The sequence below is a fragment of the Pezoporus wallicus genome, unplaced genomic scaffold (genome assembly GCF_028554395.1).
Source record: "Pezoporus wallicus isolate ANWC-B61680 ecotype Strahan unplaced genomic scaffold, APGP_CSIRO_Pwel_v1 scaffold_6885, whole genome shotgun sequence".
Taxonomy (NCBI): domain Eukaryota; kingdom Metazoa; phylum Chordata; class Aves; order Psittaciformes; family Psittacidae; genus Pezoporus; species Pezoporus wallicus.
In genome coordinates, this window is record NW_026638858.1 from 2,826,643 (window position 1) to 2,884,597 (window position 57,955).

General features: G+C 40.0%; 1 protein-coding gene across 1 annotated transcript; it reads right to left on the minus strand.

Moving 5' to 3' along the window:
• Window positions 1-4,795: 4,795 nt before the first annotated feature.
• Window positions 4,796-56,738, minus strand: MUC2 (mucin 2, oligomeric mucus/gel-forming). The gene is made up of 50 exons (XM_057412820.1): window positions 56,669-56,738; window positions 53,522-53,786; window positions 50,980-51,094; window positions 50,196-50,286; window positions 49,701-49,810; window positions 49,263-49,479; window positions 48,678-48,803; window positions 46,825-46,942; window positions 46,365-46,503; window positions 45,655-45,765; window positions 44,598-44,667; window positions 43,065-43,202; window positions 42,325-42,489; window positions 41,669-41,763; window positions 40,856-40,986; window positions 39,916-40,167; window positions 38,955-39,007; window positions 38,564-38,673; window positions 38,210-38,361; window positions 37,605-37,743; window positions 36,917-37,027; window positions 36,424-36,603; window positions 35,062-35,301; window positions 33,766-33,922; window positions 33,391-33,519; window positions 31,275-31,422; window positions 30,357-30,400; window positions 29,575-29,772; window positions 29,176-29,205; window positions 28,295-28,792; window positions 27,212-27,466; window positions 25,575-26,120; window positions 17,610-25,450; window positions 16,304-16,478; window positions 15,140-15,387; window positions 13,994-14,177; window positions 13,661-13,862; window positions 12,200-12,378; window positions 11,620-11,689; window positions 11,208-11,308; window positions 11,012-11,043; window positions 10,660-10,837; window positions 9,982-10,086; window positions 9,325-9,365; window positions 8,543-8,665; window positions 7,981-8,079; window positions 7,170-7,298; window positions 6,566-6,605; window positions 6,155-6,284; window positions 4,796-5,228 (listed from the first exon to the last, which is right to left on the minus strand). Exons 1-50 carry the CDS (start codon window positions 56,736-56,738, stop codon window positions 4,973-4,975), a joined length of 15,336 nt encoding a protein of 5,111 aa, XP_057268803.1. The 3' UTR covers window positions 4,796-4,972.
• Window positions 56,739-57,955: the final 1,217 nt, after the last annotated feature.

Consider the following 57,955-nt stretch of genomic DNA (forward strand, 5'->3'; position numbering starts at 1 on the left):
CCATAGATGCTGCAAAGTGCAAGAAGTGCTCACTACCCTAATCCAAAGGGACAGGCTATTCAAATTTCACTGCTGTGCCAGGTCATGGGCACTGTGTCAAGCTATGTTCATACCTTGATCACAGTTCCTGCTGCCTTTTGTAACTGCTTAAAAGAGAGCTGCATGAGGCAAAGGTGTTTCTTCTCAGCCCCAGCTGTCGTATTTTCTATTTGATTCCTGCCAAATAAGCTAGTTTTACGTATGTTGCTTCAGTTAATATCAAAGATTTCTTCTCCACCTTACTCCCCACATACATATGAAGCTTTGTATGATTTGAAAATCTGTTATGCTTCTCTTACCATTAGGTCAGACTGAGATTAACAGATTTAGTATGTTTTTCATTGTTCTAAAGACAAGTTCGTGAAAGGAATTCAAGCGTTTTACATGCGAATGCTGAAAAACTGAAACATTTAAGGAAGTCCAGTTTGAACATAAGAGATATTAAAAGGGTGATGCTGAAAAAACCTTACAGGATTTTCTACATTAGTAATGGAAATATGGCTTAAGTAGCCTGGTTGGAAGTTAGTCTGGAAGGTTGCCAGTTAAGAACACAGTTGTTTCTGGCACCCTGGAAAGACTGAGTTTAATTTAGAAAATTTGGTTTAGGAAAAGGGCTGCTTATCTTGAAGAACTTATTCTGGTTACTTCTCAAAGCTTCTGCTAGGACATGAAATTTCAGGAATTGTATGTCAGTGTTACAGTTCTTTAGATGTATTTCAGTTTTTGTTGGACCTAAAGTTCACAAGAATTTTCTTCCTATGATCTTAGTGTTTGAAAGTCTATTTCTTTCTCTTTTCTCAATATCTGAGTTTGCCTTGCTATACAAGTTCAAACAGTGTATAACATGCACAGTAACTACATGCTTATTTACTTAGGGCTTTGCCTTTGCTGAAGTCCTTCCACTGGGGCTTATGTGCAGAGTTGCGTGTGCTTAGGTCAGTGATGTGTGGTTTAGCAAAGTACAGTACAACAGTAAACATACTCAAAATTTTATCTTACCTTTCCTCTCCTACAGCACAAAATGATACTAATATTATAGCTGCAACACTAATATAGGTAGTTATTAGATCAGAAATTCCTGCCTTGTATTATTTGGGGCAGGGTTCTTCTTTGTTTGCATTTGGCTTTTTCTCTACTCTCTGAATTCCATCTCCTCACCTCAAATAGTAGCAGTGATTTTACCGTATTGCTAGCAAGCATTTGCCTTTCTTCCAGTGTTCTTAAAACACTTGTCCAGCAATGGTTCATAAAATAACTGTGCTCACTTAATCAGCAAACCTTCTAACTCCTTTTTAACTCCAGTTGAAGGTTCTCACTATGTCACTGTAGCATCACATGAACAACACTGAATTTCCAGTGCATCTCCAAGTAATTAGGAAGAAATTGTCTGAGTTTCAAACTACCTTGGAGAAGGCTGCAGTGCTCTTTTGTGGCAACAGCACCCTCCCTGAGCTGCAGCCAGCTCACTCAGGTTTGCTCCAGCATTTGGCAGTGGTCTCCTACAGCTAGCTCTGTACTGTGAGGGGCTTCCTGTAAGCCTGCAGCTGCCTAGGAAGCATTTGCTTGAGCTTCCAGCTGCATTTTGAGGAGCCTGCACCTGAGTCAAGGACTCAAAATCACAACTGCTGGCAACCAAGGCAATAATTATGCTACAGGTGAATACCAGCTTCAGCCTGTACTTGGGAATTTCAGCCTGTTGGTATCTGCCCTTCGTTACCTTAGGGAGAACAGCAATAAGGCCACGATTTGTTTTGTTTTGCTTCATTCACCATGATGTCCAACCAGGTTCAAGTACTTCTTTGAGAGCCTCAGGAACGTGTTCACACACCATGCTTAGAGGAACTCTGCTCATCTCTTCCTTATGGACAATGCAACAAAGTGAGGCCAAATCAAGCAGCTCTTGGAGAGCAAGAGCTATTACCTTGGCTTTTAGTGCCTTCAAAGGCTGTGTGGCTGGAAGTCCCACTTGCCTCCCAAGACTCCCTTGCTTCTCTGCTAACTGGTGATGAAGAAAAAGAAACAAACCCAAAAGAAACCCTTTGCCACCAATGAAAGTAAAAGGCTAGACAGAAAGTCTTAGAGGAGATGAACATATGATTTGCGTATGGAGACATGACAGTGTATTAGCCACTCTGCCACTCATCTGAACTCTGCTATGGCTCTTGCTACTGCTTCCTTCTTGCAAGACTCCAGAAGACAAGAAAATTCCTGGGGAATGGAATAATTCTTGGAGGACAGAGGGAGTCAAGCCCATTCCCTTCCAGAACCAATGCATTTTATGAAGCTGCCAGCACCCTTTGCAGTAGGTCCTGCCTAGGAGATAATAGGGTAAGAAGGTTCTACCATCTCCTCTGAGGCCCTAAAGGGCTAACATAGCCTTGTGAGAAATTTCTTCAGTTCATCTCTTTGGTTTTCCAGATGAATCTCTGCTTGTGACCTACAGACACAACAGCTCTTGCTTAAGAAACAAAATGCTCCATGGGATCAGGTAGGTCAAGTCTCTGTTTACTTCCACGAGGGCTGTTTAAGGAGCAAAAGTATTGTTCACTGCCACTATTACTGTCTTTGTAGGGACACACAATTAAAGCTTCTTTTCTTCCTTTCTCTCCAAAAGACTATTTGTGGATTTCTCTGATGGAAAAAGATAAATTTGTTCTACTTAGTCATCCAGTTCCAATGGAAATACAGGTACAATCTGAACCGTGACTAAGAGTACAGGAAGGGGTGGAGGTTTGACATGTACAGTTTGACCTGGAACTACCAAGCATTTGTAGGTAAGAATTCTGTGACAAAACCAGCTTGGGAGCCTGTTTATGGGCAGCACTGACATAGCACCAAAACTGAAGGCACTGATATAATCCAGAGCACTGAAAGGAATACCATCCTGTGCATGCATCTAAATTCCTGTCAGAATAAATTGTTTTCAGTGCTTACTGAAAGCATATAAGTGGCTGGGTGGGGAATACCAGCATACATTCCTCTCAGAGGTAAACCCCTCTAGTTGAAGTACAAACTCCCTTCTGGAAGCAGCTTGCTTTTTCTGTGTCTGAAATAATTTTCAATTCTTGGCCATAGACTGCCCTGCAGTGGCGTAGCCAAAATCTGCAGCCTTACTGACTTTTGTACAATACCTTTTAACTTCCTTATTTAGAAGTAGTATGCCCATCACTAGAAGGCACAGAAAGAGACCAGAACATTTGCAGAACAAATGAAAAAATTGAAGCAAGGGAGATTTCAGTCTTCAGCGTAAATACAGCGTGCAGTAAAATGCCACTACTGATTTGGAATGTTTTATCTCATTTTCATAGGAAACAAGGTAGATTTGATCACACTTTGTACCTGTTTGTCTCCAGAAGCTATTTGCTGACCTCAGATTTGCTGACCTCAGCTAAATTTAACTGCTAAAATGAAGATCTCAGAGGTGGTTAATGTCAACAGATTTTGAGAAAAGTATTTTTTTCAAACCACTCCAGAAAACTAATGGCTATAGTGTCAGCACAGAAACTGTTAGATGTGACAAAGAATCCAGAAAGGAGAATGACCTGGTAAATGCCCCAGGAGAAAAGTCCCAGTCACATTTCACGATAAACCTAGAGACAGAAATCCTTAGAATCTTGTACTGAAGCAGAAACCAGGCTTCATTAGTACTGGAGCTTGCTTTGTAAACTGATGGAACTTCTTAATCTACCTATATAATTTTAAGCTTCACAGAAATCAGCTCTCTAATCTTAATATTCTAAAGATGCAAAACTTCAGTAGTTTCATTTTCTGTGCATTCCTACTAGTGTCTGCATTCTAAGTTGCATCACATTTGGCAGGACTAATAGTAGCACAAAATGGTGATAGGTAGCAAGGTTGCTTGTATTCAGATTGGCTGTGGCTCAACATTACTTAATGTTGAATCTTAATGTTACTTTAAGTTCTTAGAAGGGTAAAGCACAATTTGTGTTCATTAAAAGAGACAAAATAATACCAAAAGCATTTTCACACTCAGCAGAAGGTGTGGATTACCCTCATTGTACTTCCGGTAAGTCAAGAGATGCCAGTATCTCAGCTGATCTCCTTCAGCTCCCTTACAGTAAGATCAGAAAAACAGGCACTTCAGAATGTAATTCATTTGACCTCTTTCAGATATGTCCTTTGTTGTGAGGCAAATGAATGCCAGAAATGACTATTTCTCTCAGTTTCCTGTAAAGGAAGCTTGTGATAACTAGCTCAGAGATGGGCATTCCAATGTTTTATAAGCATTTGGAATTTGGAGAGCTCTTACTACAGTACTATCTATACATCCATCAAGCACTGTGAATGAACTTCATATTCTGAAGCTGAGGGACCACTTTCTTAGTGAAAATATATAACTGTGATGAACTGAGACAGCCCTGCTAAAATAAGATCTGGTGCTAAACTTTTTTCAAAGTTTTCCGAGTTTCTCTGAGTCATTTGAATCACTTCATGATCATTCTTCATATTTGGTTTTGTTCTGGCAACATCAATTTCTGCCCTTGCTTACGCACTGGGTCCTCCAGACAGTACCTTCTGATACTTCATTTTTTAAAGAGCGAGAAATAGATACCCCAAAAGTTTAAGAAATATGTCAGTTGACTTCCTACAACTGAAAAAGAACTTTTCTTCCCTTTTAAAACTCAGGCTCATCAAGACAGCATGTGAGTAAGTACAAAATCCGTGTTTTTTGAAATGTGCTTTTAATTATTCAAAGGAAATAAGCTGATTATATAAGGAACCAACAGGCTGTGCACTTGGAAGAATACAAATCTGTGTTCTTATTTTGTGCACAAATAAATACAGCACTGTTAAAAATAATCAGAGAACAAACAGGATACAGTAACTGGGAAAAGTAAAGTTCAAAAGTTGTCAAGGAAGATGAGAATGGTGCATAACCCTTTTAGTTGAATGCTGCTAGTTTTTTTCCTGTTCATTTTGATGTTAAGCTGATGGCCCTCTTGATACGGTCTACAGTGCTTGCCTCGTCATTTTCTTCTGTGGTCTGCAGCTCACTGGACTGTGAGTTGCTGCATTCAGTGTCTTGACAGCTGCAGCTTTCCACATATATATACTTGTGTGAAATTGAACTCCCAGAGGGACATTTCAGTTTCACTTCCTTCATGGTAGTCCTTGATTCCCTGCAGCAGGAACAGCTGTGGTCCAGAAAATTGGCCTCAGCAGAATATCTGTTAACATGAAAATGGCAACATTACTCTGTGTCAGAGCCAGCATATAAAGAAGAGGGTGAAATTAAATATGGAACTACTGTGAGAAGTTTGGAATAATATATAGAAGAGCCACAGCTGTGGCTAATGAAAGTGCTAAACTCATCTGACAGAACAATGTTTATAACAGTATGCTTATAAAATTCATTGCATTTGCTGCGATTTTTCTTTTCTTCTGGAAAAACAATTAGCATTGAAGTCCTAATAACCCAGTAAGTTCTAGGAGCTCAGCTTCCTTAAATTCCTCTCATCATTCCAGCCCTGATGGATTTTAAATACACCAGATGAATAATTAAGGGCAGACAAAGCCCTGACCTGAGTAAAAATACTGCATAGACAAGTGGCTACAATGCCATCTACAATGGCATCACATCAATCAATTGGCTACAAGGGCTACAATTGCATTGTGTGAATCAAAGTGCATGTCCCATACCCAGCAGTGTTAACAGGAAGAGGAAGCAGCAGCTCTTTCTGTTCCTATCTTACAGCAAAGTATTTTTTTGAAGCCTTGTGGTCATCAGCTTCCCAAGCACCTTTCCTAAGTGGCAGAATCTGTCAGTATCAGTCTATAAACTGTGTCAAAAGTCATCTTTTTCTTGTACTGGTGCAGAGGCAACCAGAGCAAGACTCTAAGATGATAAGGTATTTCAAAATACTGGTAAACCACCTAGCTAATAGGGGTTTAATCTGAGACTAAAGATCAGTTTTCTCCCCTGTAAGGTGCCCTGTGGCATATTCAGTGATAGGCAGCAAATGACAGTTTCTCTGGGGAGCCGATAGTTTCAAGTCCTCTAGCACTCTGCAGTCTAACTATTTATTGTTCTTTTTATATAAAGAAGCTCAGTGCCAGCAGAATTCAAATCCCATTGTCTGATCAGTTTACTTACAGCGAGAAGGTTCCACATGTTCCTTCACATTCAGTCATGACAACTCTGTCCACAGAACGACAGCCCTTATAGAGGATAAAGTCTTTCCTTTGACGGACAGAACACAGTGTAGGACTATCCAGGGGTATACCTACAGGCAAAGATTAGAAAATACTTTCAGTGAAACAGCTCCAGAAGTTCCTTGCAGTTCAACAATTGCTGGACTTCACTAGCGCACTCAAATTGTCTTTAGTGGTCTTTCTGCTTCCGTTTCAACTTTCCTAGAGACATGGACAGGGAATGCTTGGAATAACAAACACAAATATAATCTATTTGAATACAAACATATCAGCCTTTATGGCTGGGAAACGGATTGATATAAAAAAAAATTCATTCTCTGTATTATTGATTCAGGTACACTGGAATACTTACAGGTTTTGCAACAACCATTAGGTAAGAATGCAATAGTTCCCTAAAAGACAAAGAAACAGGAAAAATAAGATTATTTTCTTTCCCTTTATTAAAGCAGCTTTTAGGCCAATACTGAATAGAGTGATTCCTCAATGGCTGGAAATAACCAGCAAAAACTGAAGGATTGTTCTGATAAAAAAGATAATGATCTCTTCTAGACTTGAAATATATCCATTTACAAAGGACTGTGAAAATTGAGATAATGCTTTGAAGGAAGTCTACAGTTAACATCATGCAATTTTTCCTCAGAAAAAATTCCAAAAAAATGTTTTGCAGAGCCCCACACAAAGCAGTCAGCAAGGACTTTGTATCTAAGTGCTGAACAGTATTTTGGCTGCTGAGAGACTGCTGCCAGCTACAAGCCATGAACTATCACCCAGATATCTTACTTCATACACTGTATAGGTCTGTGCATGGATGGAGCAAAACTTTTGCCTTTGGGACGGACAGACTTTGGTGAAAGGTCATCAGAGCTTTATTGGACTTTTGTTGATAGTTAAGTGGCTGAAGTAAACTGAAGTAATCTATACATTGAGTAGAGAGTAAGTTTTCCATATTTACTTACGGGTTTGCAGCTGTCTTCATTGAACGCTGGGCAGGTTATCTCAGATTTAGAAGAGAGAAGATGGTTCTGGATATTTACACAGCTATAAATGGTGCAGTTGTTGTTAGGATCATTTTCAAACTCTCCAGGCTGCAAGTGAAATACAAAATGTAATAACGAAAGCTGAAGGGAGCTCAGTCAGAAATTTTCCTGCCCTCTGACAATGACTCTCCTCATTGTTCCCCAGTCAATTATTTTAGCTTAACATCCACTTAACAGCCATTTTAATTATTTTAGGTTAACAGCTTATATGCATTGCAGTATGCCATATATGGAAAGAATAGTCATGTTTACATGTGATTTCCCTTGCAAAAGAAAAATCCCTCTAAAGTATGTAGAGTACATCAGAGTTATTAACAGAATAATCTATGGCAATGGATTTTGCCTAGGGAAAGCTAAACTAAATATGGTAATTAAGAACAATCCTAAACTTTCACCCTACAGGGCAATAAAACGGTTTCATATTCAGGCTTTAATAGTGTTTTTCAACACACAGAAATTACATAATATAGAAAAGCCCAAGCTTCCAGACATTGCAAGAAAAATCTTTCCAATGGTATTAGATTTGTTATTCCAGGAAGAGCCTTCCAGAAAATTCGATTATAAAAGTCCTTTTTTCAAGCCAAAAAAATGCAGATAGGCTTTGCTTTAGGTGAGCCTATGACCTTTTAGGTGCAAACTTATACTAAGCCTTATCTCTGAAAAGGAGATGTTCCCTCTCTGAAAGGGGGAACTTTACAAATTTGGTAAAGAAGATGTAGAGCATACTTACACTCAAGATGAGGTCAGAATTGTTTGCTGTTTGTATAATACACTTAGTCTGCACACATCTTCCACAACATTCACCTTCCACTGGTTGATGTTCATATCCCTAAATATTAAAATTAATTAAAAATGAAAGTACTATGATAGATATATTTCAGAGAAATAAATGAAAACATACTAACACATTAATTGATTATGCTTTGAAGTGCACTATAGATTTGTGCTTTTGCGTACCTTTCAGTGTTCCAACGCAATGGAAGACAAGTAATAAAAGCAGGCTATAGGTGGAATAAATTAAAGCACTAAAATAAATATGCCTAATAATTAAATACAACTCTACTATGTGCTCTACAGAAATTTCCCAGCTAGTTCAATATGAACTGAATACTGTAAGTTACACAGTCAAGCTTCATGTAATAGACTGCTCAAGAACAGTTGGTATCCATGCTGGAGTTGGACTCTGGATTTCTGCTCCTTGTCCTTTGCTTATACGTCTCATGGATCAAACTCCTTTTCACATACATGGGTATTTTGGCTTTTTGTTTGTTTGTTTGAAGTTTGTCACTTACTGGTTTGCAATCTGTGTTGCATGGAATATGTTCACATGAGATGATATTCAGTTGAGTGCTGACGTTAACTTCATTAGTGCAGAAACAATTCTGACACTTATCAACAAAGACTGAGGAATTAGGCTATAAATTTGAAGACAAAAAGGTTCATATATTAATCAGACATGACATGTGTGACAGACATTTCTTAATTTCTAAAAAATCAGTAAACTAATCAATAGAAAACAAAACAATCATAGCAACTATTGGATAGCTATTTGGTTGGACATTTATGAGACAACATTTTAAATATTGGATTTAATTTAGCATGTATCTTTACTGAAGTCCTATATAGCAATTATAAACTCAGATATCTAAAGAACAGGTGTCATAAAAATATCTGCAATAAATAAATTACTAGACCAAACATACTTTATTAGGAATCTAAGTCTGTTTAGAATAATACTTATTTACAGATATTATAATTTTTGAAAGCAGAGTCTTAAAATTGCAACAATGTGCTGACATCATAAGACGTCAGCTGATTTTTTAAAATGCATGTACACTTAACTCTAAATGCAAATCTCTCTGCTACTGACATACAAACAGCTTTTCAGTCTCTTATACACAGCAACCTTTACAGAAAAGATTTAGGCTTTGTAAAACTGATGGACTCCTGATAGACATTTGAAAATTGCTAAAATATTTGATTGTACTAGATAAACCTCCTCATAATACTTCTGATAAAGTATACTAACTGGTATTTAAACCATTTTCAGAAGACTGTTGAAATAGGAACTTACCAAGAATTCAGCATTCTGATGTACACAAACCTTCTTGGAAACTGTTAACAATCAAGGAGATAGGTGGTTATACAGAGGTGAAAAAAAAACCAAACCTCTTCACCCCGCTCTAGTTAAACTCATTCCTTCCACAATGAATCACAATGCATATGGTCAAATACATTGTTTGTCCATTTCTGGTAGCAGATATGACTTACATGAATACAAGAACTAATACCGCATGTTTGAAAGGAAGATTTAGCCCATTCTACTCAGTCCAGTTAGTAGCCAAGAATGCACATTTAACAGGTACAAGTAAATCCTTGTTTCAATTACCAAGAGCAAAGCAGATTTTGTAAAGCTGTCTTCTACTGGGGGTGCCTGGCAGGACATTTTCTTAGATTAAACTGAAACCACAATTCCAGTTAATTCTGTAGTTGTTCTGATATGTACTTACAACAAAGAAACTTGAATTTGAGCCACATGAGCTGTATCTGATTTTGTAGGTTTTCAGCATAACCACAGCAGTAGTAACTAATGTTAATAGTAACTAATTTGTAGAATCTGACTGTTTGTTACCTCTTTCAACAGGCTACTGTATACAGGCTTACTAAGTGTGATACTAAATTATTCAATATATACTGCTAATCATTGTTAATATATTTCCAAGAGACTTACCACACTGGTACACAGGACAGCATTGACCCCTGGGAATGTGAGAATGAACTTCAAATCCCAGTGTACACCTGGGGGCATTAGTTGTGCACAAGCTTGTATTGCATTCTGAAAAAAAAAGGAGTAAGCCAGAAAGTACACTAAATCACAGCTACAAGAAACAGACATCTAATAAAGCATTTAGGATAGACTTCCTATTGATAAGCAACAGTCTCAATCTTCTCCAAAGAAACAAATTTCAGAAAGAGAACACATTTTTCTTAGTGAATCCAGGCACTAGTTTGTGAAAATTTTTCTACTATGTAATTACAAGCACTAACAATTCTTTGCAGAGAATTAGTGGACAACTGTTATCTCCAATGTTGTAAGTAATTGCTGCAAAATGAAAACCCACATAGAATTCAGTAATCTATCTGCATTTCACGTGAATAAAATGTGGTGCTGAACTTGAGAACTATAGATTTAGCTGAGTCCCATAATTTTAAATTCAGTTATCCTGAGCCATTGCAATATTAAAATGTATTTTCCCTAACACTGGGCAAGCTGATTTTAAAAAGCATGAAGAAAGATACTATTTTATGACTCCCTGCTGCAAGTCTCTGGTGCTAAACTAGTCCAGTTCTTTTTATCTTTCTCACCCTAAAAGGTACAGGAAGAATGAAAACAAAAGTGTAAACTCACTGCATGTGATAATGGGGCAGCAGGAGTCATCAGGATTGACTTCACTGACTTCATGGAGGCCTTCTCCATCACAAGTGGTCTTATTTTGTTTGGCACATTCATGAGGCTTACATACAATGCCATTTCCACCTTCCAGGCAAATACAGTCCTGACAGTCTACTGTAAACTTTTCCCCAAACTGTCATTAAAAAAAATAAAGTGAGTGATTGCATGATTGCCAATTAAAAAGAACAGAAGTAAAAACAGGAATGAAAATTTGGGAGACCACAAAACAAGACTGCACAAGTAGAGACCACTTTTCTCTCCCCAAGCTCTGCCTCTATTTGAAATACAAAAGCATATGGCAGCATACCTCTCTTGGTATCTTATCCACTCCAACACAGCCTGTGAAAATATCAAAATAAATTTCAATTACCACTGATACAACAGTAGATATCTCTACTATATGTTGGATGAGTACTGCATACAGTCAGATCTATGCTGTATACATCAAAAGGAAACAACAAAGAGGAAACAAACATGCATCCAAGTGAAGCAGTAAAACTCACCACATGTTTTTACACAGACATCCACACCAGAGTCATACAGCATTGTTCCATTAGGACAGAAACAGCCTTCCACTTGCTTAGTTGAAGTTTCATTTTGCTGGCTATATGAGACAAAATTTCAGAGGAACGCCATTACTATCATAGACATGCAGAGGAGGATTATGCTAAATAATCTTTCACTGAAGATACAGTGGCAAAGAATATGCATATTTGCGATTTAGATACTGTCAGTGTTCATGTTTGGTATAGCCAAACAATATAAACAGTACATGCACTCTCAGTTAGGATGAAGAGAACAATGGTACCAGATTTGACAGTCAATTTAAGACATAACAGGAGGTTGATTTATCTACCTATGCATTAAATATGACTGGACAGCTACTTGTATGAACTATAACATGGAATTATTTACCTTGATTTGCAGGTTATCTCTTTAATAGGACCACATGCTCTGTATTCTTTATCTGAGGGGCATGTATAAGCTGGAATGGGAGAATAAAAAGGAGGAAGAATTCAGTGACAATTTTCATATAAAAGTCCCATGACTTTATGTCAAGAACTTCAACACTGAATACTCATTTCCATATGTATCTTTTTTTTTCATAATTTTATTCTCTTTTGCACAAGTTCTCAAAGGGGAGTGTATTCATACTGTGTGTCCTCATCTTACTACAGCTGAAAATGAATGCATATGTAACTAAATACAGAGTGATCTACTGATGCCTGCAAAACACAAAACTGCCCATGCACAAAGAAGTATCTATCGATACAGGTGTTTCTGGCACAGTCAATTGATGTATATTTTTGCAGGATCATTTATCATTTCCACTGATAAAAATGTAATCTGTAAAATTAGTTAAGAAAAGCAGCTGTTGTGATTTACTGGTGTCTTCATTGCTCGGAATACAGTATAACTTACTCTTAGGACATTATTGCCAAAATAGTTCCATATAAGCTTCTGTAATAGTCTGGACAAACAGCCAAATACTTACAGCAAACACCATTTGTATGACTTCTCCAGTCAATGCATACACTTTGATCAGCACAGGTGGCAGCATAGATCTGCAGACTTGAGCATTCCAGGTCTAAGTTGGGAAGTACGCAACTATCAAAAACACAGGCTGAATAGTACTTTTCAGGCTGGACACGGCCATGGCACGGCTCAAACACACTAGAAACATATACATTTATCATTATTAGTTACTGAATAGTTACTGAATTCTTCAAGATGCTTAACAGGTTATGATGTGGCATATGTGGTACTTCAGGAGATACGAGCAAGGACTATATTATGGAGAGATTTTTACTAGGAACACTTGTCTAGATTTTAACCTTGCAACATATCTTCCCCTTGCAATGTATCCTCCCCTCACCTACAAAACAACCAGGCACCAATATTTTCTGCCCATGAATATTATCAAACATAACTATTGTCCTGGGTTCTGCTGTAACAGTTATCTTTCTCCTTCTTAGTAGCTGGTGCAGTGCTGTGTTTTCAACTTTAGTCTAAGAACAATGCTGATAACACACCAATGTTTTTAGTTGTTGCTAAGTAATGCTTACCTCGATCAAGGACTGTTCAGTCTCATGCTCTGACAGCGAGGAGGGGCACAAGAAGCCGGGAGGAAGCAGAGACAGGACACCTGACCCAAACTAGCCAAAGGGGTATTCCATACCACAGCACACCATGCCCAGTATATAAACTTAGGGGAGTTACCCAGGAGGCCCATATCACTGCTCGGGTCAGGCTGGGTATTGGTTGGAGGGTGGTTAGCAATTGCATTGTGCATCACTTGTATTGATTGGGTTTTTTCCTTTCCCCTTTTATATTCTCTCCCCTTGTTATTTCTATTATTATTAGTATTATTATTGGTGGTAGTAGTTTTGTATAATACCTTAGTTACTGGACTGTTCTTATCTCAACCCATGGGATTTAAATTCTTTCGATTCTCCTCCCCATCCCGCTGGTAGCTGGGGGGAAGGAAAGGGGCAAGTGAGCGAGCAGCTGGATGGTTCTGAGTTACCAGCTGGGCTTAAACCACAACAACCATGAACTACTTTTTTAAAACTAGTTCTAAAATCTCTAAAGAGATTTTGTTTATTTGGGTTTCTTTTCAATTCCTGACACAACATTCTAAAAATGAAGATCTCTCTTTTCAGTTGCACTCTGTTTTCTGCTAATTAAGCATGGGAAAAGACAAGAGCATAGAACAGTGCAGGTCAGAGATATAGAAGAATGTGAGAACATAAGAAAGGTTTATGTAGAAGCCAGACAGTTGGAAGCAAACTATCAGCAAAGAATGACATCCAGGAACAGTAAAAGGAATGGGGGCAACCCAGAAAGCTATGAGAAATGGAGTAATAGTTAGAAAGACTTCCTATGGATAAATGAATCTTAAAATTGCCACTTAATTTGAAGATCAAAGGCTTATAAATCCCAAAGGAATGTCTACCTTCCCAAAAGAAGCTCGCAGATGGAAGAGTCTTTGCAAGGCGTTGGAGTTGTGTTAGGTGCTTTTGTAGGAATTAGGCCTGGAGAGCATTGTGGTTTGGAGGGATCAATAACTTGCCAGTGATCTGCCATAACTTCACAATTTTCTGCAATGTTTCCATTTGGCAACATGCAGTCATCTGCCGTATTGTTATTGCAAGTACCTAAAATTGGTAAGGGGAGAAAGAATTTGTGCACAGATTTGTTATCAAATTCCATTCATCTTTGTGGCAAGGCTGTCATTTCCCTGTTTATGGTTTTGTGAGAGTACAAAAACTACAAGAGTAAGCCTTACCACACTGTCCATGAGTGTTGTTGCCAAACAGGCTGTAGGGCATTCTGATAGAAAAGGACAAGCCATTGTAGGTCACATTCATTTTTAGTTCAGGAATTTCCACTACACGATTTATGCCTGATTCATAGATACTCACACCAAATTTTTTATAAGGCAAAGCCACTTCCTGTTTGTTTACTGTCACCTAATAAATAAAGAGAAAAGAGACATATATTTATTTTGACTTCAGAAAACAATTGACTATTCATTATTTTGCATGGGAGACAGAAAGTAAAAGCAAATAAGATGCTTTTAGTTTGCAGCAACTGCCCCTGTGTTTCCTTTTATGTTACTGGAAAGCCAAACTTCTCCTCCCTCAGCCAAAAAAAAAAGGCCTGTCAGCCACTGATAAACTAGGCTAAAATACAGAGTTTAAACCAGCTGAACTCTAACACTCAACAGATTTATTAGAGTGACTATGACATCAAGGACACCCTATGAAAGTGCAATATGAAATCCTTCTAAATTCCTAGTGGGCACAGTTTTAACTTTCTGGGCAAAAAGGGAACATGGTTGTAGGAAAATCAAATGAAAGAAATAAGCCAAAATCTGTATTATTTATTTAAATACAGTAGTCATATACCTATGGAACTAACACGACTGCTTTTACTCAGCAAAGGTAGTTTGCTTTGCTTTACAGAAAAAAAATGGTCTAAATGTTGCAAATTTTCAACAACATCCTGCAACCTAACTTGTAATATTCCCACACAGTAATGTAAAAAACTAAACTAACCAAACCCCCAAAACCACAAACCCAAACACTTCTTATCCAATTTTGAAGGCTCAAAACTGGGACATCATGTTTATCAATTAAATAAACACATAATAGCCCCTATTCTGCAAAATGAAAACATTGACATCAATCAAAGCTAGTAATTTCACTTTAAAAAAATGCTTAAGGCCACTGCTTTAAATCTTATGTCTAATTTATGTTATAACCTCCCATTCAACATTTGTTATTTTGCTTTGTGGAAAAGTCCAAGGTAGTATTAATTCTGAAACACAGATTTGATTTTAATTTTTTCCCCTGACATTGTGTACATAATTATCAAGTTGATGTTACACTATTATTTTAACCAAGAAATCAAACGTAGCATTTTCCAATACCTCTACTTGCAGAGTATTTTGTTTGACTGTTGCTATGCGCACTTCCTGAGTCTCATGTCTCACAATGAGTGTTCGAGGACAGGAGACTACATCCCGTACATCACAATTGTAGTTATCAATGTAAACACCAAAGTTGTCAACTTTCTTATCAATCTCTTCCACAAGGACGTATGTACAATTCCCTTGATAGCTGTAGTACAGTCCATCGAAAGTCATGTAATGCGGGTCTCCCCAGCCAATGCAGTAGCCTACAGAAACATACAGCTAGGTTAGCTCCTTATGGCAACATACAGAATTAGGCCAGACTACAAACAAAATCTGTAGGGATTCATCTCATGTAACTTTAAGCATTTTTAAAGTGTGTATGTCAATGCATGAGCTCGTTATCTAGAACACATAAATAATAGAGGAAAACAGGCATTTTCAGGGCACAGTTCATCTGACATTTCTGACAATGGAGAATAGGATTAACTTCATCCTAGACATACCTTTACAGATAGCCTGACTAAGTTCATCTAGTTCCAACCCTCCTGCCACAGGCAGGGACACCTTCCACTATATCAGGTTGCTCAAAGACCTGTCCAACCTGGCCTTGAACACGTCCAGGGATGGGGCAGCCACAGCTTTTCTGGGCAACCCGTTCTAGTGCCTCACCACCTTCACAGTGAAGAACTTCTTCCTAATATCTAATTTGAATCTATCCTCTTTCAGTTTAAAGCCATTCCCCTTTTTCTTATCACTACCTGCTTTTATAAAAAATCCCTCTCCTGCCTTCTTGTAGGTGTCATTTGATGCAGGCCAGGATACGGTTGGCTTTCTGGGCTGCAAGTGCACATTGTGCTGAGCCTCTCATCAAACAACACTCCCAAGTATATGTAGGCTTCTAGCCTTTAGATAGATGTCGGCATCTGGATATTTACATCCTGCCTTGGGAGACCAATTACTTCTCCTAACACAATAATTATATAGAAATTACGGCATATAAGTAAAAGCCCTCAGTAGCTAAAAAGAATCATTGAAGCACTGCAAATAGTCCAACACTAGAAGTCTGAGGGCCACAACCTTGTGTGATACTTATCCCCTAATAAAAAAACCACTGTTGCTCTTGACACTAGCATTGTTGCCACAGACAATGACAAAATATTCAACAAAATATATACTTACAATCACATTCCCAGTGCCAACAGCATCCATCCTCATCAATGACTTGTACAGGAGAAAGCCCATTGGCACATGTAGGTTTAGGAGGTGGATTACAGATTATGGGAACCACCTGGATTACATCATCTTCTATGCATATAGCCTTAGTGCAGTTGCAGAGCCACCATGATTCACCTGGCTGTGTTTGGAAAGAGAGTATTTGATGGAAGAGGGAGAGAAACCTTATGGTCAAATTACCAGCAGTTATGCCTGAAAATCTTTTGCAGTATTTAAAATGTCATATTTTTATTGACAATTTTTTTCCCACCAGAAGTCTGAAAATGGGAAGTGCAGCAGGCAGTACAAAGGCCTGCAGGATGAACTAGCACTACTGAGAGCTGCTGATTGAAAAGCGTTACTTATAAAAGTCAAACCAGTAACCTCAAGTGGGAATTGCCTTTTTTAGTTTCGGGTATCTAAAAGTTAAATGTCTGATATAATTTCATCATCTAGACTCCCTTTCTAAGCCAGTATCAGTGAAAGATACTGATCCAGATCCATGATGAATATATAAGCAATCCCCTTCCGTGAATGCCTCGAACAGATTAAGAGCTAAAGACACAGTGAACACCAATTATTTGGGAGGTAATGCCTAAGGTTATTACATTCATGCATTGTGATTGTATGCATTTTGTCTATCTTCTACCAGTTTTTCAGCCATGTGTAATATTGTATACTAAGCAAATTGATAAACATCTAAGCTGTGAGGAGGCTTTAAAAATGTACAAGACATTAGCTTGTCTGTGTCAGAAGTGGAGGGTTCGAAAAACCTCAGAACCCTGAGTCAAATGTCATTAGCATTTGAATGCGCTGATCTGTTTCATAGTACTCTCCTGAAACCAGATTATGACCCAGTATGACTCATTCTAAACACAGACTACTTCAGCCCTCTGGTTCCTTGTTGGGCTGCACTGTAAACACATAAACAACTTTTACCCACTCTAGACTTATTCAAAAGCAGAAATAAAAAAGATAGTTTAGCACCACTTTGCTCTTGTTTACCTCTTCATCAAAGCTATCCTAAATAGGAACACAGAACTGTTACCTACGTCCCTGAAAAATCTTTTTAAAACTATACTTGAAGAACTAATAGCAGTATACAAGCTATCAAACTGAATATCATTGGAAATCATGCTGATACACAAAAAAAAAAAATAAATAAATAGAATGGATTAAAACTTGTTCTTCTTTCCAGATTAATACATTCTCTATATGTTATTAACATAGAAATTACGTGGTTAGTCTCCATCCACAGCAGAAATCTACTCACCGCGTAAGATTCGTTAGGTAAAATAGAACAATTTTTTCCAGGAGTGCTTGGTGGTAGACTTAGAGTTGAACTCGAAGCACTGAATTTAGTAACTGTACTGTATGTAGAGCTTCCTGGAATGGTGACTGCACTTGAGGTAGCAATTGGAACAGACATACTAGTTGAGCCAGAGGAAAGAATTCCAGAGGTGGTGGTGGTTGCAGTGATTGTGGTAAAATTACTAGAGGTAGTTCCTGAAGTCATGGTAAAAGACTCTGTTGGAGTTGTACCAGAGGTGGTGACTGACATGGGACTTGATACGGATGACTGAGGTACAGTAATGCTGGCTGTAGGCTTTGCAGAAGATAGCCCCACAGTTGTTGCTGTGTTGATAGCAGTAGATCTTACTAAAGTAGCGTAAACTGCAGTGCTTGACAGGGGGCTACCAGTTCCTGTTACTGTCGGGGTGCTGAAGGGAAACAGTTCGGAAGTTGTGGGGCCTGAAGTGGTACTTTTGGTGGTCAATCCTGTTTCAGGGACTCCAGACGTGGTGGCTGTCACTGGGGTTGTTGATACCGGAGGTGATGATACAGTAGTGCTGGTTGAAGGCTCTGGCATGGGTGATTCTGAACTTGTGATGGTGGTAACAGCTGATCTTGTTAATGTACTGCTAGTTGCAGTTGTTGTCAAAGGACCAGAAGTCTCTGTTACCACTGTGGTAGGGGCGGGAGGAGGTCCTGAAGGTGTGGGGCTTGATATGGTTTTTTGGGTGGTCGAACCAGTTTCAGAGACGCCAGATGTGGTGGCTATCACTGGGGTTGTTGATACCAGTGGTGGTGATACAGTAGTGCTGGTTGTAGGCTGTGGCGTAGGTGATCCTGGAGTTGTGGTGCTTATGGTGGTTGTAGGTGATGTTCTCGTCGGGCTCCCTGTCCCAGTGGACGTGGTCTTGTGGCTCGATGTTTCCGTTACAATTGTGGTGCTGTGTTGAGTGGTTCCTGAAGGTGTGAGGCTTGGTGTAGTGGTTTTGGTGGTCAATCCTGTTTCAGTGACTCCAGACGTGGTGGCTGTCACTGGGGTTGTTGATACTGGGGGTGGTGATACAGTAGTGCTTGTTGTAGGCTCTGGCATGGGTGATCCTGGACTTGTGGTGCTTATGGTGGTTGTAGGTGATGTGCTTGTGGGGCTCCCTGTCCCAGTGGACATGGTCTCATGGCTCGATGTTTCTATTACAATTGTGGTGATGTGTTGAGGGGTTCCTGATGGTGTGGGTCTTGCTGTGGTGGTTTTGGTGGTTGATCCTGTTCCAGTGACTCCAGACATGGTGGCTGTCACTGGAGTTGCTGATAGCAAGGGAGGTGACACAGTAGTGCTTGTTGTAGGCTCAGGCATGGGTGATCCTGAAGTTGTGGTGCTTATGGTGTTTGTAGGTGACGTGCTTGTGGGGTTCCCTGTCCCAGTGGACGTGGTCTTGTGGCTCGAGGTTTCCGTTACAATTGTGGTGCTGTGTTGAGGGGTTCCTGAGGGTGTGGGGCTTGGTGTAGTGGTTTTGGTGGTCAATCCTGATTCAGTGACTCCAGACGTGGTGGCTGTCACAGAGGTTGTAGGTACCAGTGGTGGTGATACAGTAGTGCTGGTTATAGGCTCAGGCATGGGTGATCCTGAAGTTGTGGTGCTTATGGTAGTTGTAGGTGATGTGCTTGTGGGGCTTCCTGTCCCAGTGGACATGGTCTCATGGCTCGATGTTTCAGTTAGGATTGTGGTGCTGTGGCGAGGGGTTCCTGAGTGTGTGGGTCCTGATGTGGTGGTTTTGGTGGTCGATCCTGTTTCAGTGACTCCAGAAGTGGTGGCTGTCACAGAGATTGTAGGTACCGGTGTCTGTGATATGGTAGTGCTTGTAGTACGCTCTGGTGTGGGTGATCCTGGAGTTGTGGTGGTGGTAACAGGTGATCTTGTTAACATACTGCTAGTTGCAGTTGGTGTCAAAGGACGAGATGTCTCTGTTACCACTGTGGTAGTGGGGGCAGGAGGTCCTGAGGGTGTTGGGCTTGATATGGTAGTCTTGGCGGTCAATCCTATTTCAGTGACATAAGATGTGGTGGCTGTCACTGGGGTTGTTGATAAGGGTGGTGGTGATACAGTAGTGCTACTTGTAGGCTCTGGCGTGGGTGATCCTGAACTTGTGATGGTGGTAACAGTTGATCTTGCTGATGTACTGCTAGTTGCAGTTGTTGTCAAAGGACCAGATGTCTCTGTTACCTCTGTGGTAGTGGTGGGAGGAGGTCCCGAGGGTGTGGGGCTTGATATGGTGGTTTTGGTGGTCAATTCTGATTCAGTGACTTCAGATGTGGTGGCTGTCACAGAGGTTGTAGGCACCAGTGGTGGTGATACAGTAGTGCTGGTTGTAGGCTGTGGCGTGGGTGATCCTGGAGTTGTGGTGCTTATGGTGGTTGTAGGTGATGTGCTTGAGGGGCTCCCTGTCCCAGTGGACACGGTCTCGTGGCTCGATGTTTCCATTATGACTGCGGTGCTATGCTGAGGGGTTCCTGAGGGTGTGGGTCTTGATGTGGTGGTTTTGGTAATCAATCCTGTTTCAGTGACTCCAGACGTGGTGGCTGTCACAGAGGTTGTAGGTACCAGGGGAGGTGATACAGTAGTGCTGGTTATAGGCTCAGGCATGGGTGATTCTGAAGTTTTGGTGCTTATGGTGCTTGTAGGTGATGTGCTTGTGGGGCTCCCTGTCCCAGTGGACGTGGTCTCGTGGCTTGATGTTTCAGTTACGATTGTGGTGCTGTGGCGAGGGGTTCCTGAGGGTGTGGGGCTTGATGTGGCAGTTTTGGTGGTCAATCCTGTTTCAATGACTCCAGACGTGGTGGCTGTCACAGAGGTTGTAGGTACCGGTGTCTGTGATACAGTAGTGCTTGTAGTAGGCTCTGGTGTGGGTGATCCTGGAGTTGTGGTGGTGGTAACAGGTGATCTTGTTAACATACTGCTAGTTGCAGTTGGTGTCAAAGGACGAGATATCTCTGTTACCACTGTGGTAGTGGCGGGAGGAGGTCCTGAGGGTGTGGGGCTTGATGTGGTGGTTTTGGTGGTCAATCCTGATTCAGTGACTCCAGACGTGGTGGCTGTCACAGAGGTTGTAGGTACCAGGGGAGGTGATACAGTAGTGCTGGTTATAGGCTCAGGCATGGGTGATTCTGAAGTTTTGGTGCTTATGGTGCTTGTAGGTGATGTGCTTGTAGGGCTCCCTGTCCCGGTGGACGTGGTCTCGTGGCTCGATGTTACAGTTACGATTGTGGTGCTGTGGCGAGGGGTTCCTGAGGGTGTAGGGCTTGATGTGGTGGGTTTGGTGGTCAATCCTGTTTCAGTGACTCCAGACGTGGTGGCTGTCACAGAGATTGTAGGTACCGGTGTCTGTGATACAGTAGTGCTTGTAGTACGCTCTGGTGTGGGTGATCCTGGAGTTGTGGTGGTGGTAACAGGTGATCTTGTTAACATACTGCTAGTTGCAGTTGGTGTCAAAGGACGAGATATCTCTGTTACCACTGTGGTAGTGGGGGCAGGAAGTCCTGAGGGTGTTGGGCTTGATATGGTAGTCTTGGCGGTCAATCCTATTTCAGTGACACCAGATGTGGTGGCTGTCACTGGGGTTGTTGATAAGGGTGGTGGTGATACAGTAGTGCTACTTGTAGGCTCTGGCGTGGGTGATCCTGAACTTGTGATGGTGGTAACAGTTGATCTTGCTGATGTACTGCTAGTTGCAGTTGTTGTCAAAGGACCAGATGTCTCTGTTACCACTGTGGTAGTGGTGGGAGGAGGTCTTGAGGGTGTGGGGCTTGATATGGTGGTTTTGGTGGTCAATTCTGATTCAGTGACTTCAGATGTGGTGGCTGTCACAGAGGTTGTAGGCACCAGTGGTGGTGATACAGTAGTGCTGGTTGTAGGCTGTGGCGTGGGTGATCCTGGAGTTGTGGTGCTTATGGTGGTTGTAGGTGATGTGCTTGAGGGGCTCCCTGTCCCAGTGGACACGGTCTCGTGGCTCGATGTTTCCATTACGATTGCGGTGCTATGCTGAGGGGTTCCTGAGGGTGTGGGTCTTGATGTGGTGGTTTTGGTGGTCAATCCTGTTCCAGTGACTCCAGACATGGTGGCTGTCATTGGGGTTGCTGATACCAGGGGAGGTGTTACAGTAGTGCTGGTTATAGGCTCAGGCATGGGTGATCCTGAAGTTTTGGTGCTTATGGTGCTTGTAGGTGATGTGCTTGTGGGGCTCCCTGTCCCAGTGGACGTGGTCTCGTGGCTTGATGTTTCAGTTATGATTGTGGTGCTGTGGCGAGGGGTTCCTGAGGGTGTAGGGCTTGATGTGGTGGTTTTGGTGGTCAATCCTGTTTCAATGACCACAGATGTGGTGGCTGTCACAGAGATTGTAGGTACCGGTGTCTGTGATACAGTAGTGCTTGTAGTAGGCTCTGGTGTGGGTGATCCTGGAGTTGTGGTGGTGGTAACAGGTGATCTTGTTAACATACTGCTAGTTGCAGTTGGTGTCAAAGGACTAGATGTCTCTGTTACCACTGTGGTAGTGGGGGCAGGAGGTCCTGAGGGTTTTGGGCTTGATATGGTAGTCTTGGCGGTCAATCCCATTTCAGTGACACCAGATGGGGTGGCTGTCACTGGGGTTGTTGATAAGGGTGGTGGTGATACAGTAGTGCTACTTGTAGGCTCTGGCGTGGGTGATCCTGAACTTGTGATGGTGGTAACAGTTGATCTTGCTGATGTACTGCTAGTTGCAATTGTTTTCAAAGGACCAGATGTCTCTGTTACCACTGTGGTAGTGGTGGGAGGAGGTCCTGAGGGTGTGGGGCTTGATATGGTTGTTTTGGTGGTCAATCCTGTTTCAGTGACTCCAGACGTGGTGGCTATCACTGGGGTTGTAGGCACCAGTGGTGGTGATACAGTAGTGCTGGTTGTAGGATGTGGCGTGGGTGATCCTGGAGTTGTGGTGCTTATGGTGGTTGTAGGTGATGTGCTTGTGGGGATCCCTGTCCCAGTGGACATGGTCTCATGGCTCGATGTTTCCATTACAATTGTGGTGCTGTGTCGAGGGGTTCCTGAGGGTGTGGGTCTTGATGTGGTGCTTTTGGTGGTCGATCCTGTTTCAGTGACTCCAGACGTTATGGCTGTCATTGGGGTTACTGATACCAGGGGTTGTGATACAGTAGTGCCGGTTATAGGCTCTGGTGTGGGTGATCCTGGAGTTGTGGTGCTTATGGTGGTTGTAGGTGATGTCCTTGTGGGGCTCCCCGTGCCAGTGGAGGTGGTCTCATGGCTCAATGTTTCTGTTACAATTGTGGTGGTAGGTTGAGGGGTTCCTGATGGTGTGAGTATTGCTGTGGTGGTTTTGGTGGTCGATCCTGTTCCAGTGACTGCAGACGTGGTGGCTGTCACTGGCGTTGCTGATACCGGAGGAGGTGATACAGTAGTGCTAGTTGTAGGCTCAGCCATGGGTGATCCTGAAATTGTGATGGTGCTAACAGTTGATCTTGCTGATGTACTGGTAGTTACAGTTGGTGTCAAAGGACCAGATGTCTCTGTTACCACTGTGGTAGTGGAGATAGGAGGTCCTGAAGGTGTGGGTCTTGATATGGTTGTTTTGGTGGTCAATCCTGTTTCAGTGACTCCAGACGTGGTGGCTATCACTGGGGTTGTAGGCACCAGTGGTGGTGATACAGTAGTGCTGGTTGTAGGATGTGGCGTGGGTGATCCTGGAGTTGTGGTGCTTATGGTGGTTGTAGGTGATGTGCTTGTGGGGATCCCTGTCCCAGTGGACATGGTCTCATGGCTCGATGTTTCCGTTACAATTGTGGTGCTGTGTCGAGGGGTTCCTGAGGGTGTGGGTCTTGATGTGGTGCTTTTGGTGGTCGATCCTGTTTCAGCGACTCCAGACGTTACGGCTGTCATTGGGGTTACTGATACCAGGGGTTGTGATACAGTAGTGCCGGTTATAGGCTCTGGTGTGGGTGATCCTGGAGTTGTGGTGCTTATGGTGGTTGTAGGTGATGTGCTTGTGGGGCTCCCCGTCCCAGTGGAGGTGGTCTCATGGCTCGATGTTTCTGTTACAATTGTGGTGGTAGGTTGAGGGGTTCCTGATGGTGTGAGTATTGCTGTGGTGGTTTTGGTGGTCGATCCTGTTCCAGTGACTGCAGACGTGGTGGCTGTCACTGGCGTTGCTGATACCGGAGGAGGTGATACAGTAGTGCTAGTTGTAGGCTCAGCCATGGGTGATCCTGAAATTGTGATGGTGCTAACAGTTGATCTTGCTGATGTACTGGTAGTTACAGTTGGTGTCAAAGGACTAGATGTCTCTGTTACCACTGTGGTAGTGGAGATAGGAGGTCCTGAAGGTGTGGGTCTTGATATGGTGGTTTTGGTGGTCAGTCCTGGTTCAGAGACACTGGATGTGGTGGCTGTCACTGGGGTTGTTGATACCGGCGGTGGTGATACAGTAGTGCTAGTTATAGGCTCTGGCATGGGTGATCCTGGAATTGTAGTGCTTATGGTGGTTGTAGGTGATGTGCTTGTGGGGCTCCTCGTCCCAGCGGAGGTGGTCTCATGGCTCGATGTTGCCATTATAATTGTGGTGCTGTGTTGAGGGGTTCCTGAGGGTGTGGGGCTTGATGTGGTGGTTTTGGTGGTCCATTCTGTTACAGTGACTCCAGATGTGGTGGCCGTCACAGAGGTTGTAGGTACCAGTGGTGGTGATACAGTAGTGCTGGTTATAGGCTCAGGCATGGGTGATCCTGAAGTTGTGGTGCTTATGGTGGTTGTAGGTGATGTGCTTGTGGGGCTCCCTGTCCCGGTGGACGTGGTCTCGTGGCTCGATGTTTCAGTTACGATTGTGGTGCTGTGGCGAGGGGTTCCTGAGGGTGTGGGGACTGATGTGGTGGTTTTGGTAGTCAATCCTGTTTCAGTGACTCCAGACGTGGTGGCTGTCACAGAGATTGTAGGTACCGGTGTCTGTGATACAGTAGTGCTTGTAGTAGGCTCTGGTGTGGGTGATCCTGGAGTTGTGGTGGTGGTAACAGGTGATCTTGTTAACATACTGCTAGTTGCAGTTGGTGTCAAAGGACTAGATGTCTCTGTTACCACTGTGGTAGTGGGGGCAGGAGGTCCTGAGGGTGTTGGGCTTGATATGGTAGTCTTGGCGGTCAATCCTATTTCAGTGACACCAGATGTGGTGGCTGTCACTGGGGTTGTTGATAAGGGTGGTGGTGATACAGTAGTGCTACTTGTAGGCTCTGGCGTGGGTGATCCTGAACTTGTGATGGTGGTAACAGTTGATCTTGCTGATGTACTGCTAGCTGCAGTTGTTGTCAAAGGACCAGATGTCTCTGTTACCTCTGTGGTAGTGGTGGGAGGAGGTCCTGAGGGTGTGGGGCTTGATATGGTGGTTTTGGTGGTCAATTCTGATTCAGTGATTTCAGATGTGGTGGCTGTCACAGAGGTTGTAGGCACCAGTGGTGGTGATACAGTACTGCTTGTTGTAGGCTGTGGCGTGGGTGATCCTGGAGTTGTGGTGCTTATGGTGGTTGTAGGTGATGTGCTTGAGGGGCTCCCTGTCCCAGTGGACACGGTCTCGTGGCTCGATGTTTCCATTACGACTGCGGTGCTATGCTGAGGGGTTCCTGAGGGTGTGGGTCTTGATGTGGTGGTTTTGGTGGTTGATTCTTTTTCAGTGACTCTAGACGTGGAGGATGTCACTAGGGATGTAGGTACCGGTGGTGGTGATACAGAAGTGCTGGTTGTAGGCTTTGGTGTGGGTGATCCTGAAGTTGTGGTGCTCATGGTCGTTGTAGTTAATTCTATGAATTTTTGAAATATAAATCAATGTCACTCCTTTAGCGTGAGTATTAAAACACATATTCGGGTGGCAATAAAATGATTTTTATCACAATATAAGCAAACAAATATAAGTAATGGACCTACCTTGTCGTTCTGTAGGAGGAGCTGTTGGTGTTATGGTGATTATTTGGGGGGTTGTTGAGGTGGGAAGAATGCTTTCTGATGTCTCCTGGGTGCTGATGGTGGTGGTGGTGGGAGGCTCTGATGGTTTTGGCATGGGAGCGGTTGTTGACATAGATGGAAAGGACCCTGTGCTCATTGTGGATGAAGGAAGGGCTGTCGTGCTGCTCGTGGTGGCACTTGTGGGAATGCACTCTGGTATGTTGGGGATGCAGCAGACACTGATCTCATAATTGAGGCAGACCGGCATCAGCATTATGCCTCCTATGACCTGATCGCTGTTGTTACAGGTCAGCCCCGTGTTAACACTGCATTCCACCTTCTGCCCTAAATCCGCAATGGGAATGGTAGGGAACTTTTCTGCTCTGCATGAAATATTCTCTGCTTTCACACAGACCCAGGAGGGGTTGTTCTTCAGAATATTCTCAAAGGTTTCATAGTCACCACTGTTTCTGTCAGAACTATCTGGGTAACTCACATCAATCCAGTCCGTCCAGACACAGTCACATTCTGGGGGGGGGTGACACAAAAGGAAAAATCAGAGAACAGATACAGAAAGCCAGAGCACCAGCACACTCGAGGGTGGTGCCCTGTGAGTCCAATGCACACAAAGGTGCCCCTCGGGCACTGCTACACCAGTATTTAACCCTGGCGCAACAGAGTCCCTTGTGTGGACAGGCCTCTCTTTAATGGCCCAACAAAGCACACACAGGCACGTGTGTTTCCCTCACAGCTAGAGCATGTTGCTCTATTGGGCTTCTCGAGTGCAAAGACTGCGCACATAAAGGGCCACAGATGAGGTAGAGCAGGACAAAGCAGGGACTCCCACCACTCTCTAACCTTCTGTTGCCACTCACACCACCTCATTATCCCAGAGAGAAACCAAGCACTTGGTAGGGTTGTGAGCACATAGGAAGCAGGCACAGGACACCTGCTGCTGCTGAAACTTCAATGTGCTTCCCGGCAGCACACAGACAGATGGAAAACAGCAGTCATGGGAACGCTGTGAGAGTCCAGCTGCCCAGAGCACAGGTTCAAGGCAAGGGGCAATATGTGTTCCGAAACCTTTCCCCAGCGCCTCGTGGAGAAAACCTTCAAAGCTTCGTACAGACAGAACCACAGGTGAGTGGCAGCAATGGCCACAGAGGCAACACAAGAGAAGAAAGCAAAGAAACTCTGCCCAGCTCTGCCCAAACAGCACCTGGAATGATAATGCCACAAAACCAAGCTCCACTCCCACTGCACACCATGGTGCCTGCTGAGTACATTCTCTCTTGCTGAAGGATGAGGTCAAGCAGCAAAAGCAAGATTTCCCAGCAGCTCAGTACCTGTCTAAGCTGTGGGCAGAGGCACCAGCACAGAAAATACCCTCAGGGCTCTCTTCAGCCAAGGAACACAAGACTTTCTACCCAGGACACTGCACCCTCCTCACCACTAAGCCAGCCACACCAAGGGCTAACTTTGGGCACTTGTCATTTCAGGGAACACACAACAACTACTCCCATCCTTGATCCCAGACAGAAGACACAAGCTGAGGTGCTCACGAACCTTCATTTCTCCCACAGCAAGGCAACACACGAGAGCACAGACTAGACAAGTACCTGGAGGTGGTGTGGTGGTGGTGTATGTTGGCGTGGGTGTGGATGTGCTCGCAGTAGTTAGGGTAAGTGTTGATGTGGCAGGAACGGTTGCTGATGTCCCCGCAGTGCTGCTGGTGGTGGTGCTGGGGGGCGTCGTGGTGCTGGGGGGCATCAAGGTGCTGGCAGTGCTACTGGGAGGCTCTGATGGTGTTGGCATGGGAGTGGTTGTCGACAGGGGTGGAAAAGACCCTGTGCTCATTGCGGATGAGGGTCTTCCTATTATAAATAGTGGTGATAGAGAAAACAGGTAAGTTACAAAAGACCTGAGTGGGACATAATGTGCATTGAAAAGAAATGATGTGTTAGGGAGGTGCCACTGACCTATATCTGTCACCCCACTCTTACCACTGTAAAGTTCTGTTTCTCTAGTCCTTCTAGTCTGGCCCTAGAAGCAAACTAATTCAAAATTACTGCGCAGACAAGGTCATGGCAATGTTTTTCTCGCATTTTTGAATTAATAAGTCGCACATTACACATTGCCCCTGTGTTTTTTCTAGAGATACTGCTGTAATGTTCTTCTCAGTAAGCAAAATTACCTAATAATAGGTAAGACTATGAGGAGGAGTTAGGCTGTGTGAAGCTTTCTATCCCTGGCTTACTACTTGGAACATCTTGCTATGTCATGAAGTAATAATTAAGAGGGGAAGCTGTAGTCTGGGAAGGAAGTATGCATAAGAATATGTTCCAGTCTAATTGTCATGTCATTTCCCTGCTGTGCAATGCCAGCCTGATGAAGGGTATTTACAGAGTACTAGCAAACTTTAGCATTGCTAGAGGGAAAACAGAAGGAGAAATAGAAGGAATTCTGCCAAGCTCCTCCCAGATAATGCCTAGAATGATGGTACTCTAAATCAAGGCCTAGCCTAGTCTCACACAATGGGACCTTCTGGAAGTCTCTAGCAGGAGGAGAGACACCCAGACCAGCATAAATAAGACTTCCTGCCAGCTCAGGATGTGCTATGAAAATGACATGCCTTTGGTAACCGACAGCCCTGTATTTCTACTATACAAAGCAAGAGTAGAGAATATTGGTCTGTTAAATACCTGGAGAGGTTGGAGTTACTGGGGTGGTAACCGACGGTGTGAATTCGCTTGTGATTGTTGAGGTGGGTATGGATGTGGTGGTAATTGTTGTTGGCTGCCTGGCTGTACTGGTGATGGGTACTGTTGTGCTAGTGGTGGTTGCAGTTGCAGTTTGTGTTGGATGCCGTGTACTTGTAGTCTCACAAGAAATTTCATGCCACTCACAACAATTTACCCTGATTTCATAATTATAACAAAGTTGCCAAATAGTTGCATCTTGCTCCTCATTTTTACAGATTAGTCCATATGTAACATTACACTCCACTTTCTGGCCAAGTTCCTCTAAACTAACATCTGGATTATCTTTAGCCCTGCATTCAATATTTTCAGGAGCTTCACATATTTTGTTTCCATATTGATTTCTTATTGCATCGTAGGTTTCATAGTCACCACCATCCTCTTCAGGTTTACTAACATCAAACCACTCAGTCCAATTACAGATTAAACCAAAGCATGGAGCTGCAAGAAAAGAGAGATTCAGCATTGAGCTTACAGAGAACATTCTGTGAAGTTTGATTTTGTATTCTACTTCATAAGAGACTAGAGCAACCCATTGCAACTAGTAATTTTTCAAAATGAGAAAATATTTCTTTCTGTAGAGAAAAAGAGCTCTACAGTTTGTTCTATATTACGAGGTTTTTCAATAGGAAGATTAATATCAAAATAAAATCACCAAGCAGAGGCCTTTGAAAGTCATCTCTCTACACTTACTGTACTTTTGCAATTAAAAAATTTCTTTTTTTGTTTTATACATATTTTTCCTATAGTGGCTATCTTCAATTTATTTCTAATTTAAGCATTCTTTTGACATTTTTTAACGTAGTTTTCTATTTAAAACTTACTTGTAGTTATTGGAGGGCTTGTAGTGGTAACTGAAATAGAAAAAAATTAGAGTACATCATCTGCAAAGTTAGAAAAACTATAATAGTAGTTTTAAATATCCTAATTATATTTTTTTTTGCAGACACTACTGATAAAACTTCTTCTATCTCAGCAGGGTTTTGAAATGTTAACGGGTTTTTCAGAATTAGGAAGGCACAATCTACATTTATAGTTACAATTTCTTCCATTTAAAGTAAATTAACTCAGTGTTTTAAAAATCTTAGTGTGCAGTGATAAAACTATTCATAAGTATTGCTCCATTTGTGTCAACTATGAGGCCATATACTTGTACTTCTATCTTTAAAGAATTTTACTTAAAGAAAATAATTTTTAGATGTACATCTCTGTTGAAGTTTTACCTGTGGTGGTTAGAGTACTGGTAGGAAAGGAGGTTGAAATGGTTGTAGGTGAAGTAGATGTCGGGCAAGGATAAGTACTTCCAACAACTATAGAACCATTTTCTGCACAAACGTATGTGATGCATATGTTACCATCCTGTATTTGTGCCACAATTTCACCCACTTCATAACTTGTTCCGTTGATGACACAAGGACATCCTGCAAGAAACAGCTTTACTGTGCAATTTGTCTACTACTTGGTAAGAGACAAAGCCTCTTATTATTTATGGACAAGTAAGCACTTACATGATTCAGGCATGCTCTTTTCAGATCTATATGTGGAGCTTAGATCTAATACATGGCACTAATTTATTTTGACATTTAGAGGAACATTAAAACATTAAATAAAGCCCTGCATAAAACACTTGGAAGAACAGAGTTACAAACCAGGTCTTAAAATGTTCTTCAAGAAATAACAACTGCAGTTTACCATCTCACGCTTTTCTACAATAATACATGTTCTCTAGAACATGTAGAAATATTCATTTCACTCTTGTAGTGAAATCCATTAGTTTGGATATGGGACACTGGGAGAAAGAATAAAGGGAAGTGAGAAGAAGTTTGAACAAGAAATACTAACAGCAAGGTTTAACAAAAGTGCTGCCCAATTTTCTTTGGCCACAACTTTCTTGCACTGAAAAAGAATTATTCCAAACCTGTACTAAGTCTTTTGTAGAGACAGATGTAGCAGCTCCATCCATTTTTTTTTTCATTAACTTGTAGAAAAATTAAATGTTATTTACCTGGGATTGGTGTACACTGTATAGATCCTGAGGGACCACAGACACTAAAAGCAAAATTTTCAAATATTAACATATTGCAGATGTTTTATGGCACCTGTTAGCAGAGCCAAGACCATAGAATTGTAGAAATTTGTCATTTAATCTTTATTCATCCTACAGGATATTTTTCTGGGTGTAATATTTTCCAATATTACCTATCATTATTTCATTTAAATTAAGTCATCACTTTCATTCTTTAAGTACATCTTAAAATTATCATGAATCGCTATGTGTTGCAAGTTGCAATACTGCAATATTAGCAACTGCTTTTCAGGGCAGCGAACTTATAGATAGATAAGGGGTGTTTTGTGTGTCTACGGTCACCATGTAGAGTCATAGATGTCACTGCTATCATTAGTAAGGTTCTAGGGGTAAGCAGTTAAGACTCAGCTATCTCTTTCAGGGCTAAAAAATTTCAGGTTACAGTGAATCTGAAATCCCAGTTTTAAGTGAGAATGCAAGGCAGAGTAGGCCCTCTCTACTAAGAGAGAGCAATGAGAATCAAAACGTTATAGAGACACATCCAGGTTTCATGTCATTAATTTTTTTAGGACACTTAAATATACTACTGCAATCATTAACACACCTATTATAATGACACTATCAATTTGAAATATGGATTATTATGGGTTTGGAAAATTACGAATGAAAAGTTTATAATATATACGTACGGTAATTGCCCCATTTTTTGAATCTAAATCTCAACTGGAATAGTTGGCATTGATGCTATTACTTGTACAGATAAATACTAGAATATTCCAGCTCTTCAGTTGAACTTGCATCTCTATTTGCTTGAAGCCCAGCTAAGTAAATGAGGGCCTCAGCATACATAAATTCTTTCCTAAAATACTGCAAAAATTCTGCAATTTTTTTATTTACCATTTTGTACAGTTCTCTTCTGTGGTTATTTCATGCCCAGGAGGAACATGAGTTCCATTGATGTAACACCAACATTGATCTTCAGTCACACATTCCTTTGTCTCTTCATTATAAACAGGCTTGTCATCAGGGCATCTGGGATAGCAACCTGTTGATGACAAGCAGAGCAGTATGCAGGATGAAGAAAAAGTATAAAGAATTAACTCAATGATAGGATATCTTCTGAAGGTAAATGATTCTCACTGAATAAAGCATAGCTAATAAAACAGAAAATTTCCAATTCAAATTAAACCTTAGACAGTAAGTCTTTCCAAAAGACATCAAAAAATTCTTACTGATAATACTGGGGTGAGGAGGATTAAATCAGAGCTTAGTCAAGAAAACTAGAGAAGTTGTTTTTTTCCTAGTTTGAGATCTTGGAAAAATCCCTAATTTATATTAATTTCTATGGGCAGCTAGTAATTTTAAGACAAAGAAATACCCCCATTTTTCTACAGATATTGAAATGTCATCACTGTATCAATAATAATTCAGTAAAGAATATGGAAGTGGATTCATTAACAAACAAGTTTTTCACTACATTTATTGGAACACTAGACATTGCTTATGCACCTTCAATAGATCAGGTATCTCCATCCCAAACAGATAATTTATCTGCATTTTTGTGCACCCTTGCCCAGTGACCTAAACCCCAGTTGAAACGGATTAATTGTATGTCAATTCTCATTGCATTTTTCATGTAAATACATTTAAAAAAATATTCTATCCTGCTTCCAAATAAACTTTTGTAAAATCCAATGCTTAATTGCATAAATTCTATTTATCGTAGAATTATAGAAAGGTTAGGGTTGGAAGGGACCTTAAAGCTCATCTAGTTCCAACCCCCTGCCACAGGCAGGCATACCTTCCACTAGCAAAGGTTTCTCAAAGCCCCATCCAACCTGGCCTTGAACACAGCCAGGGGTGAATCCAGGGAAGATCCACAACTTCTCTGGTCAACCTGTTCCAGTGTCTCAAATAGCCTATGAATTTAACGACCAACTAATTAACTGATATTTAAAAGTTGCTTCATACTCTTAGACAGTATTAAAGAAGCTGTAACAAAAGTAAATGTGCTCTATATTTCCACTGGAAAAAAAAATATAGAAAGATAATTGGATATCTAATGATCTGCCTTCTGACACTTTCCAAATCCTTCTAATAATCTAAAATAATCTATTTCAAAACATGGAATTACGTTTTTTTTAAAAAAAAAGAAAAATATGTTTTGGTTAGGGTTTTTCAGGGTTTTTTGTTTGTTTGTTTTGTTACCAGCAGTTCAAGGATTAAAGTAACATGTAAAGTAACTACAGGAATTTCTTTATGATCTCTGAACTGCAGACAACTGCTTCCAGTCCAGATCAAAAAGACTGTGAGGCCAAAAAAGTCGCTGTTTTCTCCAACTTTATCATGTGGTAAAACAGATGATATTTGTAAAGCCATTCACATTATTGGATCATTGCAGTCCCCTAACATAAGATTCTTCTTCAGTTACCAAACAAAATGACTTTCACATACTAATATATCTAAATATGGAGGTAGCCACCAGTAGCCCTCTGAAATCAACTAAAGATGGAGGTAGCCCCCAGTAGCCCTCTGACAACATATAACAGCATCGGTGTGTCTGATATCAAATATATTTTCCTTTTAAAGATAAGAGGATGCTGCACATTAATAAAGTCAAGATGGATTTGATTCATAAAGAATGATGAGGTTAAAACCCCCTAGATATCAGTAACTTGCTTCTTTACCATGTAAAAGGTTTCTTTCTCTTGAAATGCCCTTATGATGGGATGCAAAATAACAATGGTGTAATAATCTTGCATATTTAAGGATATTATCCAAGCAGAGACCTAGTTTTATGGCTACCAGGAATGTAACGATCATCCACTGATGTTAATACATAACAAATTACATTGTATGAAACATTTATATAAGACTGGAGATAAATTCTATATAACAGATACAGAAATATTTATGAAGCTGATTCGTCAAGATGATGGACTATTCCATCATTATCACACGGTACCTGAACAAATGTATATGAAATAAAATACAAAAATGTCAAGGAATTTACCTTCCAGGTATGGTATTGAAAAGTTGGTGCTGACATTATTAATTATCCTGCAAGTCATGATATTAGCGCCACAAGGCTCATAGTGCCAGTCACACTCATTACGAGGGTTGTAGTAGTCACAAAATATCGCTGAAGAGAAAAAAAAAGAGAAGCTGGATAAAAGTGTAGTTGCCAGACTGCAGCTCTGATCAGATCTTTAAAGGTACAATCTAAATGAATCTACATGTTAAGCTAACAAAATTTCTTTTGAGGTATAGGACCTGGACTTTCTGCTATTAAACTTAGGATACATAAAATTTTATATTATTAATGATTTATTTGATAGGTTTCCTGACAGCAGCCAGAAAGATAAAGTTGTGTTTGATTGTTACTCACGGCATATATCAGGAGTTCTCCAGAAAACACAGGCCTGGTGCTTGGTACATTCTTGAGCATATGCAGCAACTGCAGAACAGAAGCACTCACAATCTCCACCACTGTCACAAGAGCAAGCATCATGAACACAAGCTTCGTAGAAAGGAATTGGGTCCACCTGACGGGGAAAGAAATGATGCCCCAGCTCATCTCCAAATTAGTTTTCAAACTAGTAAGCTTGAAAGATCTCCTGAGATATGGGAATTGAGCTGGGCAGTAATGAGACTGTTTCTAAGAACTACCAAATCACAAAGATTATAGGCTTCCAGCTGCTTAATATATTTCGGATAATAATTTGGATAACACAGTACTTTCATAATTTGCTATGACTGAAAAAATTAGAGTCCTTGTCTGTGCCCACATTTTTTAACAGAGTTACATTTTACTGCTCTCAAAACCAAGTTTGTTTAATGCCAATGAAGTCTAACCTTCCAATAAGCTTTGCCAACCAAGTGGTGACTAATAACAGAAAGACATATTAGCAAAATACTTTTTGTTTGGGACTGCAAGAAGAGTAACTTAGTCTGGATTATAGCTGCTAAAGGAATCAACATAGAAACACATATTAAGTTAATTAAATTAGTAATTCTTTGTGACTTTTCCACTGTGAGTTAAGAAGAAACTGTTTTTAATATGACCATACTTAGGAAAGAGACAAGAAGTAGAGGGCACTGCTCCCTGTGCACTGTAGTCTGGAGGCTGTTGGCTTGACATGGCATATGAGAATTTGAGGCACATTACCAGTGGCAAAGCTAGTAAATGACTAAACTGTACAATGTCAGTCGTTTCCAACCTGGATTCCTTCTGTGGGTTGAATTTAACAAGCAGCAGTGGTCTCTCCAACAGCCACCTTTCAAGCATAGTATGTTGCTTCTGTCAGAAGAGGGGTCTGATGATTACAAGACCTTTCAGAAATTACAGTATGCTAGTCTCTCAGGAAGAGATAGTGTAACTGCAGTACACACAGACCTATTCAGGCTAGATTTATAAAGCTAACTTGCATAGCAGAAGCTGTGAAACTGCAGGGACGAATATGGGCTTGTACAGCCAGGGGTGATGCCAGTACTGATACAGTCACATTGCCACAGATACTCAAACTACTTTGACTAAGGCTAGGTAAAATGTGTTGACACCTGTAGCTGTACTGAAGACTTAATTTAATATAACTATTTAGCCACTTCATTTTTGACAGTATCTGTGCTTCTGCAGTAATGGAAATGCACCATGCTGTCCCATCACTTACTGCCCTCTACAAACCTTGGAGTGACAAATTTTAAAGACTTCACTCTGGATGATGCTGCATTCTTTCTCTGCCCAGGACTTCCGATGTGGATTTACATCACAGGGCTTTATCTCTTCTGTAACATCTGGGCACATGGAAGACTGTTTCCAGGAATTCCCAAACTTTAGAGCACTAGTGTCCTGCAGCCCACTCCTTGTTGTAAAGTCATTGTTAGACTTGTCATCAAAGTTGCCACACAGACCACACACTTTGCCCTGGAAAAAAAATTAACATATCCACAGATTTTAAATATACTACAGAAGTGAGAAACAGACTCTAGTGAAGTAAAACATTGACATTAAAGAGGACAACTGACTCTCTGTGTAACCAGCATTTTCATCTTTACTTCCAAATAATTTTAACAGAAAATTATAAATAAATATAAAATTTGTATTTGTTTATATAGTAAACATCTCTCTATATAAATAATTATATTTATAAAATAAAATTATAAAAAATATAAAATAAATAAACCTTTATTTGTCTGTGTACTCAGCAAACTATTCAGTTGCCATGTCTTCCTGACTTGAAACCAATTATATCTAGTGTATTTCCATGTCACTGTGGCATCTTTTCATCCAACTTATAACACTGCAGAGTGTGTAAAACTCTTTCAGCTGAGAAGAATTCATTTATTTTCATTTTTCTCAATTTATCATCACTCAGCTATATTAATATAAGCCTGAGTGAGTTTTATTCTGCTCAAAACTGTTTTTATTTAAAACTTCTAACATCATGAGCACCACTTAATCCATGGGGAAAAAAAAAATGACAGGGACTCATTTTTCTTGAAAGAAAGAATTTAGCAACTTACAACAGTGAATTTTTGGTAGTGCTATTTAAGGTACATCAGCCGCCTTAAGGAACATCTTGTTTATACAGCCCCACACCTCCTTATTCACCACAATGAATCTCGTAGTGTATAACTCAGCATGCTGATTTTCAGAAATCAGAACCATCTCCAGACACTGCATGGGGAGACTGGTTTTAAATCAGGGCTGAGATTCTATGCAGGTTTCCAAATGCATGTATTGTCAATCTGCATTCCCTAAATTACTTTGGATGTTTAGTTCTTAACATTTAAAAACTCAGAATGCCTTAGAAGTTTAGTTTTATTGCAATCACATGCTATGCATCCTCTGCAATGCATCGTGATGGACAGTAAGGAACTCCAGTAGCACTTCTGCAAGCTGTGATAGTAATATTGCAAGCTAATAATCAGTGTGCACAGGATATAGGAATCAAACATGGAGTCAGAATAGAACAACATATATGTCTCCTTATCTCACTGATCTATTCATACTACTACTTCAGGAAAAGGACAGACAGGTCCTAACTTTGTAATCAGGGGTCAGCTTGATGAAAACAGTAGTCTTCTTATCCCAGATAAGCATCACACCATTGCTAGCCTCAATAACGAGGTAGAGGCCTACTGTCTTGTTCCAATAATGTACATCATCACCAGTATCTCGCTGAATTTCTTTATAATCTTTGTTCTCCAATTTCAATTCAGTTTTCTGAAAGATAAAAGAGAGAACTATTATAACATTAACTTTTATGATGAAAAAAATATTTATATGTTCATAACAATGCAAGTAATCTGAAACCAATAGCTCAAAGTCTAGAATGACTTTCTGAGACGACAGGAAGTAGTGTAGCAATTTTGTTTGACAGAGGTTCTAGTACCTGAGAATCTACGCTTTTACCGATAAATTTGATAGGGCCTCTAACCTTTGCTTGTGATAGCTTCTTTTAGGGATGTGGCTTTGGAGCAGTACTTTCATTTTTTTAATACTTGAATACTGATATTCACTGACCATCATTACTCACCCCTAGAAACATTTTAATAGCCTTTGAGCAGGTAACTCCTGTAGTTCCACAAGGGACATTCTCTGTGATGATACTGAATGAGCCGCTGGAATTTCTGTCACCACAAAAATCCTATAGAAAAAGTTAAAAATGAGCATAAGAAGATTAGGTAGAATATTTAATTTTTAGTTCAATCTCATACTAATTAGAATCATTTAAATCTCCACAAGGAATACATTGTTACTGCTGCTTCATACGTGAAATCCTACATATATCTATTTTTACAGATGCACAAACATATCCATATACCTCTCTGCATACATATAAATATTTCAGAGTCTAATGTGTGGCAAAACCTGGGAAAGAAGTGGGACAATAAAACAAAATGAGGAATATATCTTTAAATATAAATATCTTTGTTTCATAAACTTAAGAATTTTGGTTTATTTGACAACTGATAATGAGTTGTTAGTGCTCACTATAAAAACAGTCCTCTTACATAATACAATTTGTGACTGCTGTATCAAAAAAAGCCCACACTCACACAGCTTGATGGCACTGAAAATACAGAATTTCAGAATTTATCTTGGCAGAATGTGCAAACACCTCAGGAAGACTGATGAAAGGCAATAAGAAATGACAAAACCAAGAAGAAAAGGATATCGTCAAGGCAATCAGATGCCATTTCAGCACCCCTGATAAGCACTACCTGAGTAGCCACATATTCACAGCTTCCATCAAAGTCATAGAATTTTCCATCAAAGGTGATATAATGGCCACTTCCATATATCATACAAGTCCCATAGCACACATCTTCAGTGCAGCTCCAAACCCCTTTTTGGCAGGTACTAGAAGAGAACAGAAGAGTTGAATTTTCAGATCTCACCAAGAGTGTGTTGTTTGGTAAACTACAGAATAAACCGAATCCTCAACCACCTGATAAAACATGACAATGTGCACAATACCAATTCCAGTGTTACAGAGGGTCTTAAATTTCAACTTCAATAGTTTATCCTGGGTTTAACCCTATAACATGATTTTTAACTCTGCCTAGCTACATTTTTCAGATCTGATAATGTTCATATTCAAAAAAAGAGTGTACTTTCCTAATAAGAGATACCAACTGAAAACAGAAGTAACTATTACCCAACATTTTCAGCACAATATGTGTTTCCTCAGATAGCAAACAGCATGCCTGAAAATAAAGTTTTATACTTGCAGCTACTGCAGCCACTGTAGTACATAAGCCTACACATGGCTATTAATTTACTGCATAGAATATATTCTAGAAGACAGTACAAAATTATAACTTACCAGATGTTGCAGTCCACTGTTACCTGCTGTCCAGGAGAATACCACTGGTTGTTATGAATGCATGGGCAGTCCTTCTCCTCCACACAGCCCCCTTTCCCATCATCAAATAGACCCTCCAGACACACACAGCCTGAGACACACTCTGCCTGGAACTAAGAAATCGGAGCAAAAATTGTTAATTTATGAAAAAGCACTGCATATTATTACCAAATGAGTAATATTATTTGGGATAAAAGAAGATTAAACCAAAGAGAAATCAACTGCTAGTTACAACTGCATTTTCTGTGTTGCACTGTGTCATTTAAAGAATATAGAATAAAGGAAACATGACATGGAGAAAAACTAAATACATACATGATCAGTTTGAGGAGTGTGGCAGCTAAGTTGTACAGGTGTTTGTGAATTCCAGCTTGGGGATGCATTGCAGTCAAAGTACGTCTTGTTAGAAGAACATTCTGTTACACCTGAAAGGTATTTTGCTGGTTTGGATGAACCCAGAAAAGGCAAAATAAATGTGTGAAAGTTGGTAGTTACTGAGACAGAAATCTCAGGGTATGGCTATCCTTATTAAAAAAAAAAAGCTCAGTGAAGACAGAACAAATTGAAAATGTCTAACTGTTTCACATAAAGATAAAAAGCAAACACACAAAACAATGAAGTGGAAAATTCAATCGAAAGTGTAGGTTTGGGTTTGGAGGTTGAGTTATGGCTTTTATTTTAGTTTACTTTATAGAATGTCACTTACTTTGCATTCTTACTGTCACTGAAGTACACTGGATCTTTGCATTTCGGCAAACACTAGAAAAGTGAAGAAAGTAGAAATTAAAAAAAAAAGTAAGGTCAGTGTCTTCAATTTAAATCTAAGAATTTATTAATACAAATTTGAGAGTATTTATTAGTATTTATTATGCATAATTTCTATGGATATTTCAAGGTGAGCACTACTGAAGTGTACTCACGAATTTCCACTAGGAGAAAAAACACAGCAAGATTTTAGGCATAACGTGCTGGAAGGTTATCTTTTAAGCTATTCTAAGACAGCTAGTCTACTAATCCTTAATACTGAGCTTTTTGATGGCTCAGGAAACACACAATAATGAAATGGATAATAATGAGAATTTAAATCAAAACCTTCATTTGGATAAACAATACATTTTCATGCCTATTTAACTCATACGTTGCAATTTTGTTGGCCTGTATGCTTCATCTGCTGAATAAGAGAAGTATTTCACAGTTTGCACTGATGATTCATGCAGCAAACAGTTGTCAATTAATGATAAAAAATACCAGCATTGTGGAAGTTCCTTCCAAAAGCCTATGCTACAGTAAATACATATCAAGGGAACCTTCCTTCAATGGAAAACACAAGCAATCTGTCCCTGACAGAAAAGAAAACAGCAACATAAAATTATAGACAGACTTTTATCTTCCTCTTACCCCTTTGCTCAACAAAGGCTTATTAACAGTGTAAGTTCAGAGTAATGTTTATCTGTGAAGACCAGTACTTTGACCTCCAAACAGTGCCGCATTTCTCAATTATTAATAAATTGCATTGCAACATGATGATGCTTTGCTCAGCATGAAGATGTTGTGAAATGCATTACAAGTGCTTATTAAAGCACCACAAAAATTTAAGGAACTTATACCTAATAAGTAAATTTTAAAAGGGCTTTTATCACCCACAAAAAAGCCACAGTAAAGCATACCAGCGTTCCCCATCTTTTGTGACATATTCCCCTGGTTCCAGGTATGATCCCTTGTAATAACATGGGCACTTGGAGATGGGCACACAGGTATCCTGGTTATCCAAGTATGTATTATATGGGCACCCACAGCCATCCACAGGAGCCAAGTCTTGCAAGCAATGCTTTTCACCATCAGCAAAGGAACGACAGGTTTGCTGGCACATTGTAAGGTTGTAAAGGAAGATTTGATTTCCTGGGCAGGCAGACACTTCACTAGCTGGAGGGAAAATAAACAAACTGATAATTAGGGGATGCAGGGTGGATAATTTAACCATGACATTTCCATTTGGTTTCTTTGGCTGTGCAGCATGTAAAGGTAAAAATACTTCCTGAGGTTTTATTTAAGTAGCAGTCAAAAGGAAGTCTTCAACAGGTATCCTAAGTCAAGTAACATTGGCCTAACTTTGTTTACCTGTTGAAGACTTCCTTTTGATTGCTACTAATAGTTTCTACTTTCATACTCATATTTGTTCCACACACTGATAATCAGAGGGAGAGCACAATGTAATAAACTCCTAGTCTCAACAATACTATACTTTTGATGAAAAGGAAGCACAATGATAAACAAAGACACTGATAAACAAAGACAATGTAAAAGCCATGATGGATGTGATTTCATTAGTCAAAGATAGAAAGATAATAAAAATTATTATTCAAATGGGGAAAAGAAAGTGAAAGTGAAAAACTTCGCTTGCTAATTATAAATATGTCATGAATAAATGACAACTAAAAAACGTAACATGAATTAGTAAATTTTATAAGCATTATCTCTTTTAAGTCCATTAGACATTTCTAAGATACTCCAAATCCTTTAACATTGCGATCATTGACAACAAAATTCAGAGAGAACCCACTTACATCTCATGGCTAAATAATTCCACATGGATTACAGTTCCACTACTTACTGCAGACACTTTGCCTCCAGCCTCCCAGTATGATCCCTTTGAAAGCACAGGCTCTTGAGTAGGAGGACAGGGCAGCACACAAGCATTCTTCACTGTCTTCACAGAGGCAGGTGTCATATTTACATTTCTGAAAAAAGAGAACAAGGGTCAGTAAGCCCACAGGAAACCAATGGTCAAACTGCAACTCAGTTGCTACAAAATATTCTGTGTCCTTTTTTTGATGTTGTTCTTATTAATTCCTATGCTTGGAAAAGTATGGAAGGAAAGGACAAAGACCAGGGACTGAAAGTGCTGCAAAGAAATAGAAATTCCTTTTTACGCAGGTAGGCCTCATTTACTGCTCAACAGTGATGAACACGAGGGGAACAAAACTGCATAATTTTGGCACAAAAGAAAATTTGCTGTTACATTGTAACCAACACAGGAAACGTAATAAATATATAACTTTTTTTCCCTGACTTATTAGCAGCTAATGTGTAAGGGTAGACTTAAACTTTCTGTGCATCTCTGCATCTCTTGAATCTTCTTTCCAGTTCAAATATCCAGTCTAATGAAAATGTACATTAAATACAAAACGTAAGACAACAGAAGAACAAATTTATCTTTTTCTTCAGCAGCACTCGGCAAGAAACTCATCATATGAAATAGTTCTAATGCGTGTTATGCTGCCTCAGTTAATCACTGCAAAAGCCTCACCAGCTGTTATGGGCAAGCTACTCAGTAATGTCTCAAATGTTTGAACAATAATAAATGTCTACAGTCACCCATCTGAAATAAGGCAGTACTAAAAGAGTTCAAGATTACAATACCTTATAGTATTCTGACGGATCAATGATTAAGTGACATTTCGCAAAAGGACCCTCTGAGTTTTTCAGCAAAGAACACCAATGCTCAGCATAATTTGCTGCAAAGAAAGAGAAAAATTAAATTATATCATTACATTCATTATATTCACTTATCTTCCTTGTGCCATGTCTAGTTATGTTGTCACATAACTGCAATACAATGATACAAATGAGAGAACTGCATGCATTTTAGGGAGAGGAGAAACTATATGCAATCACTGTACATGTATTTCTGTTCTCATATTCAATTATCTAGCGGTAGACACAGTCATAAAATCAAACATTGTATTTTTCTGCTGCAAGTTGTCTACATGGAATTGTGACAGCCCTTATTCAGAGATCACAAAGCTAAATTAAACATAGGGTGAAATAATACTAGGAAATGCAAGCTGCCTTTGCAGAGAATATAAATTAATGACCTTGTTTCCCTGCCTTCCAGCTCAAGATTCCTCTGCAATCACCCCCTAAATCTTCACTTCAGGGATCCTATGCATACATACTTGCGGAAATTAATTATTAATTTGACGGTCCTCTAAAAAAAACCATCAGTGCCACACTACAACGCTTACTTGCCTGTTGCAGTAATATACAGCAACTATCTGACTTATTAATGTGCTTACCACTTTCAATGCTGAGACTGCAGGGGTCTTCCAGCTTTTCTGCCTGGTCTGTACAGGTGGATTGAGCCTTCCATGTGTTAGCAAAGGCAGATCCTGTAGCTTCTACCAGCCCACTGGTTGTTTTAAAGTCATCACCTTCCATTCCATTAAAGTTTCCACAAAGACCTATTGAAAAAGATGGCAAAAAAAATCACATAATCATTACTCATTCTCATTCAAAGGTCAAAGGGAAAGCAATGGTTCATCACAAATATTAGAATTGAAGTTCATACAGCTGATAATTCCACTGTTATATTAATGCACACTATAAGTAGTGAAGATTAAGGAGCCCTACTTTAAATCTTTACCTCTTGAGAAGAATAGTTTTCATGAAGATATCACTGCTTCAGAAGACCACCATCCTGTCCTGTATGTTTTATGCTTTCTGATGACATTAAAACCACAAATTACACCAAAAGCCTGATTTTGTGACTTGTTAAAAAAGAAACTGAATACAACAGTAAGGAATATTCTAGGAAACATTCACGTACTGGCACTGGAGTGATAGGTGACTTCAATGTGAAATAATAAAAATGCATTTCTAGTTTGCTTGAGTCAATTCTCTTTCAATGTTTTGGTTTCTGTTTTCATTTTCCTCCTCTTGAATCAGTAAGTAGCATGAATTATTACCCATATATGAATACATGACTCTTCAGCTGTGGTACAGCATGGCTTTGCTTCCCATTTGACTAGATACTTACCTTGAAGTTTTCCTTGAACTGATTGATCCACAGTTGCAAACAGCTGCATGACTGGAAACAATTGGATTTGCAGCTGAAGCCCAAAAGAAGTTTGTACAACAAGGTAGTAGGAAGATGGCTTGAATACCGAGAAGCTGGCTGAAAACACAAAATATGAACTGTGCGGTAAACACAGGATGCCAAAAGAAACACTTACTAGATTCTAAGTTATAACCTGCCATGAAATCTCTGAGATGAGGCTCAAAGTAATCATTTCTTTCCTCTAAAAATTGCTGGCTATCTACATACAGTGCTCGTCCTCACAACTCCACACTGGCAAACTCACTAAATGTGAATTTGACTTCTGCATCCAGATCGTTTATAAAAACATTAAACATCACTAGCCCTAAAACTGAGCCTCACTGGGGAGCCTCACTGGTGACTGTCTGCCAGCCTGTTGTAACCATATTTACTGTAACTCTGAGAACAACCTGTCAGCCAATTGTTCACCCAACCTATTATGGGCTGTCTGCTGGACATTTTGTACAGAAGGATAGTCTGAGAGGCAGTATCAAAAACTTTTCTGAAGTAAAAAATCCCAGTATTTACTGGCTAACCAATTTCTTATAGTAAATCACTACTGTATGCTTTATTTATCCATTTAATCTTCTTATTAGATGGTCTATTTTCTTGCCCAAAGCACTTTAATTTCTCTAAACTTTCAGCTACACACTGTAATTGTTTTTGCACAAGTGCTCATGAATGTATCACCCCATGAATACTTCTCCTTTCAGATGAAGAATTACTTTCTTTCATCTGCAGATAGGCCAGTAAATAAGAAGCAACACATGCCGTATCAGTATGCTGCCTACACATATCTAAAAAGGAGTTCTAAGAGAAGTTCTGCATTCCTTTCAACAGTTACTCCAAGAGGCCACAGCTGCTGTCTGATAATGACCTTGCACCAGAAGTTCTGCTCCTACATAAGGTGATCTGAGTCAGCCTCTGAAAGTGCCTGTCTAAATTCACTGCTTATATTGAAAGACATTGATGCGTCAACTGAGCTGAGAGGATGAGAGGATGCTACACAGTACATCCTTCTTTCCTGCCCTAATTGACCAGAAAATACAGCAGTTACCTTCTGCCAGGCTTTCTTCTCACAAGGAATGAAAAACCAAAAAAGCATGGGGAAGAAGCAGGATGGTGCAGACATGCCTAAGCCTCACCATGAATGAGAGCCAGGACCTACTCACACCATGTAGCCAGGCTTGGCTTTAAATTTAAGCCATGGCAATTCCTCTTTCCCAAGCTACATGCCAAAGTATTTTCAAAAGGTATGAAAAATAGTGAAACGACATTTTTTCAATCATCCGTCGTATACAGTCAATCTGCCCATAAAATTCTCAGTGATGACTAGTAAACCACTTTCATCCCCAAGTTCCAAAATCTGAGCAATTTCATATGACTGTTTTCCACTTTTGCCTCTGAAAAAAATACAATTCCACATGAGAAGGCTGGTGTATGACATATGACACACAAGACTATCTCCCTTACCTGACACATGAGGCACGTTCATGGTCATCTCATTTAGTAACACACTGCCATCTGATCTGAAAACCACAACCTGCATAATAGCAAATAGAATCAATGAGGTTCCAGGTACTGAGAGGAAAAGAAACTAAAAAAAACATTCAAGAGGGGAGACATTCTGCACATTTAGACTGTGGCTAGAACTTAAAATCTTTGGAATGAAGAACGTCTGAAAATCGAATGTGCAGCAGACCTGTAGGATACAAGTAAGGTTTTGTCTTGCTGTTCAGTGTTTCACTTACACCTGCCTACAACAATTTATAGCAGTAATGAAATGCAAATCTCATTTATATTGGCCACTTTATTTCCAGCAAGAAAATGCTAGGCCTTCAAGATCTATATCAAGTTCCAAATCTCTATGAAAGCATGTGCCACAGCTCCAGTGTAATGATTTAGTATGATTCTGGCATGGTAAGAAAGCAGTTTGTTAAACTTCCTCATAAATGAGAGTCTGTACATACAGAAACATAAAATTATAGGTTTCTGATTTGTTTTGGTTTGGGTTTGTCCTAGTTAGGCAGGAAAGGACATGGGACACTGGAAACATGGAAGGAAAATTATGTGCACATGTATGTAAAATTAGGTATAAATATAATCTAGATATTCCCATAACAAAACAGAATACCAAAAAGAATGAAAATATAAACATTTAAGAAAGTTGGATTGTATCAATATTCAAAGATGGTGTCTCTTCTGAAGAAGACACAATTAGGTCTATAAAATTGCATCCTAATAAAGTAAAATGCTGTGAGGAGATGAAGAATGGCACTCTTACTTCCAGCCAACCCTGAATACAGTAAGAAGAATCATATACCAGAGGAGGAAAGGGGGAAATGTCATCTTATTTGAATTTCATCTTCTGTACCCTTTAGGTCTATTTTGAGTTGTCAAGGCAGAAGCCTGAGCTGCTTTTCAGCCTGAGGTACCTTATCTGTCCACAACAGTGACTCCAGAAGGATTAGTTATTGCTGTACAATAATGGAAATATGCTAATTTTCAACATATCTAGCAGAACACTTACATTTTTTTTGTCATCTACTAGCAGCACAACAGTTTTCAAACAGGTCTGCCTGTCTGTGGAGCCGCAGGGAGCCAGTTCTGCCAGGAGAGCATGACTGTCATTTACAAAACCCTACAATCACAGGGAAATAAATACCCATTAGCCAAATCAAAGATTTCACGAGATTATTTTCAAAACAAAGACTAAAGTAATCAGTTACAATAACAGTTACTCTAGAACTTAGCTATTAGGACCACCATTTCAGCACTGGTTCTGGAATCCGAACTGCCTACAATTTCTAGTTCAAGATCTTTGTCGTTCTCTAGAAAAACAGGCCCAGCTCCTTTCCCTAGCTGACTTTGACACTTAGACACATGAACAGCTATTACCAATCTGGTTGAAAGCATCTAAACCTAAGAACCGCCAATTTTTGTAGCCTACATATTCATGCAGCCAGAGTGATCCTTTGATTTCTTATACATGAAGGACTCCACTGGATAATAACAGCATACATAGTCTACTATCTCACTTTGTTAACAACCCATTGTAGTAAGTGCTCAACTCCCCAGAAGCGCTATTACAGCCCCTCCTAAATGTTCCAGTACAGTTTTCAGCATTTATAATTCCCTCATCCCATAAAAATGGAATAAAACAATTGGCAGCTGATACACATCAGTGGACAGACATCTGTATTTACTCAAAAAAGAGAAAAGATCTACAGTGCACAGTACCTTGGACAACACATAATAACAGTCTCCATGGAAGGTGTATTTCTTCCCATCAAAGGTGGTAATATGGGAGCCTCCTTCCACTGAACATGTGCCTGGACAAGGTAAATCTTTGCATGTCCATCTGCCTGAATCACAGGTGCTATAAACAGACAAATAATTTAAAAATGCTTGTAGGTATTACAGGAGCTAAGAGCACTGAAAGCATCTGCATACCTAGCAAACAGCAAGAAAACCACAATGTTTTAAAAATGGATATTTTACCATTTCCTTAAGATTTCCCCTCTGCCACATGCCATAGATACAGGAAAACTTTAAAAAGATTTGGTTGTATAAATATGCAATATAAATGCTAATTTCAGAATGTTTTCAGGAAGTCTCCTATGACTAAGTGGAAGACTGAAAAACACAGACCCATTTACAATCAAGCAAAGAAAGGTATATAAACAACTGTGATCCTTACCATTCTTCACATTCATTGGTAATGCTTGCTCCAGGTGAATACTCATTTCCATGGAGTTTGCAGTGGCACTGGCTAACAGGTATGCATCCTTTTTCAGTAATATCATCATACACAGCTCCTGTAAAGCACAACAGTAAACTATTCCAGCTGTTCCTGAAAGAAGTGATTTCCAGAGAGGAGAAACTCTCAGCGGAGGCATGCTCTCAATACAGCACAGAAAGCAAAGGCTGAAATTATCAAAACTGAAGAATACTGTTTGTGCTTTCTATAAGACACATGGGAAGCACTTTAATCCAGCTTTGAAAACCTAAGTCTACTTGTTTATATAGCTACACACAGACAAAAAGGTTAATGCAAGTACACAAGAACAATCTCAGACTTTCACATGTTTAGATTTTCAGTCATTCTGGCATATTCTGTAGACTATCATTGTAATATTTTTTCTGAAGGTTGACAGTAGAATCATAGAATAGTTAGGGTTGGAAAGTACCTTAAGATCATCTAGTTCCAACCCCCTGCCATGGGCAGGGACACCTTACACTACACCATGTCACCCAAGGCTTCATCCAACCTGGCCTTGAACACTGCCAGGGATGGAGCATACACAACTTTCCTGGGCAACCCATTCCAGGGCCTCACCACCTGTACAGTAAAGAATTTCTTCCTTACATCCGATTTAAACTTAGCCTTGTTAAGTTTTAACCTGTTACCCCTTGTCCTATCACTATAGTCCCTAATGAAGAGTCCATCCCCAGCATCCACATAGCCCCTCTTCAGATACTGAAAGGCTGCTATGAGGTCTCCACAGAGCCTTCTCTTCTCCAGGCTGAACAGCCCCAACTTTCTCAGCCTGTCTTCATACAGGAGGTGCTCCAGACTCCTGATCATCCTCGTGGCCCTCCTCTGGAATTGTTCGAACAGTTCCATGTCCTTTTTGTGTTGAGGACACCAGAACTGTCCACAATACTCCAAGTGGGGTCTCACAAGAGCAGAGCAGAGGGGCAGGATCACCTCCTTTGACCTGCTGGTCACACTCCTTTTGATGCAGCCCAGGATACGGCTGGCTTTCTGGGCTGTGAGCGCACACTGCAGCAAGCTCATGTTCATTTTCCCATCGACCAACACCTCCAAGTCCTTCTCTGCAGGGCTACTCTGAATCTTTTCTCTACCCAACCTGTAGCTGTGCCTGGGATTGCTCCAACCCAGGTGTAGGACCTTGCACTTGGCATGTAGCTCCATCATAGAAGGCCACCAAATTGATCAGGCAGGATTCCCCCTTAGTGAAGCCATGCTGGCTGTCACCAAGCACCTTGTTGTTTTTCATGTGCCTTAGCATGCCTTCCAGGAAAATCTGTTCAAGATTTTGCCAGGCACAGAGGTGAGGCTGACTGGTCTGTAATTCCCTGGGTCATCCATTTTCCCCGTTCTTGAAAATGGGGGTTATATTTCCCTTTTTCCAGTCATCGGGAACTTCACCTGACTGCCATGACTTTAAATATGGTCGACAATGAGTCTGAGAATTTCACTCAGTGACCCTCATTATCACTCTCTAGCCAAATAACATCCATTGTATCACAACTGTTGAACCTAAAAAGCATGATTTTCTATATATTAGCAGAAATAAGAAGTAAAAACCAGATTTATTACCTGTATATGATTTAAGAATAAAATCATTGATTAATCAATAATGATATTGTTTAAAAACCTTATAAATAATTTTCACCTAGGGGGAAATAATGAACAGTAGTACTAATTTTTAAGATATAAATTGACTACATTTAATATTTTAGCTTTGACCTCCTTCGCCAGAGCTCCTGGTTTTGTCCACATGCAACACCTAGAATAACACTTGCCTTCAGGACAGAAACAACCATCCATGTAGTGTTCCTCACAAAGGCTGCTGATCTCCAAGTGTGAGCAAGTATCCATGCAGGGTGAGCTGCTTTCTCTGTAGATCATGGTATCAGGACAGGTTTTAGCTGAAAGAATGAGAAAGTCACCACCAGTTATTTGTATATAAAGTTCATCATTCCTCAGAAACCACAGATTATATACCCTATTCCCTTCAAGTCAGTGATGTCCCAAGCCAGATATCATCTGGCAAAGCATTTTTCTGAACTGCTTCCCCTGCTTTTTATATTTTCTTCTTTTGGTTTCAAATAGATCAGATTATCCCAATCATCTGCAGCATCAGACCTCACAGGTTTTCAATGGGAACAGAATTCCTACTTGCTGAAAATGATTTCTTAATATACAAGGGTAATAGAAGAAGAAAAGAAGAAGAATATATTATGCAGTTTATTGCACTACTGGCATGAAATTTGTAAGGTATGGATTAATTACACATAATTTGTGTAGAGAAAGAATTAATTTAAATGCAAATGTTAAAGTGCTATACCCACAAAATATTTCTTTGTAAAATTCATATAGCTGCTTACGGCAAAAGCTGTGTGTCCTCCATTCACCCGGCCGGCCACCCGCATGTGAGCACTGGCGAGAATACTCAGAGATGGTGCTGCAGAGGCAGAAGGAGTCCTCGCTTCCATTACATGCACACTTGTCCTGCATGCAGGCTTGGATGTACATTTCCAAATTAAGACGTAAACGACAATCAGCAAATGCAGAGGAAGTCAGCAGCCTCTCACACTCATCACGCTAAGAAAGAAGAATAATATTTCAGAGATATGTAAACACCTGAGCTTCTAGACACTTCCTCCTTTGTCACAAAAACTTGCCTTCTGAACAGCAATAGTTATTTAAGAAGGAAGAAGAAACCATTTGCCCTAGAAGGTACTACGTTTTTCCAGCTCCACACGCACTAACAAGGATGTCTTCACGTGCCCATGCAAGTGAAGTTCACCATTAGGAATACTCACATGCCCATTGCAGCTTGGAAGAGCCTGAGTTTCATCAGGATCTTCACACTTGGCATTGGGTTTGTTGATCTTCTGTAAATTCCCGTATGTAATTGAATTGTAGCTTTCATCTATGAGAAAAAAATTGCAAAGAGGACTTCCTGAGCCCCAGAAATTGACAACAAGGAGCATTTGATTCCTGGGACCCTACTGATCAAAGAAAACGGTTACTATGTTATCAAATGTGCCTGTCAGACACAGGCCTAGATCTCAATTTTGTCTATTATGTCTAAGTGTGCTTAAAAATTTAGAGTTAAAGAAGGCCAGTAGGGAAAAGGGCAAGATGATTTACTGGGAATAAAATAACCTTAGACCAGGAATGCAGCACTAGAACATAATATTTATTCTGGGGCATAGAAATCCCTCAGGTGAAATTCGCTCTCCTGTTGTTCTCTTATGCACAATGCTTATCGGACTATCTTCTGTGATAACTGTCACTATGGTAGGATGACTCACCTCCATTGATAAACTCATCGTAAACTGGAACTCCATTATAATCCCCACACAGACCACATGTATGGTTATTAAATTTCCTGTCCAGCTCTACCTAGATAATGGAAAGAAAAAGGAAAAACAGAAAAGAGTTATCTGGTGCATGAAGACATTCCAAAACAAATACTTTTACTTGAAAGAGAAGTTACTAAATGACAGAAGTGATGGTGAACCCGAAATTCTCAGAAAAGTTGCAAATAAATTTGTAACATAGTTAATAAACACACAGATGCAAAAAGTAACACAGTAAACAGAAAGAAGTGACTGAAATTTCTATATTTCAATAACGGAAGTAGTGATAAAGATGAAAAGTAAAGTATTCTTAAAATCACAAGACTACTGCTTTGGCTTAAATTTTCTCCTTTTTTTTTAATTGCATACTGGGATAAAATTTACAGTCTTGCTGTAAATTAGGAAAGTAGGTGGTGGCAGTACTTCAAAAGACAAATGAAGGAAAACACAGATTGGATTATGGGGGTGCTATAGCAAAAACATTAGCTACTTCTCAGAACATTTCTTTTCTGTTTCTTGAGACCAGTAAGAATATCTGCATGCCATCTGCTATCTATATCACACTGAAGAGAAGGGAACTTCTATGTTTTTAAAATAAGGTACTATGAGTGTCAGTTGGGTGAGTCAGCCCAACACGCTAGCTCTGTTCAGTTTGTGAGAGTCAACTTCTGTTTAGTATACAGTAGTCTGTTAAACCCAGTAAAATGTCAATAAAAAAGACATGGGTCATACATACCATCAGTGCATCTTCTTGATTCCATATCAGAATCAGACCTAATTTGGCATAAACCTTGGTGTAAATGTCATTGCTCTCAATGACCACACCGGAGCTGTAGTAAGGTGTCTTCACACTAGGAAGAAAATCAGAGATTTTGCATTAGTACAGAAACATAAGAGATGACATGATTGTCTGTAATAAGCAAAATACCCTAATGAATAGAGAAACCAGTCCCTGTCCACCTGAATTTAGCTGCACAGGGAGCCTTGTTTTAATGAGGCACAAAACCCTCCTCTCTGGCACTTGACATAACTTATCGCCTTTAAAAGGCAAAACAATTTCAGAGGCAAAGCCTCCCTAAGGGTACAGATTCTTTACGAAAAAAGCCAAAATGTCAGATGTCTTCAATTTAATCAAAAGAAAATCCATCCTCATTGTGCTATTAACAGAGGATATCCAAACACTCACTAATAATTTACTTCAAAGAAATAAGTAAAAACATAAATGGAAGCTTTTCTTTACCAAATGATTTGACAACCATTTCAGGGAGAATGAATGTTCCTTTGCAAGGATCTTCCTTCTCAAAATAGTGTTTAAAAAGCACAGGCAGATACAAGGACTGCCAACAGAAGTTTGAAAAGAAAGGAGAATGTAAAGAGGAATTCAGTAGTTTGTTGCAGTACTTAGTTAACTATTTTTCAGTTGACAGGACCAATCTTGTTAATGGTGACAGCAAGACATTATAATGCGACAGAAAACATTCTGAAGAAGGGTGAGCACAGATGGTTTTGTATGACAAAGAATCAGTTCACCAGATCTCTCTCCTGCTCTTGCGCATCTGTCTTACAGTGCACTACTGAATTTAATTCAGCAATAAAGGTATTGTGGTAAGCAGCCTCATCCTATAAAATCTAGAGAACTAGATTCTGTTCAAACAGAAGTAAACTGGAATCCAGTAAAAATAACCAGTTAAATGTCTATAGATTTGCCAATATAATTGTTACAAGATTCATGTCTATGCCCATCGCCTCTTCACTAATCTCTTGACTGGAAGAATTTTTATCTCCTAATTTCTAGTCGCTGGGATTTTTTCAGCTATTTATCTCAGGCATTTTTAACATGGCCAAATGACTTACACATCTAAATGTTAGGCAGAAATTCAGAAGCCATTATTTCTACTTTTAGCTGCATTGTTCATCCTCTGGGCAATGAGGCTTTAAGAGATCATGTTTTTGGAGAGGGATTATAAAACATTGGGCAGCTTTTGACCTTTCAGATATTACAGCATGGAATATTTCTATTTTTTTTTTCTAATACTAGGATGTTCAATCTATCAGTGGATCGGGTACCAAAAGGCAAATTAATAATTTTTTCTATTTTAGTTTTCCCTTCAGTAGCATGAAATGCTATTTTACATGACTCTGGATCACATGTCATTTAAAAAGCAACATGGAAAATTAAGTTCTATAAAAAACTAATCCTGTTCAACCTGCATAGAAGAGATCTATTTTTTTATGAAAATCATGTACGACAAAATGATGCTTGGTTTAAGAAAAGCAAATTTTAAAGGATTTCTAAACCTGTTTTTCATGGAAGTTCTTTTTAAAACTTGAGTACACAATAAAGGGCTTCTTCAACTTGGGACAAGAATGCATTTTTTATAGCATCATGTCATTTTTTTATGTATCTGGGAGGATCCTTGGAAAATTTAATGTTACTTCCTATCTTTAAACAGATTTTCATTGCAGTGGTTTCCAAACTTGGGAGCAAAACCCAAATTTTGAGCAAACCCCAGTCCTACAATGACAATAGAATGGATTTTTTTTTAATTACGTTAAGTCATACCAACCCACTTTCTTCCATCTTCAGAACTATGTCTTAATCTATGAGTTGCTTCACTTGTTTCAGTATGTACATATACAGAGACTGAAATGATAAGCTAACAATAGGAAAGGCTAGGTTAAGGCACTACTTGGCAGCAAATAATGGTGTCAGACTAGTTCTTTGTGCAACCATGTTACAGGAGAACTAAAATACTACAGCTCACTGTGAAGAAGTACATATTATTATGTACAAATCAGTGTAAATTTTGACCTGCGTAATATCTGTTACAATCCCTTAAGGAACGACCATCAGACCTTAAAAAATTATTTAGATCAGAAAAAATGATCTGCCACAAAATGAGAGGAAAAGACCCTACAGAAATGCATCTTCATTTCTGAGGATCTGCTAGATCATCTGCTAAAGTAAACTCCACGTGACGCCATAAAACAAATGAAACTATGTCATTTTATGCCTGGATCACGTGCTGGATTGTTTCCTGCACAACCAGAAGAACAATTCATTCAAACCTCTTCCTTACTTGCAAGAAACGATGATTAATACTAAAGTCCCTCTCCAAAGTAATTCTTATGCTGGATTTCAAGGTTTTTTTTTTTCTGCACAAGGAAATGTTTGTAATAGTTTCCTCAATGGTATACAAACAGCTGTGTAAAGAATTAATCCTGGTTTAACTTCCCAGCACATTTATTGGAAATACTATTACACTAAAGGAACTTACATCTGCCCATCCACAACAACCAGTTTTGGTCTGAGGTACAGTGTAAAGTCCTTGATTGTTAGCAGAATATACTGGATCTCAGGGTGGTTATTGCTGTTCAGAGCACGCTGAATATGGATAGAGAACTCCTTGTAAGGCTCTCGGCAGTCAGAAGCAAAATTATACTCGCAAATGCCAGGGAATTGGTAGATGTCTCCATCAAAAGTTTTGAAATGGTTGTTTCCCCAAGTGCTGCAGACATAGTGACCATGGTTTCTTGTCCTGCCTGTTAAGTGATGAAAAAGAAACAGGCATGAGAAAAGTGAAATGAGTGAGCTAGCATCAAAAAAGGTTGTGTTGCATTTTACAGTAGAAAGCACTTGCAATTTCATGCACAGTGATTCCACAGATCTCAAACCTCAAGTATCTACCCACGAAGCAAAAGAGATGGAAATCTTTAATTAATTAAAATTAAAGATATTAAGAAATTAAGACATTAACAAATACTTCCAAAAGCCAGGTAGAGAATCATAGAACCATAGAATAGTTAGGGTTGGAAAGGACCTTAAGATCATCGAGTTCCAACCCCCCTGCCAGGGGCAGGGACACCCCACACTACACCACTGCCAGGGATGGAGCATTCACAACTTTCTTGGGCAATTCATTCCAGTGCCTCACCACCCTCACAGGAAAGAACTTCTTCCTTGTATCTAACCCGAACTTCCCCTGTTTAAGTTTGAACCTGTTACCCCTTGTCCTATCACTATAGTCCCTAATGAAGAGTCCATCCCCAGCATCCTTATAGGCCCCTTCAGATACTGAAAGGCTGCTATGAGGTCTCCACGCAGCCTTCTTTTCTCCAGGCTGAACAGCCCCAGTTTTCTCAGCCTGTCCTCATAAGGGAGGTGCTCCAGTCTCCTGATCATCCTCGTGGCCCTCCTCTAGAGTTGTTCCAACAGTTCCATGTCCTTTTTATGTTGAGGACACCAGAACTGCACACAATACTTCAAGTGGGGTCTCACAAGAGCAGAGCAGAGGGGCAGGATCACCTCCTTCAACCGGCTGGTCACGCTCCTTTTGATGCAGCCCAGGATATTGTTGGCTTTCCTGGCTGCGAGCGCACACTGCCAGCTCATGCTCATTTTCTCATCAACCAGCACCTCCAAGTCCTTTTGTGCAGGGCTGCTCTGAATCTCTTCTCTCCCCAACCTGTAGCTGTGCCTGGTTAAACTTCACAAGGTTGGCATTGGCCCACTTCACAAGAGTGTCAAGGTCCCTCTGGATGGCATTCCTTCCCTCCAGCGTATCAACTGAAACACACAGCTTGGTGTCATCGGCAAACTTGCTGAGGGCGCACTCAATCCCACTGTCCATGTCACCAACAAAGATGTTGAACAAGACCGGTCCCAACACTGATCCCTGGGGGACACCACTTGTTACTGGTTTCCAGCTGAACATTGAGCCATTGACCACAACTCTTTGCGTGCGGCCATCCAGTCAGTTCTTTGTCCACCGAGTAGTCCATCTATCAAATTGGTTTCTCTCCAATTTAGATACAAGGATGCCGTGTGGGACAGTGTTGAACGCTTTGCAAAAGTCCAGACAGATGACATCAACTGCTCTACCCCTGTCCATCAGTTTGTAGCCCCAAAATAGAAGTCCACCAAATTGGTGAGGCAGGATTTCCCCTTAGTGAAGCCATGCTGGCTGTCACCAACCACCTTGTTGTTTTTCATGCATATCTCATAATCCTCACTGAGGTGAAGGAACTTGTCTGCATGAGGTGCGGAAACTTAACCCTCTGACCACTAACAAGATGGTTCATCAGTGCAATGAGATGCTTTACCAAACACATGATTTTATTCTGAATCACAGTATTATTTTTAACGGTATTAAATATTTCTAAGAGCTATTTTCTTCTCTGATGCAACATGCACTAAAATGAAAACAAAGATAGGAAACCAAGGAACTACCACTCCTACTCTGGAAGGCAAATAGCTTATATGTACTGAAAGGATTTGTATGCTGCAGAAGTTTTAAAAGAATTCTTTCTTTAACTAACAGAGTAGTGATTTCTATTGTTACCAAATAGAAATTCTTCATAAGATAAGTCAGAAAATAACCATGGTAGGAGACAAAAAAAAATTAATTTTGCAATAGCAAAAGATGAAGCTGATTATGGTATTTGTTCCTTTCCCAGCCATTTGTACCAACAAATAATACAAATGAACACAATAAGTGATAAATCTCAAGATGCTGTAGATTAGGGGTAAACATAAAAGCTGAGCATACCCGAGAAGCTTGCCAAGGTATCAAAAGCACACATGCCGCTCACCTTCACAAAAGTATCTTGCAGTGTTTAATTTGAGAAAGCGAAACTATCAAGGGGACCTCTAAGTTATTGTACTTTGATGGCATCAATCATACCAGATATATCCAGAAGCTGATATGCTTCTTTCCCAGAATGAAGGCTACATAGAGACTCTCCCACAACTCACAGCTGGGACAAAAACCACCAGATAATGCTTTCCTCCCATTGCTAAATTCAAGATGCAGCGAGCAAGACCAACATCCCAAACATGATCATGGCTCAAAATTCATCACCTATTCCTCCAAAAATAGCTTTCAGTATGACAGCTCCATTTCAACACTTCAAACAAAGTTGATAACAGAGTAAATTAGAGCATTTACAGGATTATTAATGTCCTGAATGACAAAATCATCTTTGTCCAATGTTAGTATATTCACTTTTAAAGAAAGCACTTATGTCATTCCAAACTAACAGAAGGTACAATTGTCCACTTTCTTCATTGATGTAACAATGAACCTCCCAAACTCCCATAGTTGCTTTCTGCCAACTAAGTCCAGTCATACCTAGGAAAGCCTCAACACATTGAAAGAAAAGTAACACTGAAAATTTTTCCAAGCACCTCAAACTAGAGATGAATGCAGTAGATATTGGTACTAATCTCTCCAAAGACAGTAGTATCTGCTTATGCTTGCTGAGCCATGTAGCCTCAGTATTTGAAAGTTTAAGAAATTTGAGGCACCTTAAAACTCCAGTGCATTATTTAAATGCGCTGCCTCTTTCTACCTCTGCATTGGTATTTTAATTCTCTCCCTCTTTTCCACGAGGCAGTCTGCTACCATTTAATTTCTAGAGCTTACCTTTTCTTATTTCATTTGCATAGGAAAGAGCCAGCCAGAGCATAAAAAGGCTGGCAACTCTTAGCCCCATGGTGGGTAAGGTGGGTGAACTGGGAACTTCACTGAAACCTTTTCTTTATATAATATCCACTGATGCAATTGATTCTATCACAGGGGAGGAGATACAATGGGAGGAGGAAAGAGGAGGAGTAAAAAAATAGGCACGATATTTACAGAAGATAAGAGGTAAACAGACAGGTATTTTTCACCATAAATGAAGGAATTCAGTATACAGGAAATGGTATAATATTGATTCAGTAATCATGCAAATTTTTATTGCTTTGTTTCACCTACAGGATTCTATGCTTTTAAATTCTTCAGATGCTCATGCCAAGTTTAACCTCAGTAACTCCTATAACAAATAGTAAATTTTGAAGTGGCTTAACAAAGAAATTCCTTGAAGGAAGTTTAGGATGATGTACCCTCAAATAAAGGCTTCAGACCCAAAGGATTTTTCATTTTTGCCTATCATGAAGAATGATTTCTGTAAAAATTAACTGATGCTTGTGAAGCTCCTTGTAGACCATAGTAACAGCTACAAATAAAAATGATACATCATGTCTTATAAAATTACTCTGCAGGCAACGGTTAGATTCCCTTCATTTGTAAAGCTCCAGTGAGCATCTAAAACAAGGTATACAGCACGTACTGCATATTGTGCCCAAAACATAATTGAGATGGGGTGACATGTAAGTTCAAGGAATTCACAGCAAAAGAGATGCTCTACTGAACATTGCCATGGTGCAACAGAAAGTCCATCAAAAAGGTTGTAAGAGATGACACCATATTAAACTTGGGGGGGAGGAAGGGAGGGAAAAGTAAAGGTAAAAACATTACTGTCCAGACTGAATAACAAATGTTTACAGACAGAATCCCTCTAAACAGCTTGTTCATTCTTACCTTCTACATGAATGATAAATTTACATACTACTGCCTGTCATCAGAAGCTACTAAAGCTATAGGGTTAGCTTTGCTTTGTGCAGAGGGTTCTTGGGAGAAGAAGAAAGCAGAAAACAGAACCAGAAACCAGATCAGAATGCAGCTTCAGAAATACGTCTCCACATAAACTGTATTTTACACTGAAAAATTCTTTTGAGGTATTTCTGCAATTCTCTTCAGAAGACAAAACACAGGCTCCTTGAAGTAAATTACACTTATTTCAACAGATCTTTTAACATGGCTGCTTCCTAGCACTAACATGGTTTACATTTTAAAGCACCCAGGCCAGGCTCTATATTTTCTCATGAA

What these genes read in the sequence shown, in the direction of transcription:
- MUC2 (XM_057412820.1), bottom strand. Translation starts at nt 56,738, where the DNA reads ATGGGGCTAAGAGTTGCCAGCCTTTTTATGCTCTGGCTGGCTCTTTCC. An exon ending in CAGTCTCAGCATTGAAAGTG is followed by an intron (nt 41,764 to 42,324) that starts GTAAGCACATTA and finishes CTTTCTTTGCAG; the next exon opens with CAAATTATGCTGAGCATTGG. An exon ending in AGCTGACCCCTGATTACAAA is followed by an intron (nt 35,302 to 36,423) that starts GTTAGGACCTGT and finishes TTTTTTTTCCAG; the next exon opens with GGCAAAGTGTGTGGTCTGTG.